General features: G+C 36.0%; 1 protein-coding gene across 2 annotated transcripts; it reads right to left on the bottom strand.

Annotated features, from left to right (window-relative positions):
- Positions 1-49,003: 49,003 nt before the first annotated feature.
- On the bottom strand, positions 49,004-66,417 carry LOC131034014 (PTI1-like tyrosine-protein kinase 1). Of its 2 annotated transcripts, none has more exons than XM_057965351.2 (8): positions 66,266-66,417; positions 64,725-64,901; positions 59,389-59,642; positions 59,067-59,193; positions 58,655-58,928; positions 50,187-50,319; positions 49,691-49,777; positions 49,004-49,535 (listed from the first exon to the last, which is right to left on the bottom strand). In XM_057965351.2, the coding sequence occupies exons 2-8, from the start codon at positions 64,816-64,818 to the stop codon at positions 49,407-49,409; spliced, it is 1,098 nt and encodes a 365-aa protein (XP_057821334.1). In that variant the 5' UTR covers positions 64,819-64,901; positions 66,266-66,417; the 3' UTR covers positions 49,004-49,406. The 2 variants fall into 2 exon arrangements, with proteins under 2 accessions (XP_057821334.1, XP_057821335.1); XM_057965352.2 differs by lacking the exon at positions 66,266-66,417 and adding an exon at positions 65,613-65,766.
- Positions 66,418-72,089: the final 5,672 nt, after the last annotated feature.

Below are 72,089 nucleotides of genomic sequence, written 5' to 3'. Positions count from 1 at the left end.
CAATGGTGTATTCATGAGATAGTCTTTAAGCATCTAGAATGCTTGCTGGCATCTGGTATCCCACTGAAAGCGGATGTTTTTGTGTAGCATGTGTGTAAATGGGTGACACTCATCTACCAGTTGTGCAATGAATCTTCGAATGGATTGTAGCCATCCTTGTAATGTCCTTAATTGACTGATGTTCTTTGGAGGTGGCATGTCCATGATTACTTTGACCTTTGTTGGATCGACCTCAATACCTTTACTTGAGACAATGTATCCTAGAAGCTTCCCGAAGGTTACTCCAAAGACACATTTCTTTGGGTTGAGTCGAACATGATATTGTTCCAGTCTATCAAAGATTTTATCTAAGATGTCGAGATGACCTTCTCTGGTGAGTGATTTTGCTAGTAAGTCATCAACATAATCTTCCATTATAGTATGCATCATGTCATGGAAGATGGTGGTCATTGCTCATTGATAGGTTGCTCTGCATTCTTGAGACCGAAAGGCATTACATTCCAACAGTATGTGCCCCATGGACATGTGAAGGTTGTCTTGTGTTGGTCCTCTGGTATGATCTTAATCTGATTGTATCCTGAAAAGCCATCCATGAGTGAAAGCATGGCATGTCATGCTATTGGGTCCACTATTATGTCGATGTTTGGTAGGGGGAAGTCATCTTTAGGACATGCTTTATTTAGATCTCTGAAGTCCGTACAAATACGGATGCCCCCATTCGGCTTACCGACAGGCACAATATTGGATATCCAATATGCATAATCACTTGGTCTAATGAAACCAACATCCAAGAGTTTCTTAAGTTCTTCTTTGACTAGTACTACAATCTGAGGATGCATCTTATGAAGCTTCTGCTTGACAGGTTTGGCTCCTTCTGCTACTCTGAGGTGATGCATGACTAAATCAGGATCAAGCCCAAGCATGTCTGCATATGACCATGCAAAGTTGATTCGACACTTTTGGAAGAACTCTACAAATTTAGGTTGTTCCTCTAGAGTTAGAAGAGATGCCAGATGTATGTGGTGAGGAGTTTCAGGAGTCCGCACGTTGTATTCTTTTGTTTCCTCGATGAGAATCATTGAATGTTCCTGTTGTGTACTAGTAGGGAGAATGTCAAACCTTTCATCCTTGGGCACCTTAAAGAGGTTTTCACCATTGGATACGCTCTTTCTTTTTACTTTTGTTGGATCAAACAGTGCCACAGTGTGGTTTTCACTGGAAGATCCATGTTTTATTGTTATATTTTTGTAGCTGAAAGGTTTGGCATCCGCCCCAAAGTATGTTGCGCTATTAAGTTCTATGGCAAATCTAGCTTTGTGATCCCTGCTTGGTATGTTATCCCGTAGTTCCAAAAAGTCAATGATTGCCTCATCATTTTAGAAATGGTCAAGACATGGGGGATTAGGATGGTTCCATTCGATGAGTTCAAGATGGATAATGGGCATTACCTCATCGATAAGGTTAAGTTCGTTAGATGTGTCAGTGAGGGTTAAGACGTTATGGTGAAGGTCGTTGATGGTACTCTCCCTATCAGAATCAGGCATAGGATGTGATGTAAGGTCTGTGGAAGAATTTTCTAGCTCAGGAACCCAAGAATTTTTTATCTGTGCTTCTTCGTAAACAGGGATGTCTTTGAAGGGTGGAGGTAGTGATGTGTTTTCCTCATCTGAAGTATTAAGTTGTATGGAATCAAACTCCCATTCATGTGAGTCGGTCTCTGAGTCACTTTCTAGTATCTGATACTATACCATACTGGGATGTCCTTTGAGTTAAACACTACAGGTGTGATCGGTTGAGGTACCTATGTAGATGAAATAATCGATGTTGTAGGAAGGATTATGGGGATCAATGAATCCGATATGGGGAGTATTGGTAATGTTGACTCTATTGCTTCTGTTGGAATTGTTGGTGTCGTAAATATTGTTGTGGGTTCTGATACAGTTGCTGCTGCTAATGGCACTATTGATGATATTTCTGTTGCTGATGGGATCGCTTGTCTGATTGGTGGGAGGATGGGTATTGTAGGTGGTTGTGCTGGGATTTGTAGCCTCATTGGGATAGTTACGATGGTGTTTGATGCTACTTTTATAATAAAAGGTGTCCTCTTTGCAATAGGCTGATATAGTGGTTTGCTGGGTTTTCCTTTAAATCTGAGCTTAGGAAGGATTTCCTTTTGAAAGCCTAGGCATGTATTATCCTTGGGCTTTAATTCTGGCTACAGTGGTTCATGTCGTCCTTGTTTGCAAGGTCCCAAAGCACTCTGACCATCGTAACCCATTCTTTGCATAATAAGGAGGCCTTTGCCATACTGATTTGTGGGAAGCTTAGCTTGCGGCATATTGGTGGTGATGGGATCTTTATAGATCCATTCTGCTAAGTCCTCATCTCTAGTTTCTTCTTCTTGACTCTTTCCCAAGATAAAGGCGTTAAAGTACATGCTATCTTGATCAGTGGTTGTTGAAGTAACCGCTGAGGTTTACCATGTGTTATAGGAGAAGTAGGCATTTGTCCCACACAAAAGAGTTGACTCAAATTGTATTCCCCAAGACCTTCCTCTGCTATTTTCATCTTAAGCTTTTCTTGCTTGGGTATAGTGGTGTTTGAACTAGCAAGAGAGGTTGGACTTACGTATGAGGTGGAGGAGATGGCTTCTCTATTGTTGGGAACGGTAATCTCTGGTTGATGACTTATATTATGACAATATGCAAAGGGATTTGCATCCCCAGGATTGTGATCTCTACACCGTTATGCGGGAACTTGATACACTGATGGTAGGTGGATGGAACGGCTTGCATGGCGTGTATCCAAGGTCTTCCTAACAATAAATTATATGGCAGAGGAAGGTCCAGGACTTGACAGATAATGTGTTTCACCACAGGGCCCACTCGGATTGGTAGTACCACAGCTCCTTTGGATGAACGCTCGGCATCATCATAGGCTTTGATTGTGATCTTCTTGTGGGGATCCACTAATTCAATTGCATATCCCAAAGTTGTGACTAATTGTAGAGTACATGTATTTAGGCCTGCTCCATTGTCGATCAAGACTCGCTTGATCCTATGCTGGTTGATAAACCCTTCAATATGGAGTGAGGCGTTATGAGGTTGCTGGAAGGATGTGTTGTCACTTTAAAAGAAAGTGAGATAAGGTGATGAACTTAGATTTATGACCATGGCTTGGAACTGATCTGTATTTAGGTTTGCAAGGACTGATGCCTCTTGGAGAGCTTGATCCAAGATTGTTTTATGGGATGGAGATAGGCGCAATAGCTCTAAGATAGATATCAATGTGGGCGTTTTGTCTAACTGTTCCACAAGGTTATATTGCTTTGGGATAGATGGGGTGCCTTGTGGAGATGCTTTTATGGTAATCTTGTTGCGACGTGTAACAACATTGCAAGTGGAACTGTGATTTTTGATGGTTATAGTTGCAATCTGTTCACTAGCATCGTATAGGTGATTCACAGTATAATTATACACGGCTTGCGTATAATTGGTGGCATCTGTGTTTATCCCTAAAGTGGAAGGACCCCTTTGATCATGTGATGGAAGTGGATTTTTAAACATGAGATGATCATTGTTTGTTGTTTTTGGGTCATCTCCTTCAATTTCGATTTCACCTCGGTCAATAAGATCTTTCAATCTGTGACAATTGCTTGTCTTATGTCCTTTCCCTTGATGGAAATCGCAATGTTCAGTGTCCCTCCACCATGAAGGTTTGACTTGAGTTTCATAATTTGATGTTTTGGGTAAGGTTACCATATTTTGAGAAACCAGTTGTCGTAATATTGTTTCGATGGGTTCCCCTAAGGGAGTGTATGTTCGCTTTGGTTTTTGTTGACGCGATCTAGGTTCATCGTGAGATGTGATGCGGCCTTGATTTGGAGGAGCAACTGTGTTAGTCTGAGGTGGGGGATTTTGTCCTGCAAATCAAACTACAGGTTGTGCACTTTTGATAATCCTTGCATCCACAACCCCGTCGTTGACAACATTTTTGTTTTTGTTCCAGAAGCTTGGTTTGTCACTATTGAAGCGGGGGCGAGGACCATCATTTGGCTCATTATAGCTTTTGATAAGTCCTTTCTTGATGAGAGCTCGCTCACATTTTAAGCCTTCGGTGATCATGTCATTGAAAGAGTCTATGTCTTTGACATCCAGGTGAAACTCCATTTCTTCGTTTAAGTTGGAAATAAATATTTCCACTAGTTCTTGTTCAGGCAACTGAAGAGAACGTCTGCTAGACATTTGACGCCATCATTGCAGGAAGACTGAGAATAGTTCACCTGGTTTTTGTTTAGTGTTACATAGATCAGCCATGGTGATATCACGTTCAATGTTGTGAGAGTAATGTGCCAAGAAATTCTGAACTAGCTCTTCAAAGGTCCTAATGCCACCTGGTAGTCAAGAAAACCATGATGTGGTTGTTCCTCCCAAGCTTTGGGGAAAAAGTCGCATTAGGTATGTATCCTCGTATGCCACTTCGAGGCAAGCTGAAGGGAATTCTCTAACATGATCAAGAGGATCTCCTTTTCCTCTAGACTTTTTGAACTTGGGTGTTTCAAACCCTCATGAAAAAGGTGGCATGTGAAGATTCCTATAAAAGGGATAGGGACAAATGTCATTGAGTGAATAGTGATTGGTTTTTACACCACTATGAAGTTGTTGGGCGAGATTTTTGACTTGTTGTCACAACATTTCTATTTCATTTGGAGGTGGAGGAGGTGGAGGGTTACCTTGATGACAGTTGTATCTAATATGCTCTCGACCTCTTTCATCCTCATTACGACTTTGATGTTCTGATGCTTGTCTTAGTTGTGCAAAATCAAAGTCAGAAGGTAGTTTGGCTCCTTCTTGAGAAAGTTTTTAAAAGTGGGCATCAACATTACTCTTGAGTATCTCATCAAAAAGCTTATTGAAGAGAGGGTTGTGTTGTGCCCTTTCTATTGTCGTAGGAGTAGGAGTGCCTGGATTATCATCATTTATGTTTCCTCCAAGGGCTTCTTGGAACTCATTGATATTTTCCTCCTCTTCCTCTTCAATTTCTTGTTGTCTAGATCGTGACCTGGTATGATCCATTTTGTTTATAAGTTTTTGTTGAAGCTGGGTGAAAATGATGATGAGTTGTTGATGAAATGAAAGATTTATGGTTGGTGTGGTGTGTTGCATATGGATCTCTAGCACTTAAAGGTGGATGTTACCAAAGTTTTTTCTTGAATTGCTTGTTATGTTTGATAAGGTTTGATGTGATAAGGTGTAGGGAAATCTGAGATGTGTTACAGACTTAACTACCTAGTAATAAGAGGATTCACTCATAAACTAGTTTTAACCTGCGTAGATATGTCTGTTAGGATGAGCTTATCCTAGATGTAGAAACAATCTAAAAGTGATTTGGTGTGTTTGTTTCAAGCAATATCTAAAAGAGAACTTAGGACAATAACCTCTTAATGTTTTGAGAGTTGAAATGAAGTGATGACGTGAAGGTGAGTGTTGGTGTAAATAAATATTCATTTTGGATATTATTACACTTACTTAAGTTAACTTAGGATAATGCATCTCATCGTAATTTGGAATTGATACACTTAGGGAAGTGTGCACTTAGGGATAGAGCTTGTAGGAGAAATTCCACCTTTTGTGGTCTTATTTTGTTGTTACACTCCACATTCGGTGGGTCATCCACCTCTTGTGGAATATTATATTATTTCTCCTACCTACCCTTAGTATTTCTTACCTACCCTTGTTTCCCATTGAGCCACATGTCATACTTGTGTGCTCATACATCCATATGGCCTTGTCTATATAAGCAGGCCTCTATTCATTGTATTGGTTAATCCAGTTGATCATTTTGTATATTGATGAGAATACAGTTTGTTCTTGTCATTCTATTGTCTCTTTTATGCTTTTCATTGTGCCCTTGATATTGGCAAAATCCAACATGGTATCAGAGCTATTGGGGCTTCGTTGATCAGTTTTTGGAGACATTGTGGAAGGCTTCCACTTTCGGATTTGGGGATCTTCATTTTTTGGGGGCATCATACAGTAATTTGGACATCACCATTGAATCCAGGAGGCCATTTCCATAAATTTCGACTATAAAGTCGACCTATTTTGGTGAGAAAATTTTTTTTCCCATTTTGGCTAAGCCGTACGGATTTCGAAATTTTTATTTTTATTTTTTTAAAATTTCAAAAAAAAGGATTTCGAAAAATTTCAAAAAAAAAAATTAAAAAAAAAAAAGGTTTTTTGAGGGGTCCGCAGACCCCCCGTACCTGGTCGTACCCGTTGTGCGCAGGTTGCAGGTACCCGCCGCAAAGCACCCCGATCGTCGCGTCGCCGCCGTGCTGGTCCCCCGCCGCCGCCCACGCCGAGATCTCCAACCGTCGGCGCCTCCCCCGCCCACCGGCTCCGGCATCGCGCAGACTCCCGGCCACCGCTAGTCCACGGCTCCGACCATCTCCACCGCCGACGACCACCTGACCCAGGCGACAACCGCACCCGCCACGTGGCAGGCGGCCAATGGCCCGCGGATAAACAGCCCCCCGTATGCCACATCAGTATGCCACGTTGATAGTACGGCTTTCACAGTCACCGTGACACGTAGTCGTCTGTACAGTGCCATGTCATCCGTACGGACTGCATAGTCACATAGCCAAGCAATCGTCCGTACAGTGCCACATCATCCGTACGGTCTGCACAGTCATCTGTACAGTCAGCAGTCCATACAGTACAGACACCCAGTCAGCAAGGAGGGGTAAAGTTTTTGCAACGGTCATAAGGTCCTCAAATTTAACATAGTGACTTGCTGAGATCAGCACCACATCAGCACTTTTTTGAAAAATTTTGACCCCTCTCCATTGGGCTTTTCAGTTTTGCAGTCCAACTTTGAAAGGCTATATCTTGCTCATTTTTGCTCCTTTTTTGGTGCAATTTTTTTTGAAATGGGCTAAAATTTTGTGATCTTTGCAATGGTGTAGTTATTTTCTAATTTTGGTGCACAGGTTTTTTGAAATTTTTGGATTCTCTCAGCTGTACTTGTCCAATCCTCAATTTTGCAACTTCAAAGGCCTCGTTTGAGCTCATACAACCTCCTTTTCAGGTGTCATTTTTTTTTAAAGTGCTTAATTTTTTGTCTACTTTCAGAATCTATGATCAGATTTCAAATATTTTGAGTGAAAATTATACTTTTAGATATTGGTCTTATTTGGCCTATTAGGTACTTGTAAATTGCTTGGATCTTAATTAGATCTCTTGCACTATCAGTTTGAGACTCTTTTGGCCTTATTGAGGCAGTTGTAAAATTGTAAATCAGAAGTCCACTTTGCCATTTTTTGCAAGTGGCCCATTGTATACGCACTACTTATAAAGTGCCAAATCATCACATTGGGGGGGGGGGGTTCTTTGATTGAGTGAATTTGGGGGGGTGTCTTGTGTGATTGTGCCTCTCTTTGTGCTCTTTCCATTCTTGTTGCAATGAGTCCTAATAAGTTTCCACCATTAACTCCACATAATTATGCATCATGGAAAATTAAAGTATGGAGTAAACTAATGGAAAAGGGTCTCACACACTACATAGATGGAACAATAATAGCACCACCTGATCCTAAGGCTAATCCAAATGCTCAATTAGAATGGCTCACAAACAATTGCATGGATCTTGGAACCTTACGCAAGTATGTATCAGATGACCTTACTTTCCACATTGAGAAGTGTAAAACAATTAAAGAGGCTTGGGATATGTTTCAAAAATTGTATGGACAAGTTGATAAAATCAGAGGCTATCAAATTGACAATGAGCTCACCAACTTAGATCCCAAGAGTTTTGATACAATCCAAGATTATGTAACCAAAGCAAATGAGCTAAGAGCAAAGCTAAAGGATTGTGGAATTGACAAGAAGGATGCTCAATTGATATTCAACTTGTTGGACAAGCTTGCACCAAAATATGCAGCATTTGTATCTAGCTTCCAAACTCATCGTTTGACAGTGGGGAGTTCTTATGTTATGTCTTCATTCGAGGCTTTCACCGAAATGTTAATATTGGAACAATCTAAGTTGTTGAACATGGGGTTTCTCAAGTCTTCAAAGTCCAAGGCTTTGGTAGCAAATCAAGTAAATCAAGGAAGTCAAGGCAGAGATTCCAACAAGAAGAAGAAGCAATCCAAGTCTAAGCCACACCAGGAAAAAGGACAATCATCCTCTCCATCACAAGGTGATTTTTCATCCTCTTCCAAGAGTGGGACACCACCTAAGAAGGATAAACCAACTTGTGCATATTGCAAGAATTATGGTCATGATGAGCATCGATGCCACGCAAAGCAAGTTGATGAGTTAACCAATCTTCTCAAGAAAAACAACATCAACTTGCCATCCGCCTACACAAAGAAGGATTCAACTCCTTCCCCTTCCTCACAGTCTAAGGGAAAAGGGAAAGCATTTGTGGCTACAACAGGTTCTTCACAGTAATGGATACTTGACTCGGGTGCCTCATATCACATGGGATCTACAAAGGAGCAGTTTTCTTCATTGGAGCCGTCCAACGTACCTCACATTTACATAGGTGATGACACACAAGTAGAGGTTGAAGGGAAAGGTTTAGTTGACATGGACGATGGAACATTTGAGAATGTTCTCTATGTTCCTAACTTGTCTACCAACCTTCTCTCCATCTACCAAATCACTCACTATGGAAATGCGAAAAAGGTTGAGTTTACACCAGATTTAGTTGTGGTAAAGGAACTTGATGATGATGCCTTGGTAGCAGTGGGACAAGTCAATGACAACTCAAGGATTTATCCATTCTCCCACTTTGTGCCAAGTTCACCTTCTAGAGCCTTGCTTACTCATTCAAATTCAGAAAGTAAGCTATGGCATGAGCGGTTTGGTCACCTCAACTACCGCTATCTTCAGCAGCTAAGCACTAAAGACATGGTCACAGGTCTACCTCGAATCAGTTTTTCAGAGGGTGTATGTTCAGGTTGTTCCATGGGCAAGCATCCGGAAGAGAAGTTTCATAAAGAGAAAACTTGGAGAGCTTTGGAAGTTCTTCAACTTGTTCACAGTGATGTAGCAGGTCCATTTCCAGCACCTTCATTCAGTAAGGCCCGTTATGTTCTTACCTTCATTGATGACTACTCCCGCTTCACTTGGGTCTACTTTCTCATTCATAAGAGTGAAGTATTTGATAGATTTCAGGACTTCAAGACTCATGTGGAGAAGCAATCAGGGAAAGTGGTCAAGATTCTTCACACAGATAATGGAAGGGAATATGTGAACAAAAGACTTGAGGATTTTTGTACATTTGAGGGGATTGATCTTCAGCATTCTGTTGCATACACTCCACAGTAGAACGGGGTTGCAGAACGCAAGAATAGAACTCTCAAAGAAATGGCTAGCTGTATGATACATGCACGTTCTCTTGATCCCGCCTTTTGGGCAGAGGCTATCAGTTGTGCCACACACATCCAGAATCGGGTTCCTCACAAAGCTTTGCAAGGTATTACTCCTTTTGAAGCTTGGGTTGGTAGGAAACCGATTCTGAGACATTTCAGAGTCTTTGGATGTCCAGCATGGGCTCACATACCTCCATAGAAATGCAAGGCATTGGAACCTCAGAGTCGACCTTGCATATTTGTTGGATATCCTGAGGGTGTTAAGGCATACAGATTGATGGATCCAGAGACACATGAGGTATTCATTGAGAGGAGTGTTCACTTTGAGGAAAGCTCTCCAAGCTTAGCCTCTCTACCTCCTCGACCTTCCTCCATTGTGGATAGTGATGTTAGTGATTCAGATGAAGAGACTCCCTCAACTTTGACTCGCAAGGTTACACCTCTGCAGGGTCCACTTGCAGTTGAGGAGCCTCGTTGTCCACTTCCACCTAGACCTCGTTGGGCTCAACAGACACTTGAGTCCGCAGGTTCTCTTATTGGGGATCCTTCAGATACATGGAGAACTCGATCACAACATCAAGATCTTCCACATGCATTCATTGCTACCGCTTTCGATCCATAGACATTTAGGGAAGCATCAGGGGTTCCTGAGTGGGACCAAGCTATGGAGGAACAGTATAGTTCCTTGATGAGGAACAACACATGGGATTTAGTCCGTTTCCCTAAGGGGAGAAAGATGGTTCGATGTAAGTGGATCTATCGGACCAAGTTTGCAGCGGATGGTAGTGTGGATAAGTATAAGGCTCGGCTTGTTGCAAAAGGTTTCTTGCAGGTTGCAGGTGTTGACTATACTGAGCCCTTTGCACCCGTAGCCAAGATGAACTCCATTCGTTTGACACTTGCTATTGTTGCAACTCATGGTTGGGTTGTACATCAGATGGATGTGAAGAGTGCTTTTCTTCATGGTGATCTTGATGAGGAGATTTATATGGAGCAGCCACAGGGTTTCATCCAGGATACTTCCTTGGTTTGCAGACTAAGAAAATCTCTCTATGGCCTTAAGCAAGCCCCCAGGGCTTGGTACGCCAAGATGGATTCCTTTCTTCTCTCCGCTAGGTTCACCAGGTGTCATTTCGATCCGAATGTTTACATTTTGCGACAGGATGACTCTCACTTGATACTTGTGCTCTATGTTGATGACTTGATCATTACATGGAGTACTTCATCCATCATTAGCAAGGTCAAATCTGCTTTGCATGACAAATTTGCTATGATTGACTTGGGTCTTTTGCACTACTTTCTCGGGATAGAGATTTCATAGTCACCTTCTGAGATCACACTATCGTAGCCCAAGTATGCTCTTGATCTACTTGCACGCTTTCATATGGCTGATTGTAAGGCTGCCCCAACTCCCTTTCTTTCAGGAGTCAAGCTTGAGGCTCAGTGTTCTTCTCCACCAGTTGATGCCAATTTGTATTGTCAACTTGTGGGTAGTCTCATCTACTTGACTCATACAAGCCCTGATATTTCATTGGCAGTTGGCATGGTTTCCCACTTCATGCAGGATCCACATGAGCTTCATTGGAAAGCCACCAAACGCATCCTTCATTACATCCAGGGTACACATCACTATGGGATTCACTATGCAGCAAGCACAGGACTTCGCTTGGTTGGTTACATAGACTCCGATTGGGCTAGCGATCTAGTTGATCATAAGTCTACTTCTGGTTACAGTTTTCACCTTGGTTCGGGCCCCATTTGTTGGCAGAGCAAGAAGCAACATGCTATTGCTCTCTCTTCGACTGAGGCTGAGTATCGAGGCGCTGTTAACGCAGCGACTAAGACCATTTGGCTCTAGCAGATTCTCACAGAGTTTGGTTTCAGCACTCCACGGCCGACAGTTCTACATTGTGACAATCAGAGTGCCCTTGCGATCTCAAAGAACCCGGTCCAGCACCAGCGGACCAAACACATCGAGATTCATATGCACTATATCCAAGAGCTCATCCAAGAGCAGGTCATTGATTTGCAGTATTGTCCTATAGCAGAGCAGGTTGCTGACATATTCACCAAACCTTTCACCGAGAGTAAGTTCCAGCAGTTGCGAGCTCTCTTGGGGGTGCGGGATGTGTCCTTAGAGGGGGTTAGCTGACTTCTCCTTCCTCTCTTATGGGGGGGACTTTTTCCTCTTTGAGGTTTTGTCTTTCTTCTTTGAGAGTCTTTTGTATATTCATCTCTCTTTTGGGGGGAGTTTTTTCCCACTGGGTTTTCTCCCTTTCTCCATTTGTGAAAGATTGCATTGTATTGTTTTGCTTGCATTTGCATGTTGTACATGGGTACCTATCATGGCCTAGTAGCCGGGACCCATCTTGCATTGTTGACTTGAGTCTTCATTCCCCTAAGTTGCACTTAAGGGGGGGTGTTGGTGTAAATAAATATTCATTTTGGATATTATTACACTTACTTAAGTTAACTTAGGATAATGCATCTCATCGTAATTTGGAATTGAGACACTTAGGGAAGTGTGCACTTAGGGATAGAGCTTGTAGGAGAAATTCCACCTTTTGTGGTCTTATTTTGTTGTTACACTCCACATTCAGTGGGTCATCCACCTCTTGTGGAATATTATATTATTTCTCCTACCTACCCTTGTTTCTCATTGAGCCACATGTCATACTTGTGTGCTCATACATCCATATGGCCTTGCCTATATAAGCAGGCCTCTATTCATTGCATTGGTTAATCCAGTTGATCATTTTGTATATTGATGAGAATACAGTTTGTTCTTGTCATTTTATTGTCTCTTTTATGCTTTTCATTGTGCCCTTGATCTTGGCAAAATCCAACAGTGAGAAATGGATGAAATGTTTAACTTCAATAAAAGTTTTGTATCACAAATGGAACAAATTCTACCTCTTCTCCTTCGAGCATTGGTGGCATTTCTCGAGCTATGTTGTATGTAATACAAATGTCTGGGAAGAAGTTGGGATTGATCTTGCCTCCCTTGTTTTTGTGATAACTCAAAGCTCTATATTACATAAAAGCTCTACAGTTCAATGACTCTAGATCAAATTCGTTTGATTTCCCTTGAAGGTATAGACACATGTGACATAGAAAATCTCTATGAGAGACAAAGATTTGTCTATTTAGATAGAAGAATTTCCTCCTTTTGATCAAAGCCTTTGAGCTGAATGGTCTTCTTTTCAAGTTGATGTGTTGATGAAGATTCTTCTTTCTCAAGATGTGAAGAATGGTCATATAATTTGATACTTTTGTTGTTTGATTTTGATCCTTTGTTGGTTTCTGAAAAATGTTTGTGTTGGATGAATACTTGTTTTGGAATGTATTTTTTATTTTTCTTTGACAAGAAAACAAAGCAAGCACACAAACACAAGAATGTTGCCTCAAAAGGCACAAATAAGTATGGGTCTAGATCAACTTAATCCTTGGACTTTTTATGACCCTTTCCTTTAAGTGTATTTTAGGTGTTTTCTTTCCAAAGCCTGAAGTTGGCTCAATTTGCACTTGGTCTTGACTAAAACGAAAACACTTCAGACACTCTTTATCCCTAAGGTCAAATGTCCAGTTGCAATAAATTCAGCCCACATCTTGATATTTCTTCGACTTTGGTACTACATACCTTATGAATCTCGTCGTGGCAGGTAAGGATGTGATATACTAAGTCTTGCACAAGCATAACAAATAGATGATCCCTATGATGGGGGAGCCACCACTTTCATCAAGCCACAAGTGACTTTTCAAAAAGCTATGTTTCTACTCAAGGAAATATGTATGGTGAGTGTCTTGGGAGCAAAACCATCTATGCTCTTGCACTGAATTATATCACAAATATCCTCAATCAATAGAATGGGTGGGCTACTACTTAAAGGTGTTTAGTAATTTTTGATGTCTTTGGACATAAGTTCATTCTGCAATGACTCACTTAAAAGCCTTGTAACTTGTGGGTGGGGCCCATTTGTCCTTTCAGCAAGTTACATTGTTGGAACAGCTATACCCAAGGCTACAGCTTTCGCTCTCACTTGATTTTTATAGCGGCTCGAAGGATTTACTGCGCGAGGTCGTTCTCAAGAGTGATGTGTCTCTTGCCAGGCCTCTCTTAAAAAGATAAAAATTTGAGTGTTACTAACACTTTTCTCTTGCACCTAGGACCACGAAAGCCAAGGGAGAGGATAGTGTGTGTTAGAAGTAGGACCACTCAACCAACTTTTTGCACAAGTCCGCCAATCACGAAAAGCACTTTGTTCTTTTTAACTGATTTCATTGCAATGTGATCTAACTATTTGGAGATGTTGCTCCAACAATCATGGTGTTCTTTTAAACTTTCAAAGGCAAAATGTGTTGTAAACTAGGAACTTGAAATCCTGGTCAACTGAATTGAAAAACACATTTTTGCTTGAAGTAAAATCGCTTGCAAAATGAGACAAATGGATTGTGAAATTTTATTTGCACCAAAATGGAAGTGTTGATTGTGAATTTTTAATTTGATGCAAGAAATAAATTTGCCTTGTTGATTTTAAGCACCAAAAGAAAATTTGAGCCTAACTTGCAAGAAAACAAAGTTTGTTTTTGTTCAATTTTTAAAGCACCAAAAAAAAAAATTGCTTTTTAAAGGAGTTAGTTTAGACCTGCACAAGAAACAAATAGTTAGTAAAATCCAAACCTAGGGGGGGGCTTCCACAAGCCTAAGAAAATCACTTTTTCGGTTACAAGGTCTTTTTTTTTTTACAACGTTCTGTTACAATAGCGCCACTTTGTGTGCAAACAAAAGCACTATTTAACACAAACGTGCTAATAAGAAGACAACAGTGCTAAAAGAAAAACTCTGACAGCAAATGCAGAAGTGCCAAAACAAGCACAAATGTGCCAAAACAAGTACAAAAGTGCTAAATAAAGGTCAATAGTGCCAAACTTGAGACAAAAGCGCTATTGTAAAAGCAATAGCACTTGAATGTCAAGTTGCAATAGTGCTACAACGCGACCAAAAGCACTAAAGCGCGACCTGTGTGTCAAGTTCAACACGCAAACAAGTTAGTTGTGTTTTTTAAACTGTTTTTGGGTGTTTGGATTCACGTCAAGTTCACCAAATGATGCTCTCCAAAATACCCAAAGGTTAGATTGGAACCTATGGTCGTATAACACACAAAAACACACAAGAAATCGTTAGTGTTATTCAACCAAGAACTAATCTAAGCAGGCATATTAAAAGAGATATTAGAAACATGCTAAAGTAATTAACTATGGAAACAAGTATAACGAGGCATTTCCAAATGCCTTCTAGGATGCTCTTAGCTCCTTCTCCTTCTCCTTTGTTGCTCTCCTCTCCAAGTTCCAAACTAGTGTAGCTCTCAACAGCTTTTTGCACTATGGATGCTTATGGAGGTTTGAGATTGAAGTATTTGCTCTAAATGTGAATAAAAAGCTAATACTAGATGCTATGATGCTAAAATGATTTATTTTAAACCAAAATGACAAGATATTAGTGATTTATGCTAAATGCTCTTTAAAATTCTCTATAACTTAGATGCATACAAGTTTTCAGGATCTGGATTATGAAGAAATAGGCTCTATTTATAGAAAAATAGAGCAATGGATGGTTGAGATTGAGTAATCTTAACAAAGGTCGAGACTGAATGATATTCAATCCATGTGAGGGCTTTCAACCCAATCCCAGGATGACAAGTGTCAATATGAGATAGGTTGAGAGGAGAGGGAATAAGCATTTAATGTTTGACATGACTTGGGAGTCAACTTGGGGGTTAAGGTCAAGGTTGGGTTGAGTGAATAAATTCTTTATTCAAAGAATAAAGCTTTTATCCAATGGATAAACTTTTGTGCAAAGGCAAAAGGGATAACCATGGTCAAAGCAATAAATGTTTGAGGAGACACATGAGTGCAAGTTGAAATAACCATAAATGGTTATGTAAGAGCCATAAATGGTCATGTAAGAGCCATTAGTGGTTTTGGGAGACTTTGGAGGTTAAATTTTTGAACACACAAAGCATTTAATGCTTTTCAAAGACTTTGAAGTCTTTGAGAAGTGACTCCAAGTTTCTTAGGAATGTGACAATAATTAGGGGATGGATTAGGCTAATTAGGAAGGGGTTAGAAGAATCTAGAAGGGGGTTTAGGAGTGCAAGTGGATTTGGTGGGTGAGGGAAAATAGGATTTTTATTTAAAATAAATTAATTTATTTCAATAAATGTGTGCAAGTTGTATTTGTAGGAAAATGCAAGTGGTGGAATTTAGGATTTAAATAAATGTTTTAATTTAATTTATTTAAAAGAGGAAAGGGGATTAAATTGAATAAATATGATTTATTCATTTAATTGATTGTGAATTTGGTTTAATGAATTAATTAAAATAAATTGAATAATTTATTTAATTAATAGGAGAATGTTTGAAGATGAATTAATTAAATATTAATTTAATTAATTATTGGCTAGTGGATTTTTAATCAAATAAATACGAAATTTTCATTTAATTAAAATGGACAGATTTATGTGACTACACAAGTTATTTAGGAAGTACAAAAGAGATGATATTTGAAGAAACATGGATATCTATGTAATATATAAAATAAATGTGTTGGTATTATAAATTTTAAAGAAAAGGAATAAAATTAATGTTAATAATGTGAGAAATACTTGGAATATCTACAATGAGATGAAAGGTGACATGTGTGACCTGGTGTGAATGGCCAAAAAGAGTGAAATTTTTGAAAAATATGTGATGATTATGGTGAATGGATTTGATTGCATTGAATGCCTTGTATTTTGAAACTAGGTGAGTTATGACACATGTCTAAAATGGGATAGAGATAGAAGAAAATTTACAGCATACATTGTGGTCAACTGATGCAGGAGCATCCCCAGTTCACAACAATCTTGCATCAACCAAAAATATTTTCCTTTTTGTTTTGTTTCATGTTTGCAGTTTCAGTTTTCCTTTTTGTGTGTCCTGGTTTTGGCTCACCGGATCCTGTGGAGTTGGATTCTACTTGAAGACTTGATCATCTTTCTTGCTTTCAAACCGCATCTCATTTGGATCACTTTCCGGCAAGATATCGCCAACGGTTTCCATGACAGTTTCTTGTTACCGGTTGTTCCTTTGTTACTGGTTGCTTGAGACCTATTCTAGTGATCTACCAAAACCCATTTTGAATCTTGCGTAGCATTGATCTCGATGTGTCTTAGTGTGTGGCTAACCTTCTACATTTCATACTTTGGATTTTCTGAAGAAATCTCTTGGCGGAGGCCAACCTTGTTCATTTTGCACATTAAGTCTTGTTCTTCACGTTTTGATCCCTTTTGGGCCAACTGGATCCTTTGGATTGATATTTATATATTTGTAATAATGCTTTAGAATGGAATAAATTAGAATCAATTAGAGTATTAGATAGACTGTACCTAGAAGATAGATCTTTCGATTCAAGGTCTTGGTTGTGACCTATTCTACCCGACCTATGTGTTAGTATGTTGTAACTCGATTGTCACCGGTTGGATGTAATCAAATTTCATGCAATAAAAACTATTTTTTATGCATTGCCTCCATCATATATTTATGTTTCTGTTGTGTTTACTCTTGTTGATTGGTCTAGACTGATCTCCTTGAGGTCCCTCCTCACTGGTGACTGCTTCAAGTGGTATCAGAGCGAAGTTTCATCCCAGAGGTTATATGTCTTGATTTTTTGTTGTAGGGTGGCGGATTGCGGATCCAACCTACAATTGCAGAGGACTAGCGTGAATCAATGGCGCAAAGAGGAACTAGGAATGGTGGAGCACGTGGGAATGCAAACTCTGCTATGATGGAGATGTTGCAAAGAATAGTAGCCTAGTTAGAAGCCATGGAGATCGCCCAGAGAAGAGGCGGACATATTGAAGATGTAAGAGAAGATGATGGAGAAGAAGCCCCAGCAGAACAAGTAAACCTACCAGCAGTTGATCCGGATGAAGAAAGGTTTTTAAGGGTTTTGAGTAAGGCAAACACTAAACCTCATTTTACCCCACCAGAATATGATGGGAAGTTGGATTTGAATGAATTGATGGGTTGGATCTCGGAGATGGAGAAGTATTTTGATTTTGAAAACACTGTAGAAGAGAGGAAGGTGAAATATGCATGTACCTGGTTGAAAGGTCATGCATCTCTTTGGTGGGAGCATTTGCAAGTTGATAGACAAAGAAGAGGTAAAGAAAAGATTAACACATGGGATTGGATGATTGCTAAATTAAAATCAAATTTTATCATAGTGAGTTATCAAGTGGATTTGTTCTAGAAATTGCAGAACCTGAGATAGAAGGAATCTAGTGTGAAGGAATACACCAAAGCATTTTACAAGTTGAACATCAGATCCGAACATGTTTATGATGAAGTTGAACAAATTGCAAGATATTTGAATGAATTGTGGATGTCTATACAAGATGAACTTAGTATGATCAAATTGGAGAGTGTTCAAGAGGCTTACCAATATGTACTAAAGCCTAAAGAGAAATTGAATAAAAGATATAAGCAGAGACATAGAGGTAGAGGTGGAAGATTTACTGGAGGAAGAGGAACCAATAAAGATCAAAACAAGGACAAGGAAGTGAGCAAAGAAGGTAATTCATACTAAAAGGATGATAGAAATTTCTACCAGATGGTTACCGGAATGAGAATTTTGGAAGACAAGACAAGAGGATATTTGGAGGAACTTGCTTTAAGTGTGGAGGAGAATGACACTGTTCATTTGAATGTAATAAGACAATGACTACCGGAAGAGCAACAGTGGTGGAAGAAAACCCCACCGGATCAGACAATAAATCTGAAGATGGGGAACTGTTAATGATGAGGGGAGCTTTGTGTCATGTCGGAGGAGATGAAGAACCCTTGCAGAGGAAGAACTTGTTCAAGACCAGATGTAAGGTATCCAGTAAGTGTTGTAAAGTTGTTATTGATAGTGGTAGTTCATATAATATTGTGTCAAAAGAGATGGTGAATAAGTTGAAATTGGACAGATTGAAACACCCTAAGCCTTATCAGATAGCATGGATTCAGGATGAACATAAGTTGTTAGTAAGTGAATAGTGTTTGGTAAGATTAAAAATTGGGAATTATCATGATGAAGTTTTATGTGATATTATGCCTATGGATATTTGTCATCATTTGTTGGGAAGACCTTGGCAGTTTGATAGACAGGCAATACATGATGGGAGGAATAATACATACACTATTGTGGCCAACGGGATGAAGAAAACCTTGTTACCTTTGGAGGAACCTTTGAAGGGTGAAGTATGTACAAATGCCAGAATTTGTTTAGTAGATAGAAGGAATTTCATGGATGGACTGAGACATGAGAATGTGTGTTTTGCCTTAATTCCTAAGAAAACTGAGAGACCGGAACCAGAAGGAGAACACCCAGCAGAGATAAGAGATTTGCTGACAAAATATGAGGACATCATTTCAGATAATGTACTTAATGGATTGCCACCTGTTAGAAGTATTAGTCATTGCATGGACTTGGCTCCCGGAGCTAGTTTTTTGCCTAACAAAGTTGCACACCGGTTGACACCGGCAAAGAATGTAGAACTTAAAAGACAAGTGCAAGAGCTATTGAAGAAACATTTGATTAGACAAAGTCTGAGCCCTTCTACAGTACCAACAGTTTTAGCACCTAAGAAGAATGGAGAATGGAGGATGTGTACCAATTCAAGAGCAATAATAAAGATCACAATGAAATACTAGTTTCCTTTGCCTAGGATGGATGACATAATGGATTGTTTCAGTGGTGAAAAATGCTTTACAAAGATAGATTTGAAGAGTGGACATCATTAGATCAGTATCAAAGAAGGTGATGAGTGGAAGGCAACATTAAGACAAATGAAGGACTATATGAATGGTTGGTGATGCCTTTTGGATTGACTAATGCACTGAGCACTTTCATGAGGCTGATGAATGAGGTATTAAAGAAATTCTTGGGTAAGTTTGTTATTGTGTATTTGGATGACATTTTGATTTTCAGTAGAACAAAAGAGGAGCATAAGAAAAGTTTTGCAGAGGTTGAGAAGAAAAGTTGTTGATCAATATCAAGAAGTGTACTTTCATGAAGGATGAGTTAGTCTATTTAGGATTTGTGATATCTGAGGATGGATTGAAGATGGACCTTGAGAAAGTGAAAGCCATTGTTGAGTGGCCTACACCGGAAAGTATTGGAGAGGTAAGATCATTTCATGGATTGGCTAGTTTTTACCGGAAGTTTATCATAAATTTCAGTTCAGTTTGTTACCCTATGACTGAGACCATGAGAGGATATAAACCTTTGACAGTACCGGTAAGACCTTGGGAGGATATAAGCATGGATTTTGTATTTGGATTTCCTAAGACACCGAGAGGGAATGATTTTATATTTCTAGTAGTGGATAGATTTTCAAAGATGGCTCATTTCATACCTCGTAAGAAGACATCAAATGCATTACATGTAGAAGACCTATTTTTCAAGGAAGTGGTGAGATTGCATGGATTCCCTAAGAGCATAGTTTCAGACAGAGATACGAAGTTGGTTGGCTATTTTTGGAGAACACTTTGGAAGAAGATGAAGATAGATTTGAAGTTCAGTTCTACTTTTCATCCACAGACTGATGGACAGACAGAAGTTGTTAACTGGAGCTTGGGAAACTTGTTGAGATGTTTAGTGGGAGATAAAATCGGATGTTGAGATTTGATCCTTACACAAGAAGAGTTTTCCTATAACAATTCAGTGAATAGAAGTACTGGAAAAACACCTTTTGAGATTGTTACCGGAGTGCATCCTAGAGGAATAGCAGAATTGAGAGACATTAGCAGTGAAGACCGGAAGAGTTCAAAAGCAGAAGATTTTGCACATCACATGGCAGCATTGCATATTCAGGTCAAACAACATTTGGAAGACATGAATAGAAAATATAAGGAGAAGGCCGATGACAAGAGGAGACATAAGGAATTTGAAGTTGGCGATGAAGTGATGGTATATTTGAGAAAAGAGAGATTCCCGGTTGGAACTTATAATAAGTTGCAGATGAAGAAGTTTGGACCCTATAAGATTTTGAGAAAGTTCATTTCTGGAAATGTATATGAAGTTGAGCTATTGGATAGTCTAAGTATTTCGCCTATATTCAATATTGTAGATCTTCATGAGTACCATTAACTAGAATTCAGTGAGGACGGTGTTACACACCTTGAGAAACAATTTCCCCAGAAGGAACCAGATCAGATTGAAGAGATTTTGGATAGTAGGATTGGGCGTAGTACCCAAAATAGTTAATACAAAGGATATCTTGTGAAGTGGAAGAGAAGACCAGTTGAAGATTCATATTGGATTTCTCAGGCAGAGGTAGACCACTTTGGTTTCCCTCTGACCCCAACAAAGTGAGAGGCTCACTTTTCATTAACCTTAGATGTCTAATGCAGGAGAATCCCTGGTTCACAGCAATATTGCATCAACCAAAAACATTTTCCTTTTTGTTTTGTTTCATGTTTGCAGTTTCAATTTTCCTTTTTGTCTATCCCAGTTTTGGCTCACCGGATCCTATGGAGTTGGATTCTACTTGAAGAGTTGATCGTCTTTCTTGCTTTCAAACTGCATCTCATTTGGATCACTTTCTAGCAAGATATCACCACCGGTTTCCATGATAGTTTCTTGTTACCGGTTGTTCCTTTGTTACCAGTTGCCTGAGACCTATTTTGGTGATCTACTGGAACCTATTCTAAAGCTTGTAGAGCCTTGAGTGTTGATCTCGATGTGTCTTGGTATGTGGCCAACCTTCTACATTTCATCATTTGGATTTTCCAGAGGAATCTCTTGGCGGAGGCCGACCTTGTTCATTTTGCAAGTTAGGTCTTGTTCTTCGGGTTTTCATCCCTTTTGGGCCAACATGTGTGTGTGTGTGTGTGTGTGTGTGTGTGTGTGTGTAATGATTCTTTATAATGGAATTAATTAGAATCAAACAGAGTATTAGATAGATTGTGCATAGAAGATAGATCTTTCGATTCAAGGTCTCGGTTGTGACCTATTCTACTAGGCATGTGTGTCGATATGTTGTAACCCGGTTGTCACCGATTGGATGTAATAAAATTTCATGCAATAAAACATGTGTTCTTGTTAGAGTAATTGGGTCTTTACTTGATTAATTAAACAATATTTGTTTAATTCTTTAAGTTCCCAATTATCTTTTTACACTTAAGCTAACATTAGGTGCATATAATTAATTATTTTAATTAATTATTATGTGCAAGCCTAGGGTTTTCCCTTTTTAGGGTTTATTGATCTTTTAAAGGTTAATTTTGCTTTTCATTGTATTATCTTTTCACAATACTTTTTTGGTAAATTGCAGCTCTCATCTTTTGAGAATAGTTTTATGTGTTTTGTATGTTCTTCAAATTTTGCTTCATTGCTTCTCCTTGTAATAGGTTATTCGGCTTGCAGAAGATCTTCAGGCTACTGTGGGGTTGTATTTCTCAACTCCTATATGGTATCAAAGCTCAAATCTGCAGCTACCTGCTCCTATTTTTTTAGAATTTTGCGTTTGAAGCAGATCTGGGGTTTCAAACATTTTTTGTGTGCTTAGGGTTAAAGTTTTTTTTATGAGCACTTTGGGCCTAAACGGACCTCACCATCATGCTCAGAAGGCCCAAAAACCCTATAGTCATAAAATTTGTCCATTTTTTACTCATGAGCATCTAGGTGTTTTTTTTCTCCCCACCAGGCCGTACAGCCCTGGCACGCAAATTGAGAAAAAAATTTGCCTTTTTACGGCATGCAGGCCGAATTTTTTATTTTTATAAAAAAAATCACAGAGCAAAAACAAGGGAACGCGAAAAGTTTGTTTTAATTTTTTTAGGCCACCAGACCTGGCTATCCGGCGTCGTACGGCACCTGCCAGCCCCACAGGCCCTGTCGGCCCTCCGGACACCCCGGCCCAGCCGGCTGCACCCTCCAGCCACCCTGGCCCTGCCGGCTGCAGACTCTGGCGACCACACCTCCTGCTCCGGCAGCCCCCGCCGACTCTGACATCCCCCGTCGGCCTCCGGCCCAGCACCGCCGCCTCTCTGGGCCCACGCCACCGCTGCTCCCAGCCGCACCACCTCCTCTCCGCTCAGGGGTGCACCACCTCCACCCAGCATGCTCCACTCAACAAGGGCCGCACCACCTCCGCCCGGACCTCCACCAGCTCCTCCTCTCCGGTCTTTTGAGAGGGGGTTGGTTTTTTAGGCCTAGATTGGGCATCCGGATTCGGATTTTGGCGAACGAATAGGCGTCGGAAAGGTGATTCCAAGCTGGACCTCATGGTGGTGGATTTTTTTCCTAAATCTATTATTTGACTATATTTTTTACCAGTCAAAGTCGGGCTTCCTTTTTTACACTTCTGGAGTCGTAGAAAGGGTAAACGGACTCTGTTTTTCCAAAACGAATAGGCGTTGGAAAGCTCTCAACATGCTCTATTCAGATTTGTGATATTTTTTCTCATAATTTTCATCAGGTACATGAGATATCAGTTTGAAGTTTTTTTTCTTATGCACTACTTCCTTCTCAGCAGTTTGTACTAGGGCTTGGGTTTATCTATTGTGGGGGGGTTATTGTTATAAGTCTCCTAAAGATAAACGTATAGAAAATTTGATGCATGTATCTTCAATTTTTTTTATTTATTTGTGATTTCATTGGAGTGGTAATGTGTGTGTGCTTGTGGTTTTTTTTATGGGAAGAAAATTATACCTATGAAATATTAATAGGTGAGATGGTGGGCTCATCTACTGATTTGGCAATAAATGATTTAGTGGTTTCTCTAGGTGAGGAAATCAATGTTGAATCTAGTTATACTAAGGATGGTGCAAATTATTGCTACAAGTGATATAGAAACTCATCTTTATGCAATGACTTTTTGTAGATCTTCAGATGATGTTTATTTACCATTTAATAAAATCTGAATGGGTCAATTGTTATTAGTTGTACTGGTCTATTTTGATAAATTTATTTTATTTCTTAATGACCCAACCACCTCATTTGTAATTTACCTTTGTATTTCTTATATCCTGAATCATATAAATATGTCGAGTCTCTTGAAAGGAAACTTGCAATCAGATTGTGACAATTTTTGCAAACCCAAAATAGAAATATATACAAACAAGTATTCAAAATCCACATGCAAGAGAACAAATAAAATACCATTAAACATTACATAAGAAATACCCTAGGAGAACCCTCAGAGGAAGAAACCTATTCTCCAAAAGAATTCATGCTCAATTTATTATTCGACAATAAACATTGCAATACATCTTAAGAGCCTCCATGAACACATCTATAACATCAAGCCTCTCCAATGCATCCTCCATGTGTCCAAGCATGAATCCACATATCTCATGTCATGCTTCACATATGAACTCTTCAAAAGAAGACTCAAGCCTCTAATTATCCAATCTTAGAAAACTAATCTTATGTTTTCATTTATGAAAACAAGCTCACACAAAACCATTTGAGTAAACCATGAGATTACAAAACCATTGACCCCACATTTAATATTGGTTGTTTTTTTACTTTATTAAATATTTCTTAATATTAAATTAAATAAATTTCTCATGTGAGACCCCACAATAAATATATTTTTCAATGTAAAATGCAACACATAAAGTGGCCCCAAGAATGTTAGCTCCTAGTGATGCATGTATCCCTAGGTTCCCTAGGTGTGCCACATGCATATTGTTGTATATATTTCATAAGGGGTAACAAGTAACCTCAAACATGAACAAGGTAAAAATTATTATAGCCACATATACCATCAAAGAATCAAAGTGATCCATGTGATTCATCAAGATAATTGTAACAAGAATCCAAGTGACTACCATATAAAACATGAATGTTCATGTCATCCATCATACCAATGTACAAAGATAAATCACATTATATGTAACAAAGAAGTGTAACTCCTATCTCAATTGATATCCCAAACACAAATACTCAATCCAAAGGTATCGATATGCATTAGTAGCTATCATGATATGATATTCAAAGTTGAATAGCACCCACACCAAGTGATAACACATCCAACTATCCATACCTCAAAGGTATAAAAAACACAACAAACTCATGTCATCAACACATACAACCCATAACAAGCAATAATAAGCTTCATGTGCAAACCTATAAAAGAGTAACATATACATACAAGAACTCCCATTGCATGGGTAATGCAAATCTAGAAATGATCAAGGAAGATCATCCATCAATAGTATTTGTAGACACATAAATCTATCCACTTAATTAAATGAACATTTAGTATTTATTTGATTATTTAAACCATCAATCATCAGTTAATTAAATTGATATTTAATTAATTCATCTTAAACCTCTTCTTCTATTAATTAAATAAATTATTCAATTTATTTAAATTAATTCATTAAACCATACTCTAACAATTAATTAAATGAATAAAGCATATTTGTTTAATTTAACCCCTTTCCTCATTTAAATAAATAAATAAATATGTATTTAAAACTCTTAACTCCCCCACCACTTACATTCTCCTACAAATGCAAGTTGCACAATTTTAGTTGAAATAAATAAATTTTATTTTAATTAAAATCCTATTTTCTCTCACCCACCAAATCCACTTGCATCCTAAACCCCTTCTAGATTCTTCTAATCCATTTCAAATTAGCGTAATCCCCCTCCCTAATTATTGTCACATTCCTAAGCAAAGAGAAGTCACTTCTCAAAGCCCTTAAAGTCTTTGAAATGCATTAAAGGTTTTTTATCCTTCAACAAGTTAACCCCCAAAGTCTTCTAAGTATGGCTTTTACATAACCATTAATGGTTAAACTCAACTCACCCACATGGTTAGAGGCTTTCCCTCTAACTCAACCCTCATTTAACCCATGTGTCTCTTCAAGCATTCATTTCTTTGACCATGGTTATCCCCACTAACTATTGACAAGAGTTTACCCATTGGATAAAGACATTATTCATTGGGTAAAAGCTTTATTCACTAACTCAAGCCTAATCAAAACCCTCCCAAGGTAACCTTCATGTCATCTCAAGTATTTAATGCTTCTTCCCTCTCCTCTCAAGCCATCTCATGTTGACATTTGTCATCGCGGGATAGGGTTGAAAGTCATCACATGGATTGATTAGCTTTCAATCCTAGCCCTTGTTAAGATTACTCAATCTTAACCATCCATTGCCCTATTTCCCCTATAAATAGAGCTCTTATTCTTCATTTTCAAAAATCAGAAATCTTTGTGCATCAAACTTATAGTAATTTTTAAGAGAGCATTTAGAAGAATTTGCATTGTTATTTTGCTAAAATTTACATAGACTAACTAGGTGCTTTCTCATAGTAACTTATTTAGACTTGCATAGGCATTTGTTGTCATTTTCATAACCATCTTGAATCTTCATAAGACATCCATAGATAGTGCTAAAAGTTGAGAGCTACACTCATGTGGGACTTGGACAAGAGAGGAACGAGGGAGGAGTATCTATGAGCATTTTGAGGAGCATGGTAGGGGTTCTTCTTTCCCTTTTTCGTTTACGTATGATTTTTGTTGTTTGCTTTATATCTCTCTTGATGTGCATGTTAAGGATTTTTAGGTTCATTCGTCTTTCATTTTGGTTGTCACTAACATATTAACGTTTGAATTGTGCCTTGTGTCCTTTCTAGCATGCATCATTTGGTGAACCTGACGTGAATCAAACACGCAACCTTCTAGTTATTCAAATCTAACTTTTGTTTTTTATTTTCTTATAATTTCCACACATAGGTTGCGCTTTAGCGCTTTTGTCTCGCGTATTGGCACCATTGTCAGAAGAGGTTTAGCACTTTGGTTTGAGTTTTAGCGCTTTCACTATAGTTTTAGCGCGTTAGGGAGAGTTGTAGCACTTTTGTTTATTAATTAGCGGTGTTGTAATAATCTAGTGCTTTTGCGCTCTCTATCTGTCATTTCTTTAATTCTGTCAAACATTTTAAATTAATGCTTTTGTTAATATTTTAGCATTGTTGTTATTTGTTTTGTGCTTTTGAGAGTACTTTAGCATTATTGTCCAAAGTAGCATTTTTGTGTTCTAACAGAATAGCACTTTTGTAACAGAGAGCTCAAAAAAAAAATTAAACTTAGGCTTGTGGAAGCCCACCAAAAGATTGGACATTTCATTAACTTTTCTTCTTGCAGGTTTCTAACAATTTCTTGCAAGATTGGAGGAGTTAGAATTAGGAGTTTGATTTCTTTCTAGTTTTTCAAGTTGGTAAAAAGACTTCATTTTCCTTTGGTTTAAAAAGAATCTCATCTTTCATTTTGGGATAAAAATCAACTACATCTTCATTTCGGCTTAATGAGAATTTCATTGTAAAAAGAACAACAAATCAAGCACTTTGTTTTCCTGCAAGTTAGGGAAAAACATTTCAATTTGGCCTTAAAAGGAACAACAATCTTTCATTTCTTGCAATAGTAAAATTCACAATCAACCTTTTATTTGCAAGTTAAAAAGAACAATCAAACTTGTCCATTTATTTGCAAAAAACGATTTTCTTTTAAGCAAACATTCTTTCATTTTGTTGACCAGGATTTCACTTTCCTAGTTAGAAAACAAATTGATTTGTGGAATAAAAATAACATCATCTCTGTTGGAGCAGCATCTCCAAGTAGCAAATAGATCATATTGCAATAAAAAGGTTAAAAAGAACAAGTGTTTTTTGTGTTTGGCATGCTTGTGCAAATATGTAGAGTGGCCCCATTTCTAACACACATTATCCTCTCCTTAGCTCTCGTGGTTCTAGGTGCAAGAGAAAAGTGTTAGTAATGCTCTAAATTTTCTATTTTTAAGAGAGGCCTGCCAAGAGACACATCACTCTTGGGAATGATCTTGCACGACAAATCCTTTGAGCCGCTATAGAAATCAGGTGAGAGAGAAAGTTGTAGCCTTGGGTGTCGTTGTTCCTATAGTGTAACTTGTTGAAAGGACATATGGGCCCCACCACAAGTTACAAGGCTCTTAAGTGAGTCACTGCAGAATGAACTTATATCCAAAGACATCGAACATTACTAGACACCTCTTATTTTAGAAGCCTACCCATTCTATTGATTGAGGATATTTGTGAAAATTTAAGTGCAAGAGAATAGATGGTTTTCCTCCAAAGAAACTCACCATACATATTTCCTTGAGTAGAAACAGGGATTTTTGAAAGGCTACTTGTAGCTTGATGAAAGTGGTGACTCCCCCATCATAGGGATAATCTATCTAGTATACTCACGCAAGACTTAGTATATCACATCCTTACCTACCACGGTGGGATACATGAGGTATGTAGTACCAAAGTCGAAGAAATATCAAGATGTGGGCTGAAAATATCGCAACTGACCATGAGCTTAGGGATGAAAAGTGTTTGAGTTATCTTCATCATGTTTCAGACCAGTAAAAATTTGGGCCGATTTTAGGCTTTTGGGAACATAAAATACATTTATAAGAGTCAAAAATTTCATAATTGGGTTGATTTAGACCCACACTTGTTGTGCCTTTTATTGAAAAAGGGCAACATTAATGTGCTTGTGTGCTTGCTGTGTTTTCTTGTCAAAGGATTCAAAATAAATTGAAACAAAGTATCCATACAACAAATCTATATCAACATTACAAAATAAATCTACATCCAACATTGATAAACAAATCTACATCAACACTTGAGACAAAGTATCATTTTGTATGACCATCACTCATATCTTGAGAAAAAGGAGTCTTTATCAAAAGACCAAATTAAAGACGAGACAACTTGGTTCAAAGGATTTTATCAAGAAAAGAAAATTTATCTATATCAATAGACAACTCTTTCTCTCACATAGAGTATTCTTGCATCATATGCGCTTGTACCTTCAGGGAAAATCCAATGAATTTGACAAAGAGCCTTTGAACAATAGAGATGTCACTCAGTATAGAGCTTTTGATTATCACAAGAACAAAGGGGGCAAGACCAATCCTACTTTCTTTCCTCAAATCTGTATCACATACAATGAAGCTCGAGAGGAAACACCAACCCCTGTAAGAGAGGAAGAAACCCCCTTCATAACGGAAGAATTTTATTGAGACATATATCCTACCCATTTTCACATCCAAACATTACAAATTCACTCAATACTCAAAACAAAGAGGTTTTGTCCTTAGTCCTTTTAGATATTTCTTAAACCAAACCAACAAATAATTTTAGGGTGTCTCTACATCTAGGATCAATCATCCTAAGAGGCATTTTTATACATCTAGATAGGTTAAAACTAGTTTATGAGTGCATCATCTCATTGCTAGGTAGTTTGGATTGTAACACATCTCAAACCTTGCTATACCTCATTGCATCAAATTGTTGAAAAACACAAAAGCAATTCACAAAGAACTTTGTTGATGTCCAACCTTCAGTATTAGAAATCTATCTCCCACCAAACATTTCACAAAACTTGTCTTCCATCAAACATTTCATCACAACCTCATAGTCACTTTCACAAACATCAACTTTCAAAAACATGGCTCAAACAAGATCAATGAGAAATCAACAACCAGAAATTGAAGAGGAGGAAGAAAACCTCAATGATTTTCATGAGGCCTTTGGAGGAGGCACTAATGATGAAGAACCAGCACTCCAACTCCAGAAGATATAGAAAGAGCACAACATACTCCAAAATTCAACACTCTTTGATGAAATTCTTAGAAACAATGCCAATGCTCATTTCTTGAAACTCGCTCAAGAGGGTGTCAAACTTCCCTCCAACTTTGATACAACATACGAAAAACATCCGAGCAACATATCCATCACGATGGTGGAGGAGGTAGAGACTACTTCTGCTATGACCCTAACCATCAAGGGAATCCTCCACCTCCTCCTCCTCCTCCTCCTCCTTCGGAAATAGACATGTTGAGGCAACAAGTAGAAAATCTTGCCCAACAACTGAATAGTGGTGTGAAGACCAATTTTCACTTAACGACATTTGTCCCTATCCATTCGATAGGAACATTCTTATGCCACCTTTTCAATGAGGGTTCGAAACACCCAAATTTGAAAAATATTGAGGCAAAGGAGATCCTAGGGGCTATGTATGAGAATTTCACTTAGCTTGTTTAGAGGTGGCCTATGAGGACACATATCTAATGCACCTCTTTCCTCAAAGTTTGGGAGTCACAACCACACAATGGTTTTCATGACTGCCAGGTGGCATTAGAACATTTGAAGAATTGGTCCAAAAATTCATCGCTCATTATGCACACAACATAGAACGTGACGTCACCATGGCAGATTTGTGCAACACAAAACAAAAACCAGGGGAGTTGTTTTCAACTTTCCTGCAACGATGGAGACAACTGTCTAGCAGACGCTTCCTTCATCTACCTGAGCAAGAATTAGTGGAAATTTTTATTTCCAACTTAAATGATGAAATGGAATTTTATTAGACATGAAGGGTAAATAATCCTTTGAAGAAATGATCACTCAAGGGCTCAAATGTGAAAGAGCCCTCATCAAAAAGGGACTTATCAAAATTTATAATGAACCCAAAGATGGCACTTGTCCACATTATAATAGTGACAAACCAAAATTTTGGAACAAAAACAAGAACGTTGTCAATGACAGGATAGTGGATGCAATAACAATAAATATTGCACAACCTGTGGTTAGGTTTGCAGGAGAAAATCCCCCTCCTAACAACTAGACCATCAATAATCCACAAAATCAAGGTTGCAATACACATCAAGAGGAACCAAAACAAAAGCAACAAAACTAAAAGCCAAAACGCACATATACACCCTTAGGGGAACCTATTGAAATGATCTTATGCCAATTGATATCCTCCAATCTTGTGACCTTACCAAAAATATCCAATTATGAGCCTCAGGTCAAGCCTCCATGGTGACGAGATCATGAACATTATGAATTTCACCAAGGAAGAGGGCATAAAACAAGCAATTGCCGTCGAAGAAAAGATCTTGTTTAGGATCTTATTGATAGAGGAGAAATCAAAATTCAGGGACATGACCCTAAAACATCTAATGACAATCACTTAATGTTCAAGAATCCACTTCCATCACATGATAAAAGGGGTCCTTCAAGCTCAGGGAGAAACATAGATACTACAACCAATTACACACAAGTTGCATACAATTATACTGTGAATCACCTTTATGATGCGGATGAACAAGTTACGACTCTTACCATAAAAGATCCAAATCTTACATGCAACGTTGTTACGCATCGTAGCAAGATTACTATTCGAGTGGCATCACAAGGAATGACACCCCTCCCCAAACAATATAATATTGTAGAGCAATTGGATAAGATGCCAGCCCTCATCTCCATATTAGAGCTTTTACGCTTATCCCCCTCACATAAAACAATCTTGGACCAAGCTCTCCAAGAAGTGTCCATCCCCACCAACCTCAAAATAGATCAGTTTCAAGCCATGGTTGGTAGTCTAAAGTCATCGCCATATCTCACTTTTACTGAAAGTGACAATACATCCTTCCAACAACCCCATAATGCCTCCCTCCATATTGAAGGATTTGTAAACCAACATAGAATCAAGCGAGTCTTGATTGACAATGGAGTCATCTTAAACATATGCACCTTGCAGTTAGTCACAGCATTGGGTTATGCAATAGAATTAGTGGATGTCAACAAAAAGATAACCATCAAAGCATATGATGATGCAAAACATTCTTCCAGAGGAGCTGTTATATTACCCATCAAAGTTGGGCCAGTGATGAAGCACATAGTTTGCCAAGTTCTAGACCTCCTTTGCCATACAATCTATTATTAGAAAGACCTTGGATACATTCCATGCAAGTCGTTTCATCTACCTATCACCAATGTATCAAATTTCCACATAATGGGGTAGAAATTACAATCCTCGGTGATGCTAATCCATTTACATATTGTAATAATATTCACCGTCAGCTACAAATGACCATACCTAACAATAGAGAAGCTATCCCTTCCTCATCATATTTTAATCCGGTCTCTCTTTCCAGCTTAACAACCCCTACACCAAAATAGGAGAAATTAAAAATGAAAATGGTTGAGGAAGGTCCCAGGGAATATAATCTTAGCCAACTCTTTTGTGTCGGTCAGTTACTCACATCCCCTAGAACACATGGAAAACCCCAAGGTTTACTTCAAACGCCACTAGCCAAAAGAACTTGCACTTTGGCACAATTTACCCTTGGTAAAAGTCAAGAGGAGGAAACCATGGATGAAGACCTGGCAGAATGGATCTACATAGACTCTCCCAATAAAGAAAGCCCGAAGGCTAAGCTCCCCACTGACAAATATGGAAAAAGCTTCATTATAATGCAAAGAATTGGCTATGATGGCCATAGTGCTTTAGGACCTTGCAAACAAGGACAACAAGAGCCCTTACAACTAGAGTTGAAACCAAGAGATAAAACTGGAGTAGGTTTTCAAAGAGAATCTCTTCCCAAGCTTCGATTCAAAGGAAAACCCAGCAAACCCATGTATAAGACGATTACTCCAAGAATGCAATCCTTGGCTATATCTATAGCACCAACAACCCCATTAGTAGCACCAACAACACCAATAGCACCAATAACCCCACCAACAACATCAGCAGCACCAACAATCCCACCTCCAAAATTACATAAGTCAGTAACTAATGCACTATTCAATTCAAAAGACATCCCAGCTTGGTACAGTAATCAGATGCTAGAGAGTGATTCTAAGACAAACTCACATGAGTGGGAATGGAATTCAGTGCATTTAAATAATTTAGATGAGGAAGAAATAACACCCCCTCCTCCTCGTAAGGATATACCAGTTTATGGAGAAGCATGGATTAAAACTTTTTGGGTTCCTGAGCTAGAAGCAACTTCAACAAGCCCTACGTCAAATCCTACATTGGAATCTAAAAAGGAGAGTACCACCTATGAAATTCATACCTTTGTATTAACCCTCACTGATGCCTCCCACAAACTCAACTTAATCAACAAAGTAATGCCTATCATTCATCCTGAACTCATTAAATGGAACTGATAGGGAGATTGAGTGAAAAGTTGCTCAATAAGACTAAAATAGTTTTTAATCAATCAAGAGGACCCAAAGGAATTTCTTTTGTGTTCATGAGTGCTTGCAATAACAATCTTTAGTTTCTTGATGTTCAACACTTACACCTCTTCTCAAACAACCGTCCTATTATGTTGTTACACTCCCTTACTCAAGCTTATTTCCTCAATGTTACTCAAACCCTCAATACTAGGTCCAAACCCCAAAGTGAAGTTTATGATGTCACAAAGGTTTTCTTAAAGGTTTCTTTTAGTGTTATCAATAGGTTTCCAATGCATTTTTAACACCCCACATCCTTGCTTCAATTGAGTTCTTCATTTTTTGGTAAAATAGGGCTATTAGGCTTGTAGCGTGATTAGGCCTAATTTGAAGGTTTTTGTTCACACAGGAAAACGATGATCAATTTCTCCATGAAACTTGTTAGGGATGCTATCAAATATGTCTAACCTCAAGGACTTTTGAGGTTTTAGCTCCTGAGAAGGTTGTATAGTGTCTGTCCACAATTTAAGGCAAGAAAGTAGGGTTTTATGAGGGTTTTGGTCACTTAGCATTGGAAATCACTTCCTAACAAGTATTCAAGTCTTTCCACTGCCTCAAAACTTTTTCCTTAACATTTGAAACTGTTTTCCAACTCTACCCTACATACATTATATCAAACATTTGCCATACAAACTGAAAAGGCAATTAAAATGACTGCTACAAGCACTATCACAGCTAGTTCACTATCTTATATGCATTTTGAATGGTTAAAACTTCATAGAAAACTTCACCAATGTATGTAAAAACCTCCAAACAAAAATTTTAACACTTTTCACAAGATTCCAAAGCATGGACATATTCATAAAGCATTTTTTATTCAAAAACACATTAAATTCCCAAAACAGGGTGCACGCTGCCAGCTACAACTTAACACATTTTCAAGGTAAAGTGAACATTGTTTGGAGCTCCAAATGTCTCTAAATATCCAAAGAGACTAGTGTAGACCTTTGTCTTAGGTTTTCTCACTCAATTGACCTTTGAGTACAAATTTGTTTGATCTTTGTTCAAATTGCTAGCCAAGTCCATCTCCAACTTGCCTAGCATAAACTCAAAAGCACTTCCTTTGCATAACCCTAGCCAAAATATAAAATATTTACACTATACATATGCAATAAAACTTGTCTAAGTTCACTCATGGGAGCCCAAACCTAGATTTACACAAGTTGATGCATTGTGGAGCCCAAAACCCTTGACAGGGCAGTCAAGGAGCAAAATGAAAACTATTTTGTACAACCAACTTCCAAATGCAAAACCTGCAAACTAATTACATAAATTGCATTGAATATACAACAAATTCACTTTCCAAAAGGTATAGTACAGAAATGAGAAGCCCCAGTACGGACTGCTATCCAAATGGAGTTCAAAACATGAGAAAAACCAGAAAAATGCTTGCTCTTTCAATTGATTATGATTAGAAAGTACAAAATCCAACCCTATACCAAGAAGAGGGAGGCATATAAATAGTATTTTAAGGTATTTATCAAGTCATGTATGGACATAAGGCATTTATATCTTCTTTTACAAAAAGTGTCCAAAAATGACAACTTTCACAAGCAAGAATGACAACTTTTGTTGCTCCAAGTGGCAATTTGAGAAACCTAACTCAACCAACCTTCCAAAACCACCTAGGAATTATTAAAAACACTTTCTAAATATTTTTCAATTCTTTCCAAAGCATGGCTAAGCCTATAAGGCAATTTTCCACTTTTTAGCCTTATTTGGCCTAGGAGCACAAAACTGACAACTCAAACCTTAGGAAACAAAACTTGATCTCTCAAGAAAAAAATGAGATAAAACATCTATGAAATGACTCAAAACAACTTGTGACAACATTTCAAAACTAACAAGACACTTAAGCTTGAAAAATACCAAAAATGGAGAGTATAAGCAAAACTAGGTGCTTCTGCACCATACACTTGGAGCAACAAAAGTTGTCATTCTTGCTTGTAAAAGTTGTCATTTTTGGACACTTTTGTAAAAGAAGACATAAATGCCTTATTCCCATATAGGACTTGATAACTACCTTCAAATACTATTTATATGCCTCCCTCTTCTTGGTATAGGGTTGGCTTTTGTACTTTCTAATCATAATCAATTCAAAGAGCAAGCATTTTTATGGTTTTTCTCATGTTTTGAACTCCATTTGGATAGCAGTCTGTAATGGGGATTCTCCTTTCTGTACTGTACCTTTCATAAAGTGAATTTTTTGTATATTCAATGCACTTTATGCAATTAGTTTTTTAGGTTTTACATTTGGAAGTTGGTTGTACAAAATAGTTTTCATTTTACTCCTTGACTGCCCTGTCAAGGGTTTTGGGCTCCACAATGCATCAACTTGTCTAAATCCAGGTTTGGGCTCCCATGGGTGGACTTAGGCAAGTTGTATTGCATATGTACAGTATAAATATTTCATATTTTGGCCAGGGTTATGCAAAGGAAGTGCTTTTGAATTTATGCTAGGCAAGTTGGAGATGGACTTGGCTAGCAATTTGAACAAAGATCAAACAAGTTTGTACTCAAAGGTCAATTGAGTGAGAAAACCTAAATCAACCAACCTTCCAAAACCACCTAGGAATGATTAAAAAAACTTTCTAAACATGTTTCAATGCTTTCCAAAGCATGGCTAAGCCTATAAGGGGATTTTCCACTTTTTAGCCTTATTTGGCCTAGGAGCACAAAACTAACAACTCAAACCTTAGGAAACAAAACTTGATCTCTCAAGAACAAAATAAGATCAAATATCTATGAAATGACTCAAAACAACCTATGACAACATTGCAAAACTAACAAGACACTTAAGCATGAAAAATACCAAAAATGGAGAGTATAAGCAAAACTAGGTGCTCCTACACCAAGAACCAGCCAAATCACCCTTGCCTCAACCAAATAGAGGCTTTTAAACTTTCTTTGTCTTGGAAACCAATGGCCATAACTTCAATTTAAATTTCATGACCTTTCAACTTCCAAAAGTTGTAAAGTTGCTTGAGCAACTTTTACAACATTTTCATAATTTTTATTGCATAATCACTCAAAAATGACCCTACATGAAAAAATTACATAGGAATGGTCATATCATGACCTTATTACATTAAATAAACAAAAACATACTATTAGACCACCTAGTTGTAATATTGACCCAATTTTGCTTTAGGTGCTCCTGCACCATGGGCAAAGATCTTTAATTCAAAGTATTTGAGAGTAATGGAGAGTAATGATGTTCCTCATTGTAGCCTTGTGGGAAAAGGCTCTATTATTTGCAAATCTCTCAAAAGAGGAACTAAATTAATCAAGAAAGGCCTATTTTAGATTTGCAATAGAGATTCAAATGCTTTATTTTGGTTTGATTCCTAGGATGGAACCCTTCATATCATATCAATGTATCCACATCTATAATCTTGAAGTAGGTTGAAATAAGGTGGAATATTACAAAACTTCTCAGATTTTGGGTCAAATAGATGTGTTTAGATGGAAAGAACCTCATGAGTGACCTCTAGGGGGCTTCGAGGATGATCATCAAGAGCTTACAAATCATTTGGCAGGTAGAGCCTGTAACTCCTTGGAGTGGAGAGATATTCTTGCTTAGGGATTTGATTTGAAAAGGAAATTATCAGTTACTTCAGGATATCAGGAGTTGGACAAACAAATTCATGGGAGAACTAGGGTTCCTTGGTGAAAATAGGTGTGGAGCAAGTTTTCTTTGCCCAAGTGCAACTTTTTTATGTGCTTAGTTGTTCAAAATAGGTGTCTTGCCTAAGATAATTTGAGAAAGAGATGATCTCATGGTCCTTTGATGTGTGTTTTGTGCAATAACAGTGAGGTATTCTCTTGGCATATTTTTTTCCTATGTCCCTTCTCTAGGAAATTTTGGCACCGTTGGTGCAGTGCTTGGAATAAGGCTTGTGTCGATGCTTCCTCCTTGGTTGAGTTTTCAGGTTTTCTAGGGAATTCCCCAAATAAGATTTATTTTCTACACATTTCTTGGAACATAAGATCCTCTTTTATTCTTTGGTAAATCTGGTTGGAAATAAACAAGAGGATTTTTCAGTGTAAGTGTTGGTTGAAAATTTTGCAAACTAGATGAGTTTACAAAATTGTGGTTTCAATCACATTACATGAGATTAAATTTCTCCTAATTTCTAAGGGAAGGCTCCCCCTTTCACTTACTACTCTAAATAAAATACAACTAGTTTCTAATCTAAACAAGGATCTCTTTTTTAGAATAGATGTTCTTCTTTCCTCTTTCTTGAGGAAAGAATTTACAATATAGAGCAGCGATAATTCTTACAATTTCAATGTTACAAATCAACTCAAAATGTGGGAATGATAAAAATACAAATAAGTAAAGAAGCAAAGTTTCCATAAAGGTGCAAAGTCCTTTGTTGCTTCTCCGGGATGTGAAAAAAATGTTCAAGCTCAAAGTCTTGTAATCACTATAATCCTATCAACTTGACTTTTGTAACCCACAGTTGTGTACTTCAAATAACAAAAAAAAAGCACAAAGTCTCTATCTTGATAACCTGTTACAACTTTGATAATATTTTCTTAGAATAACAATATGAAGCTCAAAGTCTTCAAGTTATTATCTCTTTGTATTAATCCTAATAAACAAAAGCTGAATTATGAAACAAAGTCCACAAACCAACAATTGTTTCTACTCTTTAACAATATTTCCTCAACAATACCTTTACTTGACCAAAATAAAAGTTTACAATAGGAATGACATAAGAACACTCTCGCCATAAACCACAAATGAATCCAACACAAATTTTGGATGCCAAAGCTTTCTTCTTATTCGATCAAGTTTGAAAAATAGCAATAGGAACACAAAGTTTCACTTTTCCCTTCACTTCGATAGAGTTCTGACATATAGAATAAAGATTCCTAATAGAAATTACAATGAGCAACCTCATATATATAGAGGAGAGGTGTAACATGCAACTAGGAAAGTTACAACCAATTTGTGACCAAGTTAAAGGTAGAGTTTGATTTGACTTAGGACATGTGCAATTTCTAGATACAAAAACTTGAATACAAAATGACACTAGAGGTGTCAATTGAGATTACAAAATGACACTAGGCTAGAAATGCATAAAAATGACTAAGCGTTTGGAGCCTCATCTTATTCATCATTGTCTCCATTTTTCTTCAAGAAATATTCATATTGTTGTAAGGTAGCCTGTATTTTACAATCATCTAGTCCCAACGTGTTGAATCTAGCATCTGGAGTGGAGTTGCAAAAATGGATTTGAAGAATTCCCAAAGTTAGACAAAAAAGACCAAAGATGTGGTTCATGAAGTGCATTTTGGACTTATAAGTCTGATTTGCATTTGGGGAGGGTCATCAATCATATTGGTGCATATTGGACTTATAAGTTTGAAATGCACTTATGCAAAAACAAAGGGAGGAAAAATTGTCTCTGGTGCAAATCGGGGTTATAACTCCGATTTTCATCTAAGAAGGAAATATGGTGCAAGTCAGGGTTATAACCCCAATTCGCACCAACTCTAAGCACTTGGAAAAACGAAAAAGGAAAATGGTGTAAGTTTGGGTTATAAACCTGAATTACATCGTTATGGGGAGACTCAGTGTAGATCAGGGTTACGACCTTGATATACACCATTGGGTAAGACCTTGGTGTAGGTTAGGGTTATGGCCCCAACATGCACCGTTGGGGAGAACTCGATGTAGGTCGGGGTTATGGCCCTGATCCACCATAGAATGGGCATGACTCGGTGCAGTTCGAGGTTATACCTCGCTTTTTGCACCAAAATGAGAAGATTCACTGTAAGTTGGGGTTACAACCCCGCCTTGCACCAAAAATAATATTTCTAAGGCTTTAGGTTTAGGTCGGAGTTATAACTCCAACTTGCACCTGACATGAAAGACTTAGCTATGAAGTGGTATAATTCGGGTTACAAGCCCAATTTGCACAGGACCTTAAAAAGTTTGAAGGGGAAGTATAATTCAAGTTTGTAACCCCGATTTACACCAAAACACAAAAACTATCTTAAAAGACCTACAAAGGACTAGAACCTCTTAATCAAGAATCAAGGATCCTAAATCACGCATGAGGGGGAATGAAGACTACCTCAAAAATCATGCTTAGAGCACATGATCTACAAATTGGATAAAATTTGTAGGTGTTATCCTATTTTTGTGACAGCCAAAAAACAAGGACAACAATAAGAAAATGTTGAGCCATCAATTATTGATGTGAATTATTAGTGTTCTTCAGGAAAACTTATCTGTAAAATGTGATTTCCCTACCCCTATGGATCTAAGTGATCTGGTTGTCATTAAGAGGTCGAGTTTGGATGGATGCAGTATAGGACTCTCTTTCTTCCAAGGTGAGTCAGCAAGCCAAGAGCAAGGTCTGTCTAGATGGCTACCAATTTCCCCCTCCTCGTGATATGTTGAAGATAAATGTTGATGGTTCTTACAGAGGTAATCATGGGCATTCTAGGATTTGTGGAGTTGGTAGAGATAATTTCAAGTTTGTCCAATTCTTTTCTTCGTATAAAGGTTAGCATACTAACAAATTTATGAAAGCCCTTGCTATTTTTTAGGCTTCAGAGATAAGTTGCACCCATATGTGATTTTGATTCACATATTGTGATTGATATGTTTGAATAAAGGACAAGTGGAGGGACTGAAGTGGCAATTGGCCTTGGTGGTCAATCAGATTGTAAGAATTTATAGTTCCTTGGATTCTATTACCTTCTGCAACATTCCTCAAGAATGGAACAAGTTAGCAAATTATTTGGTGAAATGGGCTTATGAGAAGATGGGGATGTGGAATGCCAGGGACTAGGGACACTTGTCCACATAGTGTTCTTGAGTATTAGAAGAGCTAGTAATCGAGGACATGAGAGATTATTTAGGGGTTTTGAGAGAGCCTTGATTTGTTGATTGCTTTCTTTCTTGATCTTTGGCTTGTTTCTAGGCTTATTGGCTCTTGTTGCTTTGTATTGATATTTACTAATTATTAAATTTTTACCCCTTTTGAAAAAAAGGGAAAAATGATGGAAAAAATTATACTTCCAAGAGTTGTTAATTGGCAAATTTGTCTAACCAAAAATCTTACAACTTTTCAAAATATAGTCTCAAACCTTCAACTCCTATGCCCTTCTTATGGTACTTATTAAGTCGTTATTTAAGATAAACTGAGTTATATTTTGTGCGGTTATTCACTAAGGAAGAAAAAAAGTCAGTTCAAGTTATGTGGATCTCTTTATTAGATCCGGAAAATGTGCAAAAAGGAAAAACTTTGGAACCGTATAATGGTTCTTTTCATATTTTGTTTTTATGGTGTCTAAGAAAAACCTAGATGCTGCAAGCACTAGTGGAATCATTATTGATGATAAAGGAAAGTTGTAGTGAGCATAGTAATAAGGGTATTGAGAAGAATTTTGAAAATGTTAAAAATGGGTTTTCAACTCTTAAAAAGATCCAAAAAAATTAATCTTTAGAGTGGCAAATTTGAGAGTTTATGGTGATTCAATTTTGGCCATCAATCATGTGAAAGGAATGTGGAAGGCAACCATCTTTTATAGTAGAAGATTCAAGATATAGAAGGAAAAAGAAATTAACTAGTCGGGGTGCATCTAGACCCTTCTTTGTGGGCTATATATGGGTCCCATAGGTTGTTTAGCCTCGTGGACACTATTAAAAGCATTAAATCACTCATTCATTCATTCATTCATTTCATAAGGTTGAACACATGAAAAAAATCATAATCAATTGATTCAAACACATCAATAGAAATTATAATCAATTGACTAGTTTACTTACCAACAAAAGTGTAAAGATGAGTCAAGGTATGCTCAATATTAGATGGAGAGGGAATTAAATCAAGGTCTTTTGTCCAGCTCTAGATTGATTTTATATTTCATTTGTATTTTTATTGTAATCTTCTCCATTTACCACGTGGGTTGCTACCCTTAGCTTTAGACTACTTTTTTCATTAATATGATTCATCTTTTATTTCAAAAATAAAAATGAAAAACTAATTTCAAGACCAGCAACATCTTTCTATATATTTTCACATTATTTGCTATCTATGGATATGACTTGCCCCTACACCCGCTTCGAAAATGAAAAGATGAAAGAAAAGAAAAGATCTTCTAACTCTTAAAGAAATCAGAGAATTAAATAAGACATTGGATTTGACGGGTGCGGCTTGACAACTAATTTGTTTAGTCATATTGCTACTACAATGTATGGTGATTTTAAGAACTAGCAATTGCACCTTGGTGTGCAATGGGTACATCGAAGAGTTGTGGAAGGTGAAGTAGGGAAAATTTTGGTCTATTTTTTGTATACATTTGTGTTGTACATGAGGTAGATGGAGGGATAAAGATAGAGACATGAAGAGAACATGAGAGAGAGAGAGAGAGAGAGAGAGAGAGAGAGAGAGAGAGAGAGAGAGAGAGAGAGAGAGAGAGAGAGAGAGAGACGGGAAGATAAATGGAGAGAGTGGTAGAGATAGAAAGATAGATAAAAGAATAAGAAGGAAGCGACAAAGGGAGAAATGGGGGAAATTGTTAGAAGAAGACATGCCTCTTACAAGTTGTATGCCAAAAGAAATGTCTTTAGAGTGTCTGCCAATGGAAATGTCTTTAGAGTCCATTGAAGATTGAGATCAACTTGGATGTATTACAACAGTGAACAAACAAGTGTAGTCACATACGAACACATCAATATTGTATGCAAGCTATAATAGTGCATACAACACGGTCCTCTTGAACCCATGTCAATATAGTATGTGTATTTAGATACATAATTTTGAAGATGTTTTAGGGGAGAGGAGCCAATAGGTGATCGGGCACCAATACATGCTATGGTACATGGACAAAATGAGACCAATAGTGGTGCCCTAAAAATGTCATGTCAATGCTTATTTGCAAAAAAGTACCTCTTAAATTCAAAAATTAACCAATCATGTGAAGCCACATCAGCACACAAGTAAACATGACTTAGTGCACACCTATTGGTCTTATCACAATTTGGGACCATTTTGGAGACCTTGACAAAAATGCATGCGAATGTGGCATCATATTTGACCATGTGGAGTTGAAACAAAATTTCTAAGTAGGGTACTTGACAAGTAAACTATGGTATAAAATTGAGAAAATTTTGAAATGTCCACATAAGATTTTGAGAAGCGTGAAGTTAGGGTGCACATGTATAGGGCCCTCTCCCCTACCAAATTTTGTTTCTAATTATGTTTTACTTTCATTAAAGTAGGTTTTAACTTATTAAATAATTTTAAAGGGCCAATTTTTTGTATAGCCAATCATTTAACTAAACAATGATTTCTAAGTTTAAAATCCTATACAATGTAGTTTCTAATAGTGTTATATTAAAATATTCACATTGATAACATATTCATGGTCAAAGAGTTTGTAACAATTGTTAAAGATGTATTATTTAAGTGCATTAGTGGAAAAATTAAATAAAGTCTTCATAATGATGTCTCTTCATGACTATTATATATATTTATGAAAGATATGTATGGTCATTAATATCAAACAATTAAACATTAATATTTTAACATTTTAACGTGAACACTCATGTTTTTCTACTTATTAATATCAAAAACATTTTATATATATATATATATATATATATATATATATATATATATATATATATATATATATATATATATATATATATATATATATATATATATATATTAAATTTAAATAATTTTTAAGAGCTAATTTTTCTATGATGAATCATTTAACTAAAAAAGATTTCTAGTTTTAAAATACTATACAATGTAAAAAAAAGTAAACTATTAAATTTAAAAATTCACATTGATCAAAATAATGAAATCATGGTCAAAGGGTTCTTACAATGTAATGCAAAATAAATTAAACTATAAATACAATTACTATAAAGTAAAATATCATATTAAAATATTCATATTGATCAAAATTATATAAACATAATTAATAGCAAATAATTAAACATTTAATGAAAGGTAAATTCATTATCACTATGATAAATAAAATGCAAACACATTAAAATATAACATAATTAATAGAGATTAAAAAAATTAAAAATATAATATTTTTAAAATATATTTAATAATTTATATTATGTTAAATTAAATATAATATATATAATAAATAGATATATTTAATTTAAATAATAAATTTTAGACTATTTCATAAATAGTAAACAATTTAAATAATAATCATAAAATTTGATCTATATTATTATTTTAAAAAATTTACATTTTAATATATATATAAATATAATTTACTAATAATATACTAATTTATTTAGATTAAAAGAAATGATATAAATAAAATTCAATTTAATTTAAAATTTACTAAATTTTATTATAACACAAATATATATATAAAAAAATTAAATAAATTATAATTTAATTAAAAACTCATAAATTTTTATTATGATGTATGGAAGTGCATTTGGAAAAACAAAATAAATTTCAAAGAAAGAAAAATTAATAAGCATGAATACTTTACCCTTCTAAAAAACATGAAAATAGTAGATGTAGTGTAAGGATTCCAAAATGGTAGGCTCTATTGTAGTGAGAGCGTAAACTGTAATTTTTTTTTGGGTAAATTTCACTTGTAAAACCTTGACCAATTTGAAAATATTTTCATAGTTATTTTTTAGGGTTTTTTTTTTTTTTTTTGGTGGTACAGGACAATTAGTAAAAAATTAATTAATTGCTAAAATTACAACTTTGATGGTTTGGATGAGATCAAGTGATACAATAATCTTATGATTTTGGACCAAAAAAAAGTGTTTGTCTAAACCTTTTGAACAATTTATTACAAATATTTACTCTCAACATCCTCTTCCTTCTTAAAAAGAATAAACTTGAAATGTCTTCTATAATTTATTACAATCAAAAACAAAATTGCAAAAAAAAAATTGTTATTCTTTTTCCACAAACCATTCTAAAACAAACTGCTTATCACAATCTTCTAACCAAGGTTTCAAAGAAAGGGTGATTTGATCTTTACTGGAATAAATTTCATATTAGTTATAACTGTAAAAAGGTTTAAATAATGGTAATAACCCTGCAATTTATGAGTTATGCTTCTAAAGATAAATCTAATATATAGCTGCTTTTGCTTGTGATTTAAATATTCCTTTTCTTTTTCAACAAATTAGGCCTAATTCTTTCGAACAGAATTACAATATGGTAATCTATTTTTGCTTTGTCGAACCCTAACAACAAATAACAAATGGCATATTTAACATAATATGCTTCTTCTAACAATGAATATGATGTTTCAATTTGTGAGATGGTCAATTGCATGATGGTGTGCTTGTTCCAGAGATATAAAAATTAATTTATTGTGTTTCTAAGTTATGATAGTTCATGATCTTACTGTTACTTTGTTGTCTCATTTGTTGCATTCTAAGTTGAGAAACATGAACTATCATAATTTAGAAACAATAAATTAATTTTCATGAATGCAAATTGGCCATCCCTTTCCTATTATAGCTGGCAATGAGTGATCCAAAAAAATAGAATGTTACTCTAGCTCGTTGTGAAGTGGAAATATTTGAACATGATATTGTCATCAAACCGGAACACAACAGTGTGGAAAGGATTGGTGCAGGTCAAAAGGGTCAGTCTTAAATCACACACACTAAACAAAATATTTAGAAAATCAATCAATTTTGAATGTTTAACATTTTTAAACTTAAAAATCAAAACTTAGTGTGTGTGAATTGAGCCATCCCATCAAGAAAGATGTGAGATTCCTCTGAAATACATCCATTCAAAGTTACAGACCCTAAAAGTACCCAAAAGAGCAAGAAAGTCAAGTTTGCCAGTTTTACAAACAGTGAAGGCTGAATTCACCCTGGAAAATGCTCATGAATACCCTAATCGCCATAATGAACATAGCTAGCAAAAGCAGCGAACTTATTACTAGCAGGAGTGGCGTAGATTTCTTTTGTCACACACTCAGCAGAATTTGAAGCATCGTGGCATTTGAACTTCCATGGAGACACTTGGCTTGTCAACTTCTTGTGGTTGGTAGGCTGTTAGTTGTCTACATTGTCTTTCCATGTTTTATGAGGCAAGACTGTAATGTTCCACTTTGAAATAGGATTTAATAATAAATAATAATTATAAAATTAAAATATAAATGAATAATATTATATATAATTAAAATTTAATTAAGTTAATGAATGGTCAAAGGGAGAAGAGAATCTCATTCGAGAGGGGGAGAATAGGAAGAAAGAAATGGGGGAGCATGGGAATCAACGAAGGATTAATGGAGAAAGAATAAATAGGAAGAAAATAAGGAAAGGTTGCAACCCTTTCAAAGGGTATTATTTGTTAAAGGTTGTGACTCTTTCATAGGGTAGAAAGCTTCATGCTCATGCTTTAGGCCTTAAGTGTACTCATGTATGCCTCAAACAAGATACAAAAGGGAGAAGAGAATCTCATTCAAGAGGGGGGAGAATAGGAAGAAAGAAAGGGGAAGCATGGGAATCAACGAAGGAATAATGGAGGAAGAATAAATAGGAAGAAAATAAGGAAAGGTTGCAACTCTTCCATAAGGGTTGTAACCCTTTCAAGGGGTATTATTTGTTAAAGGTTGTGACTCTTTCATAGGGTAGAGCTTCATGCTTCATGCTTCATGCTTTAGGCCTTAAGTGTACTCATGTATGCCTTATGCCTTAAAAGTGTTCATGTGTATACTTCATAATTTGTGTTGTATATTCACATATATGTTTCCTGACTTAAGTGAATTCTTGTGTATGCTTCATGCTTTATTCGCTACATGTATTCACATGTATGCTTTATGACTTAAATGAATGCATATGTATACTTCCTACTCTATGTGCTATGTGTATTCACATGTATGCTTCATAACAAGTGAATTCATGCATATGCATTGTGTATTCACGCCTTCATGTGTATGATTCATACCTTACATCTATTCATGTGTATGATTCATGCCTTAGGTGTATTCAAGTACTTTAAGCCCTTCACATATTTGGATGCATACCTCATGACCTATGAGTAATCGTATGTATGATTCATGTGTATATTTCATGTTTTACATGTTTGATTCATGCCTAATAATTACTCCATGAGTGTTTTATGTGTACCTTTCTCATGTATGCTTTGTGTATGGTTCATATCTTATGTGTGTTTATGCATTTGCCCCATGCCTGCCATGTTTACAGCATGATTAATTCATGTGTGATATGTTTTTTAACAAGTTTATTCCATGCATATCTCTTAAGCCATTTCATATTGGGAATTGTCTTGAACACTCCATTATCATTGCTTGAGGACAAGCAATCTTGGTTGGGGTGGACTGTAATGTCCCCACTTTGAAATAGGATTTAATAATAAATCATCATTATAAAATTAAAATACAAAAAAATTAAAAATTAAAATTAAAATTAAAATATAAAAGAATAACATTATATATAATTAAAATTTAATTAAATTAATGAACAGTCAAAGGGCATGAAATGGAAAGTTGTGACTCCCTCAAACATGAGATATAAAAGGGAGAAAAGAACCTCATTTGAGAGGGAGGAATATGAGATATAAAAGGGAGAAAAGAACCTCCTTTGAGAGGGAGGAATAGGAAGAAAGAAAGGGGGGAGCATGGGAATCAAGGAAGGATTAATGAAAGGAAGGATTAATGAAGGAAGAAGTAAATAGGAAGAAAATAAGGAAAGGTTGCAACTCTTCCATAAGATTATGAAGAGTTGTAACCCTTTCAAAGGGTATTATTTGTTAAAGGTTGTGACTCTTTCATAGGGTAGAAATTATTAAGGGTTGTGACTCTTTCAAAGGTAATAATTATGAAAGGGTGACTTTCTCAAAGGGCAGAAATGATGAAGGGTTGTGACCCTTTTCGAAGGGTGGTAATTGTGGAAGGTTGTGACCATTACAAAGCACAAGCATGATGAAGAGGTGTGCCTCTCCCTTGCATTGGAAGATACAAGGGGAGAAGGTTTCATTTGGTAAGGACATCCAAGGGAATCGACTTGGGAAATAATTTATTATTCTCAAAGGTAGTAATGAAGGGTGGTGACTCAATTCTAATGAAGGTGGGTAACTCAAGTCTTATGAAAGGTCACCTTTCACCCATGAAATATAAAAGAGATCATTCTAATCATCACTCCAATCATTCAAATCAAGAAAATAATCAATCAGTAAATCATTCAGTCATCATCCTCTAATATATCAAACCAGCGCTTCATTACATTATCGCTCACCAATACCTCAAATCATACAATCAAAGATATTCATTCAATCAATCATTCATTCATTCAAATATCAATCATTCAACATCAATCAAAGAATTAAAGATAAGATCATCTGTCCTGATCGAAATTCAGAAATCATTGTTACTCATCGAATGAGATCGCAAATTCATACATATACCTGTTGTGCTCTACAAGGAATCAGACTCTATTGCTGAGAGGTATTGTGTGAGCATCCACTGAGTATGCAGTAACTGTTAATGAGTCCATTTACAGAATGTATTTATTTCACTACAATGCTGTAGCATTTATATTTGCTGATAACAATAGATCAGTCATACACGTATGTCTTATTGTATTCTATTTATACATATTCATACATTCATAATACCTGAGATATTACGGCATGCATAGCCCAATGACTTAATCCTTTCTATTTTCCCCCCATAAGGAGAGGTGTGGTGTTGTAAGGGAGAGGCGGAGTAAATCCATCCCAAATTAGGTGAGCCCCAAGGGTTGTATGGACGGGTGTTCCTGAGGCCTGGACCCAATTGTGGAGGTGGTTTCATCACACCCTAGACAAGTAAATCCCCATCCAGGGTTGAGGATTAGAAAAGAAGTAAGGATTGGGGTTTGAATATAGTAACTATCAATTGTATTATGAATAATAATGGTTCTCCAGTTTTATGAATTGATGGTAATATAGAGTAACGTGTGTTGATTATTAGGAAATTGGAAGCTTACTAGTAGGGGACATCAGAAAGACTCATGCAATTGATGGTAGTAGTCCATTTTGAGACTGTTGAAACTTGAAAGTGATGTAACAGTTGTCCTTCATATGAGTTCCTCATTGGTAATGGAGGTGGTAGTCCTTTCAGTTTTGTAGATAGTATGGGCAGTGTTGGGAAAACATCTTGTTGATGGGTAGAATGCTGGACATAGGCCATTTCCCCAAAGTTTTTGGTAATTGTTGTCCATTGTATTACTGAAGCACAGTTTGTTGTATCTATCAGTGTCATTGATAGTTTGTCGGTAGCATGGTAGTTGTAAATTGTAATAACTTGTAATGGCTGTTGTAAAGAGGCATACAGAATTTTACTCAATCTTCTTGGAGTTCTTCCCAGTAAAGGGTTTCTCCAGTAATATTAGCCCATGAAGCGTGCAATGACTTGTAATGGTGGTCATATAGTGGCATGCAGAGTTTTACTCACTCTTCTTGGGGTTCTCCCCAATTAAGAATTTTCTTCAGCAATATGTCTCGAGTTGCAAAGATGTCTGTTGCAATACTGTGTTATTTCCATATTTAAATGTCTCTATTTGCTAAATTGCATTTTACCTTTGCATGTTATGTAGGTATACAGAAGTGTAAAGAAGTTTGGGCTTTGAAGATCTGTATGGCAATGACTTGTGCATGCAGCATAGTTGTCCCAATTTATGGATCATCGATTTATATGAATCTGCAAAATTTTGTCACTTATTAACCTGCTCTATCAAATATAAATTGTACATACACAGAATTAATGCTTTAACACAATGTTCAAGAATAAATGAACCCTATTAAAAGGAAGTATATGATAGAAGAATGTTACATAAAATAATTGCTTCACACGCTGGCCATAACTAAGTAATTGCTAAAGAAGCAAGGATCAACTGTCAAATTTATACCCCAGGTGGTACTTTTGGTATTTCTTCCTTTTGCTATCTTACTCTTTTATAATATGTCGCTTGGACCAATTTTGGTCACTTTGTAGACACCAATCTCTTCTCATCTCAATTAATTTTGTAACCATAATTCTGATTTTGTACTTGTTTGCAGTCAAACCTCCTAAGCATCTACCTCTACCTGCCATCATAGTTCCAAAGGGTGAGAATGCGCAGGACCTCATAACTGGCCAATTTGCCAACATTCCGAAATTTAGAGGGGGAAGAACTGTTCACACGACCACGAGATCAGATGAAATAAGACCATCCAAGTCTCACTTTGGTTTCAAAAACAAAAGAAACAGACATAATGCAGATTGAGAACATCAGAGCATCCAGCATGAAGGCTATCTCGGTGTAAGATATCAGTCTTGACACAAAATATACATACATACATGTGTGTGTGTGTGTAAACATGTACGTATGTATGTATATGTATTTATGTATATGTATGTATGTAAATGTATTTATGCATATGTACACACACACACATATATATGTATGTATGTATCCATGACAGAATGACAATAAGCATCATACAAGAATGACAAACATACAAGAAAAAGAAGAGGGTATCCATGATAGAATGACAATAAGCATCATTTCAAATGAAGCTCCACTACACATGAAACTGGTACATAAAACGTTGTACACAAAAATCCATTGAATGAGCAGAGCTACAAATACAATTTAAGAGTCCAACATGGTAAGCCTTAGAAATTCCGATTTCAAATTAACAAACATTGCTTGAGACTCTCGATAACGAACAAAAAAATCTAAAGTTGTTGAAAGAAATCTGTAGGCAAAATACCAACATCTTAGGCGACACGCACAACTTAAGCATGCAACTCCAATCACTGATAAAAATTATTTGAAGATAATAACTTTAGAAGCAAACACCGTCATCTAATAATCCACAGACCGATTACAAAACAACTGATAAGAAAATCTGAAAATTGTGGAAAAGACTGTCACTGGAGCATCAGGCATGAGGATCGGCAGCCGGAGTTGGTTTTGGATTGAGCAATGGTTGAAGTGCTTTGACAACAATACTCATGTTGGGACGAAAATCTGCTTCATACTGCACACATAATGCTGCAACAGCAGCCATCTGTCACAGAAAAATAGAACATTAGAATTTGAACTCAATGGACCTGATTCATTAAACCCTAACGTGCATTTTTTGAAAGAAAACTACCATACCTTCTCATAGAAAAATCTATAAAACAGATTTATTGAACAGGAATGAGATTAAAAGCTCCACACCTTAGCAACAGCCTTGGGAGGATATTCGCCCTTTAACTTTGGGTCAACACACTGCTTTACTTTGTCTTCACTCAATCTCGGAGTTGCCTGTATGCATGGCAAAAGCATAAAAATATATCATTATCCCTAACCTCTAAAAATAGCAGTGAAATGTTTAATGTAACGATGATCAAAGAAAAACTACAAATAATGGCCCGAGAAAAATCCTACTATCTATATTCAGCAAGCCATCAGGGTGACAAATTAAGTAAGCTGACGAATAACTACAGCAGGGCAGAGAAACTTAAAACTACGTTATCTGCAGAATCATTAAAATGTATCACCGTTGATTGTGTTTTGTTTATTTTGACAAGGAAAGAAAAAAAGATGAAATATTTCTTCTGAAGCCAAAACTTCAATCACTATATCTCAACAATATGAATTCTTTCTTTAGTATAGTTCTGATTATCATTGATCCCATCCAAGTGGAGACTCAAATCCAAAATACAACACTAACCCAAGTAACAAGGCTTTGCTGTCCCCTGGGCATTGTATGGTCCACTGGTTTTCTTCCTGTCAAAAGCTCAAGCAGCACCACCCCAAAACTATAAACATCACTCTTTTGAGTTAACTGACCAGTCATAGCATACCTGAAAGGAGAATGGAAATTAAATTATCACAACCACAACCTTGAATACTCAAATGTTGGCATGTGGTTTTTTTTAAGTAAACACCCAATAATTCATACAATTCTGATCCGAATGAAAAATAGCTGCAATGCTTATTTCCATCTAAAGTAATCCATAAAGACAAGTAGCATTGGTAACTGGAATCATTTTAAGTACATTAAATGGCATGCTTACTATTGAAACCGTTCAGTAATGATAAAATTTGAACCAGCATTGGAACAGCATGGAAGTCAGTATGGCAGTTGCATTCTACAGTCAGATTCATATAAACATGATTGCTTCAAAAAATAATTCCCTGAAGCAAAATCTCAAAGGAGGCTCTAAACATTGGAAGCAAAACAATTTACACAATTATATCCAGATACATGATATTATGTTGAGCTATGAAAATCTCTTAAGTTTTAATTTTTATTTCAAACCCAATTATTAGCACTAGGGATAATATAAAAACTTTAATGAAGTTCAGAAATCCTAGTGAATCTTTTTCAATATCAAAGTTTCGAATTCCTACATTTGGTCATAATGCAGAATTATGTTTCCAGTTCCAGGAAGGTTTTATATGCTGGAATACAAAAAACTGGCAAATAAAGGAGTAAAGTATTTCGTTATTCACACATAAAATTATTATAAAAGAAGACTAGAGATGGTCAGCCAAAAATCAAAGTCGATCCAACTAGATCATCCTCCTTTCCTTGATGATACATAATCTATTTAAAGGACCAGACAGTTGCCAAGAGGAACAGAACCATCAAACAACTGATGGTAATAACTACCCAAAGTCGACAAAAAATTAATACATAGTCGGATGACCCATATTATTGGAAGAAAATAATAGCCGTTGTACGCTAACTATAGAAGCATACTTTAGGATGCAACTCTTAAGCACTAACATCATTTAGCAATAATATAAAGGTAGCATTTAGAGGGTCCAAACTAGCCTCTATAAGGAGCATGACAAGGAAAACTTCTATTGCTTGCATTTCTTGGATGTTTCATTCAATGTTGATACCTACAATAGCAACCACTTAAAAGGAAACAAGGCCTCGACACTTAATTACTCATCTAACGAGCTCCAACATTTAAAAGAGACAAGGATACAAGCTAAAAGCTAAAAACACAAGAACTAAGCTTCTCACTTCTCACTAACTAGAGGGGCTTTAAGTGGCTAAAACTTAAATGTGTCAGAACAGGTTTCACATATTATAAGCATTATAAACAACCATGTGAAAGGAAGATCTGCCACAAAAGAAAAAAAGAATTGAAAATGTTAAACAAACATGGCTAAAGGTGAAAGTTGGCCCTAATTTAATCAGAATGCCAAAAAGATGGACGGATGTACCCCAAATAGGAGCCAAAATTAGACTTGATAATATCCACTGGAAAACTTCTAGCAAAGGTGAAAGCTCTTGTTGCTTAGGCAATGTAGAATTTTCACAACTAACAAAGACGAATCCTAAGGCCATGAGCTCAATCACGTTAAATAGAACGGGGAGGGATAATAATGCAATGAATAGTTGGAAATTTTCAGCATAGAATATTATCTTGGTTGAGAGGCTGTGTAAGATATATTCAAGTATTCTGAATTTATTGTTCATATATGATATTAGAGAGTATTTAAAGAGAGAGTTAGTCAAGATAAGTGAGATAGGGAAATTTGACTAGTCTTTGAGTACCAACATTGTTGTAGGAGTTATCAAAGAAACAATCCACTAAAAAGAATAGCGGGTTAAATACAACCATCTTGAGGCAAGATAAAAGTGGAGCTTCCGTCAAAGGAACCTAAAGATGTTCTCAATATGAAAGGGCTAGAAACAAACTCAATTTGAACAATGTACTATCATTTGCAATGGACCATTCATTGAAGAATATAGTTTGCACTCTCGAAGTACTTGCCTAATCAATAAAGTATAATGTGATTAAGCTCAGTCCCATGTTTTAAAATCCAAATCATAAAGAATAATGTGCTTAATGACGTCAAAAAGTCACATCTCTATGGGGATATCTTGGAAATGCATTTGTAAGTATTGATAAAAAGGGAAACATATTCCTTGCATAGTTGTGAGTGGGAGAAGACTTCAAATAGAGAGATTACTTGTAGATTGAACCCCAACATATGTATAACTTCTTGTGATTTCTACAGGCTTTCCTTCATAGGAAATTGGAACTTGGAGAAAGCACCTTGAGAGATTTTGGAGACCATAACCTTGTCTTCTTAAACTTCTATGGGAACTAGCAAGGAGGGCAACATTATCAGAAAAAGAAAGATTGCAATTAGGACATGTAAGATACAACCATCCTTTACATGGGTGTGTTAATGATCAAAGTCTTCAAGCTCAACAATGTAGATTTTAAAGAGAGTTAGTAGGAGAGAACGCCACTAATTGACTCCAATAGTATGCTTGACATTGTTGTAGAGCCCATTGAAAATTTGAAATGGTTGAAGACTTGTCCCCTAGAACTTGATAATATCTATAATAAATAGCTATGAAACACTGACCTTTGGACCAATAAGTATTTAGGTACAATGTAAAAGGTCGGTCCTTCCAGAGCCTTTAAAGGAACATAGTACTACCGGAAGCATAGTTACAAGACCCACCTAGACTCGCATAGACTTGCCCGAACTCAATGAGTCTAGAGGGGAGCCAAGTCAAAAGAGGCCCAAGGACCTAGGACTCAAGTCTGGGCGAGTCTTGCAATACTAGTTGAGACTGCAAGACTTGCCAAACTCGGCTAGGATTGTTGGAAAAAAAGTTTTAAATAAAAAGAAAAAAAGACTTAAAAAAAACAAAATTGTAAAGCGTTTATTTGACATTTTAGTTACCTTTTTTATAAAAACTTACAACCTTTCAATGCTTGTTAGGTTTATGACATGCCCACTTAGGATTCTCCCCATGTTTGTCTTCAAATCAATCTCATTCTCTTCATCAAAATATACACATGAAATATAATATTGAAGTATTTTTCCTTCTTATACTTTATGTTATATATTTCATGTATATACTGGCAGGATGTTTGAGAGTGGTTTCAGATCTCTAGAAGTTATAATGCAGATTTTAGGTTTCAGAATAGCTTATAAGTTTTTAGACCTAGTCAAATTTAAATAATCAATAGACTCCTATTAGCATTCTCTCGCTCTCTCAATCTCACTCTCTTTATCTCCCCTGAACTCTAGACCTATATCTCTCCCTATTACTCTTCCTCTATCCCCTCTCTCTACCTCTCTCTCTCTGACCCCTGAGAGGGATGCTACACTCCACCTTGTTTTGGTGTTGCCCCCAAACCCCCATCAAAATATAAGTCTAAGCAAGTAATAGGCCAATGAAGAATCGTGATCATAAAATCTACAAAGTACATATGCCTTGTTGCAAATCTCTGCATCTTCATAGTCAAAGCCACAATCAAGAATGGTTTTGTTTCATACATTGGACAGCTTCTTGTAATGTCCCCTTCTCCTCAATGATCATTCAGGTGTTGATTAGCCTATTTTTTTGTCATTCCGGTAGGCTAATTCGAACATATAAGGGATGAGAGGCTGACATTGTCAATTATTTATTGATGGAGAAATAAATAATATTATTTTGAGCCCATAAAGTAATATTATAAGGGAAAAGTCACTTTTGGTTATAAAATTAAATTATAAAAAGTAAAGTGACTTAAGTTATGAAATAAAGTCATAAAGTGACTTTATTAAGAAGATAAAATAAAATATAAAGTGACTTTCTCATGAAGGCAAAGTTATAAAATGAATTTATAACATTTATTGAAAGCCTTCTAGAAGTGGGATGATCTTATTTGAGGGAAAAGTTTACTAAAAATCACAAATTGTGATTTTGAGGTCCAAAAACGGTTTAGACAATCTATTTAAGGGGTTTCCTTCACCAAGAATTATGATATGTTGATTTGATACTTGATTATTTCTTCATTGTTGCTGGTTTGACAGTAGCAGCCATATCTAAGGATGAAACCCTTTGGAGATTCATAGGTTGGACAGAAACCCAACTCTACTTGTGAGGTGGATTCATTCAGAGTTCACCATTGAGCTCATTTGCAGCATTTTGAGCAGATTTGTGGAAGTTCTAGCTAGGGTTTGGACACAATAATGGAGCCATCTTGAAGGTTGAAGGTTACATGAATTTATATGTTATTTCTAGCTTCGGCGACCTCTTGTTGGGCATGTTTGGAAATGATTGCAGAATTGGGTATGTGTTGCATGTATTGTTTGTAAATTTCTGAGTAATTGCAGCATCAAATGCTATTGCAATAAGTGCCAAAATTCACCATTCCAATAGTAATATACAAGGGTTTACAGTTCCATTGTGAAAATTCTGTTATTTATGTTTATTGCACGTTCTTATCATTGCATGCACAAGAATATTAAAGATATGAAATAAACACCAAACATATATCTAAACAAATTCATAAATTCCATCAAAATTCAGACAATAGGATATTTCACTTCTTTAGTATACAAGGACTACCATAGGCAAAGTCGGCATGCTACATTTTATTCTTGGCAAGAAATGGCATTTTTATAATGCAAAAATGTATCATCATGCCCTGCACAGACAACTCATAGAGCAATTCCATGTATTAGTATCCTAGCTAAGGTCAAACTAGAACATAAATATTTATCTTTATACATAGTCGTTCCTCTTTGTTAATGAGCTTGACAACAAAAAATTGAATCTTGAAGACTTCAAAAAAACTTTAATAATTCCTCGCTTGAATATACACACCAGTCATTGAGACACAAGAAAATATCATGGCTACATCATCATCCAAAATCTACCTTGGACACCAGCACATAAGTAGTTGTAATGTTGGGATGAGTAATGTAGGCTCCTCTAAGCCATAGGCTTATATTTTTAGTTTTGATATTTGTTTTGATGCCATGGATTTCATATTCCATGAGTCTTGTATATATTTGACAATATTTATATATCTAAATGTGTTATTTCCTTCAGCTAAAATTTGCATTTATACTTTCGTGATTGATATATACTTGTGTATGTGATCAAAGTAGCTTATATTTGATGAGGTTATTGTGTCTTTAAATATTATTTATAAAAGGGTGCATGAAACAAGTTTTAAATCCTTAAAAGTATCTAAATCTCTTGGGTTTTCAATTTGCTGAGTCTGCACTGTGTCTAGGCACCAAGTTCGAGTCTGGGTCCAAGTCCGAGTCAAAAATCAGCTTGCCGAATCTAGGTCAAGTCCAAGTCTTGTAACACTAACTAGGAGTCCACCATTGATGATAAACTCAAACTAAAAAGGTTATCAATAGTCTAGAAATCTCTCTTGAAGCTTGCCTTCCCTTTGTTTCAAAAGTGCCCTAGAATAACTACTATGAATGATGAAAGTTTCATGGCCAATGATATGGCATAAAGCCTAGACAATGTATGCCCAATCACCATTGTCTTATATTTATTTTGGTCCAAGGTGCATCTTGATTTGTGAATGGGGTGAATGATGTGGTGCGGCCCATAGAAAGGGGACCCTAACCAAACAATCTCATTTAATAAATCTATAATGTGAAAAATATGTATTTCAAGTGACATTGCATTGCTTTAAATAGCTTTCTTGATGTCCCTTTGGCAAAATGAGTGAATGAGTGAAAAGAGCAGAGGAGAGGGAGACCTAGACAACTAGTTAATATGAACTATGATCAATAGTGTTGCACAGTTCACCCATATTTCAGGGGTCAATGTTACCAGAGTGGACTTACCTTGAAAGGAGGTGTCAAAGCAATTGCACCATCTAGAAGCAAGAAATCATGCCTCTTATGAAGGAGACAATGATACTTTGAGTGGAGGGGATGGCCATAGAATCATGGCCCAAGACAAAATTGAGTCTCCTGTGCACAGCTTTGCATTCCTTGTCACACCAATGATTCATGGGGCAATAACAATTTGGGCGTTGTCAATTTTGAATGGGCTGTGTGGAAAGGAGTCAAGCGAAGCCTCCCATTGTCATGGGACAAGCAGTCGTATTTGATTGTGGCTGTTGCTGTGGAGTGTATATAATACCCTGGAAAGTTGGATTATTGTCCATTCACTTTCTAATTTGCACGTTAACCTAAATATCTATAAGGGTGTAGACACAGCCAATGATATAGAGCATTAAAATTTACTGAAACTGAAGGGTGAGATTTTTCTTTCAATTCCATCCTATGCTTCTACACACATTTTTTGCTTTAGTTGAGTATACTATAGAAAACTGACACTCACCATCAAGATCCAAGAGTGAACATACCCGGTGTGCTCCCACATAAACAACAATTTGCAGGAAAATTCTCACTGCAATAAGAGATATTACTAGCATAGTTGCCAAGTTCTACTTTTTCTCCTCAGACCTAGTTGAGTTTTTGTAGTCTGAAAAGAAAAGAGTGAAGTCAAGTAAGTGCGAGACTCCTTAGTTTTTACATCAGACTTGTCACCACTGCCCCTTTGTTCTGCAGCCTATAGAGGGCCAATAAGGGAAAAGCCCTTGATTTTGATTCTAAAATTGCAGGGTGAGGATTTGCTTGTTATAAAATCCGTTTTCTTGCAACACAATATCATTTTTCAACCTCCCAAAGCTTTGCATGTCAGATTTTTCTTCATTGGAGAACACATTTACTGTAACAGTTTATTTTCTTCATAATTCCAGTAATGGAAGCAGTTTTCAAGCCTTTATTGAAAATGCATTTTGTTTTCAATTTGCTCAGTCTTTCCCAAGTCTGAGTTTGAGTCCCAAATATTTGCCTTACCAAAACTTGAAATAACTACAAGCATTAGAGATCCTATACATGACAAAAACCCAGGTGAGTGTAATTGGAGAGGGTGAATATGGCTATAAAGCTTATGCATTTTTTTTGTTTTTTGCATAATTCAAATATTTCTGTACATATGTGGTGTAAATGAGCAATGAATGGTTTAGTGCAGTACTGTCAAGGAGGTTTTAGAAGTATATTGAATAACTGTAGCTTTACTTTGAGTCCTTCCACCATCCCAGCGATTAAACTATTTCCTTTATAGCTTTGGGTAACACTGCTTTGAAGTCCATGACCATGAACAGGTATTTGGATGAGTAGTAGCCCATGTAAATGGGTTTCAACTTTTGTGCAACCAGCAAAATTTCAGTTGGGTAGCAATTTTAATTGCTGGGCACCACTCATTTTGAAGACCACTGTAATTGATTCCATGGCTTTATTTTTGCATCTTGCTACGTGTGAACTAGAGATTTAAGTTTCTGTTGAGATTTGCCCCCCTGAACAATGTCCACCGGATGTTGTGTTCTCGTGTTTACCAACAAGATATAAACTTGAGAATCTGAAACTCAGTGAGAGTACAGCCGGCCAAGAGACCTTGGTATTTTAAGTTTTTTGTAGACAAAACCACACTACACTGTCATATAACAATCTACCATATAGGAAACTCTAGGATTCAGTGCAGGCCAGGTAAATTAAACTATGATAAAATAATGGAAAAGACATGAAATAAGTGATATTTATTACTCTGTTTCCTCAGACACATAATATCAAGTATTGAATTCTCTTTTGTCATTCCTCACAATTAAGAAAAATCTCTGAAATCAAAAAAATTCACTGCAAGTAATGAGAAAAACTAAATTGCTGTATAGAGGGGAAAATCATGCTACATGTACAGAAACCACAATAAAACCGCAACAATTTTTTTGGTAGATTTTGTCACAATAAAATTGTGTTTTCTGGAGGTTAATCTCAAAAAGGATGTTTTGCAGAACAATTTCCAATTTCTCACAATTTTTTGACAATTTATGCTACTATGGTTTCACATATCTTTTACTGTCTTACACATACAGGCAGCACACTGCACTTTTCCCAGACCAGCAAGCTTATGGCTAGCAGAAAGTTTTTGTGACTATTTAGGATAAAGTTAGGAACAGCTAAAGCATAATTCACAATGAAAACATTGAAAAGCATACAAAGAAAAATTATGAACATTCCACATGCATCCGATGAGACAATATCCTTTAAGAACTAATTCATAGTCCAAGTCATTGTCATCAAGCAAAGCAAAATGAAATATTCCAGGTGCTAATAAAATATATATTTTAACACTGGTAGACATAAGAACTACACCAATAGAAAAGACCGTCTTTTAACTTCCGAAATTGAGACGAAGTGAGCAAACGCCACCAAATCTCAAAGAAATACAAGAAAGAATGTCCACACAAATCCATAAAAGTCAATCCAAGGAAACAGCAATTGATCTGGAAGCTTATTTTTTAAAAACAAAAGCCCTCTACAATAATGAGTTACAAGAAGGAACCTTACTCGGGAGCATGATAGCCAAAAGTTCCCAACACCCGAGTGGAATGAAGGCGGGCAGCCATGTCAGGGGCTTGATTTGAAAGGTTAAAATCAGCAATTTTGGCAGCAAAATCATCAAAGAGAAGAACATTGCTTGATCTAATATCACGGTGAATAATATGAGGTTGAGCCTTCTCATGGAGGTACTCAAGACCCTTTGCTGCACCAACTGCAATTTTAACCCGTTGCATCCAATCGAGAACAGGGCCTGGTTGAGCACCTTGAACTCCTTTCCTTCCTGCATTAAGTGCATACTGGGATCTCAATCATCTGAACTCAAACATTTTAAGCAAGCGAGAGACCAGTAATCACCAGCCAAAAAGATCCTTTCATATCTAGTTCATTGAACCCAAACTAAACATATTGCCAATTATACCATGTAATATGTCATGTAAGGAACCCATTGTTGCAAACTCATAGGCCAAAACCCGTAGATTCCCTTCGACACAATAACCCACCAATTCAACAACATGTTCATGCTTCAGCCTGGAAACCATTGATACCTACATACATTATAGGGAGAAAACAAGTATAGAAAGAACAAATGATGAGCATCTATATAAATATAAAAGATTAGAAAAAGACAACAATCAAAGAAAAAGATAAACGATATTAAATTGATTCAGTCAGATGTGAAAAAATTAATTAGGACAAGTTTATTGACACAACATAGTCCCAAATGTTTTGTATGGTACTACCTGTGCCAGAAAATCAGAATCAGATTCTTGCTGGCTGCTGACATCTAATTTCTTTATTGCTGCAGCACGGCCATTGCTTAAAGTTGCATAATAAACTCTTCCATATGATCCTTCCCCAATCAGAGACTTTGGCCCAAAGTTATCTGTTGCTTCCTTCAATTCTTCAAAGGACAGAGCAGGTGCCTCAATGGGCAAAATTTTTTGTGGAGCACCATTCTTGGCTGATTCAGATGCCTTAGACTCTCCTTGATTTCCTGCAAAATAAGAAAGTTGCTAGCTATTTCATACTAATAGATTACAATAGGTAAAATTACTTTACCCAATGTGCAGAAATATTAGGTGTCATAGGAACAGAAATAACACCTACACCCAAATAATATTGGCAACATATATCACAAGTTGGATATAAATAAATACCTTAACCCAAAAAAAAAAGTCATTATTTGATTCATCTAAACAACAAAATACTAACATATTATCAGCGAAAGGCCTGTACTATGACAAAAATATTTCGTTCATAATCTCTAAAGAAGACAAATAAAACTATACTGTATGTATTTTAATTCATACTCTGGATATAAGATTGTATAGCACAATCAGAATTTGCCAGCCAATTAGAAATGCAATTGCTACACCTGCAAGAACCTTCCTGAAAAGCTTTTTCTTACAACAGAAGCTGAGAGCACCTATGATATTCTGCTTAACAAGTACATAAGGACACGATTTCATAACTTTTAGCTGCTTTAGCATCAGAGAAACAAATATGAGCAGTACCAGCCCATTTTAGAGTAGAGAGTAGACTCAGTCTAGAAATCGCTATATATAAGAGCAACATTTCCACAGGTGATAGAGGAGCTGATGATCAATCTTAAAACTTGCTTCCATTTAGCAATGAAAATTTATAGCAAAATGGTCTCTCTTACATTTTTTAACCTAACGGCATACTTTATCTAATGGTATGTGTTTCAAAGTTGGTATCAAACAATACTGACAAGACCACTGAATCTTTTCAGGGTAGCTAAGATAGTGGCGTGGACATGGTATGTACAATTTTTAGCTGCTTTAGCATCAGCAAAAAGAATGAGTAATATCAGTAAGTAGAATGACATTATAGAATTCACTATATAGAAGAGCAACATATCCACGCATGATAGAGTAGCTGGCAATCAATCTTAAAACCTGCTTCCATTTACCAACCAGAACTCATAGCAAGATGGCATCTCTTGCATTTTTAACCTAGCTGCATACTTTAGCCTACATCATGTGTTTTAAACTTGATAACAGATTCTATGAACAAGTCCACTAAATATTTTGGGGGCAGCTAAGATAGTAGCAAGAGCACTGATTCAAAAGGTGAATGAAAATAGAAATACTTGCAATTGCATAATACAAAAAGTGTAGAAGGAAGGAAAAATAAATTATACTAATGTTCAGAAGTAGCCAGAGTATGTTCAATAGGCCACAAAAGTACACAAAGTTAAAGTACAATAACTAAGGAAGACGACTGTAGGAGCTTAAAAGGCACACATACAGTAAAAGAATGAATCTTTTGAATTAATCAACTTAACGAAATCAGTTAGCAAATAGTGACCTTCCAGAAAGCAAGATTGAAAAAACAAAAAGAAAAGAAAGTACTCAAATGAATTGTTTTTTGCACAGTAGTGATAAAGTAAAATCCAGAAAAAAAACTGAAGTATACAGAAGGTATTCCAAAAGATAAATAAGAAGGAAATTTTGAATGGAAGTGAATGAATGAAAAAATATCTAGTAAGATTTGAGAGGATGCCTTACGGAATAGATTGTTCCTTGTCTCAAATAAGGGAGCAATTATGAGAAAAAAAGTTGTCAAAAAGAAACTAAGAAGTTGAATACTGCAGTAAGGTTTGATTCAAAATTGTGGAGAAGGCAAGCTCTTATAGTAAGTAGGACATCAAATAGAAAATAACTTACACTTGTGGAAAATATCATTAAGGACATTCTCCTATCGGATTAAAAAATTAGGCAATGTATACAGTTAGTCAAAAAATCTGCTGAGATCATAGAAGCAGATATCTTTAAATATCATGGTTTTTCCTGATACACCTTTTCTTGGCAGGGTTCCCAAAATTTTCTTGAAAATATTGCAGTATTACAAAATATCATTGACTGCAATTTTGCTAACATTTTCACCAATATATCATGATCTTATTGGCAATATATCACAATATTATCAGCAATATATCATAAGCAGCAATATTGAACTTATCGCAATATATTGCTGGTAATTTCATGATAAATTCTTTCTTTTTCTATACAAACCTCAGACCTAGAAATTTTTTATCATTCTACTCTATTCCTTTTAAAAACAGGTTATACATCTTGAACATCGTAAGTAGCTGTTAATATTTCCATCTACCATTATTAAATAGCAGTTAGGTAAGTTGCCAAGGGACAAATATTGCTGTTGTTATTTCAAAAATGCACACAGTTACCTACAGTTGTGAAGACGCTTGGCATAATCAGGTTTGAAAACCTTGTGAATAAGGGACACAACTGTTGTTATTGTGATCGGTGATTATGACCGTTGCCTTTGTTAACAGTGAACACCACTACCATTATTTATGATTTGTGAGAATTATTATTACTATACAAAACTGTCAAATGATCATGCTGTTATTTGGTTTGTCATTACTATTGAAACACAGATGTTAGTGCTCTCATTTCTACTTATCAATAGATATTATTGTTATTACTTTATTTGTAAACATTGTTGATTGTAATTAGGGAATGGCGGATTCCAATTGCCTTGGACAACATTGGAATCCGCCCAAGGGGCCAGCCCCTTCTTCAACATATAGGGCTGGGCCCTCTCTCACGGCACCTCTAAAACCTCATGCTACATTCAAGGTAACGTGCTCCCATGAATAGGGCTGACCCTATGAAGCATTTCGGTAAAAGAGACATAAATAAATTAAAGGTTATTAATTTATCATAAGCCGACATTCCTAGATCTTGCACCATATAAATAAAGTCATCTTCACCTCATTCAAACACACAATCAATACATCCCTCATGCGAAATCTACATCTGCTAATGATGCGAATTATACATCTGCTAATGGTGGGAATTATAAATCTGCTAATGGTGTGAATTATACATCTGCCTAAATGCGAAGTTTGAAAAAGGAATAATCAGAATTATCTCTGCCATCGAAGGTGCTAACATTAAGGGCAAATACCATCATAAAGGAAGGCGAACTATTCCAGAATCAAGGCGCTAAAGTTGCAGCCCAGTCTCAAGTAAAAGTGCAGATCTAGGGTATGAGCCTAAGTACTTGTTGGTGTGTTTAAGGGGCAGACCTGATGCTCATAAAAGTGCAGACTTGTTGTTGATTTCATCAGCCCTAAGAGCAGACATTCAGACATCTTCAAGTACTTGAGATAAGTGTTGTAATCATTATATGAATATAATCCATAATCAGATCTGAGGATCTTTTCTGGCTGGGTTTTTCCTCCTAGGAGGTTTTCCCAAGGTAATTGTGTTTTGTTCTTATTTGTTCATTTCTATGCTATGCCTAGATCTAGAAATGTCTAAAATTTACAATAAACAAATTAATTAGAAACTAAATTCTGATTTCTAAGTTTTACATTAATCTGAAAGTATAAAATCAACTATTGAAACACAGATGTAGTGCTCTCATTTCTACTTATCAATAGATATTATTGTTATTACTTTATTTGTAAACATAGCTGTATTATTGAGGTTATTGTTTGGGAATTTTCGTTGTTACACATCAGCTATTATTAATGTCACATCAGTTGAGATTGTTTTCATTATTATTGTTATTTTGCCAGAACTATCCTTCTGTGATTAGTAATCTTCTTAACTTGTCATCATTGGATCTGTATCGTTCTTGATCAATATGATGTTCAGTAGCATCATTATTAAATCAATTGTTTGGCAAGTTTTTCACTAAAGGTCAGTCTGAATCAATTTTTGGCAAGCTATTGTTTGACTTACTTTTGATCTGAGTCAATTCTAACTCCCAAGCAATCACAGGGCAAAAACAAGTCATTAGACTATCTTTAGCCTTTAGATCACCCAAATACGCATTAGGTGTTACAGAGATATAACATGATTAAAAAAACCTCTGATATCAACTCCCAATTTCACAGTAACGCAGTAGATAAGTGCCTTGAGAAGCCTCATGATTATTATGCCTTACAAGAAATGTGGATTGTTGAAGCAAGCAAACAGAGCACACATAACAGGAAAAATTCAACAAAAGGGAATCAAGAATTCTAAAATTGTAAATTAATTCTGTTACAGAAATACACAAGAAGAGATGTACACTCTTAAAATTGTCTACTTTCTAAGTTCTATACAGGAAACAAAGAAATAAGAATGCAGGCAAGGCCCAATAATGCAGGTGACTATTTGGTTGCAAGAAGGTTAGTAACAGAAAATTTGAGACAGTTCAAATCCTTTTCCAGCATGGATACTAAGATGTGCTGACATATGTCAGTCTGGATGTTGGCCAAGTCATATCACAACTGAGGATCTGTAAAGTGATGTGTACTAAAAGAAGCTATGACCATGCATTCAGAAAAAAAGTGCATTATCAGAATGGATCGAGAAGGTATACAATGTCCAAGTAACCAAGGCATGGCACAAGGTCTAAGTACATGAACAGACACAAAGATAGAACAATGCAGCTTGTAGGAATGCTAGGGAATAGTAGAGTGGCCAAAGCACAGTTGGTAAGTGCACTTTGCAAATTCACAAGTGGCAAAATGGTCAGCAAAAGAGAAATAAAAAAGCTTGCTCAAGATAATCAATGTGTTGAAGATCCCAATCAAGAAACCTATAAAATCAAATCACATTGATAAAAATAGAAAACTATCTATAACATCAAGCAGCATTCTGGGCTCAAAAGGATGAATGAGGCTTCTCATTCATGTCGATTCAAATTTCAGACCAGATGACATAATGACAAAGGGGATGCCAAGCTCTTCATATGGCTTCAAACCACAAATTTCTTCCTTACATTGAATGGGGCAGTGTTTCTGAGATTTTAGAAACTAAAATAAAAGTCATATAGCAAAACACAACCATCAACAAAGTATATATTTTTGGACTACTAAAATGAATCAATCTTTCAGAGACATTTCTCTCTGCAAATTTCAACAAGGTTTATGCAAAAGTGTGATAGTGTACAATGATTACAGTGTTAATATTTACTAGAGCTGTAATTTTGCATAACTTGCAGTATTCAGAAAAGCACATTGAATATCACATTTGTAAATGAAAATGTTTCTCCAAAGTTGAACCATATTTCTAACAAAGTATCATCTTACCAGTAGCAGTGCCGACTGCTGGACTTGTGTAATGGCTATCAGCTGGGACAAAACTTTCCTCTTCTGTACCAGAACAGCACAACAACTGACACATTGTGTATTGAGCTGATTATTCACATGCTCAGCTTATGAAAAAGCTTTCGCAGCACATTACCAAAAGAAGCCCAAAACATATATCTGTCGCAAATGATAAGCACATAATTAAGAACAAGACTTGATCTTCGTTACCATGAAAAATAAGTAACTCTCAGAACTGAACTACAAGCAGTTTTAAGCTTTTAATATAAGAATTGAATAATCAAGAAACACTTCAATTATAACGTCCTTCTGATTATTGATAGTCAGCAACTTCACTTGATCAGTTTGATATAAACATAATATCTCATCAATCATCCATGAAATATAATTGATGACTTTAAAGCCTTCATAGACCAATTGGTCTATGAAATCTAAAATGCAAGAGTCTTCACACAATTATAGAAAAAAAAGCTCATATGAAGTATCCCCCACTATTCAAAAGCTAAAGCCAACTTAGTTTATACTGGATTGTGGTCTGAACCTTAATTTAACCAAAAAATCGATGGCAGATTCATATGCGTTGGGTAATAAAACATTGCCCCCAAGAAGAAATAGTAAATAGGCATTTAGGGAATGCTAAATGTCTTAAATTCATAAATCAGGTGAAATTTATGAATCGGATAAAATTCAAGAATCGGAAACGGCTAAAATTTTCTTTCTAATCTTATTAAGAAACATTTCTTAGACAATCGTCGAAACAGAATGTCGAAACCAAGACCATAGTAATCAGCTGATCACGAATGCATTTATTCATTACATCCGGAATATGTCAGTGGATTACATAGAAAAGCTATCGAGAAATCAACTGACCTGAAGCCTGCTACATGATATCAATATGGATATCTCGACCAGAAAAATAAAATGGGATGATGCCAAACAACATTCTGCAGTTAATACGAGATCGGCAACATGAACTATACAATAGCCTTCAACAGGTCACAGACTGAGCTGAGAGCCAAACCCAGATCATACCCTCTGTTGAGAGCGAAACCAAACGAACAATTGGCCACAAAAAGTAACACAAAACTACAGATGAAAGGTTAAGGATCATCACAATTGATAAAAATAAGAGTATGGTATCTCTACAAATAAGAACGGATCCTCAACTTCCCTCCTCGGAGCGATTTCTTCCTTCTAACCACTACGGCTGTACTACTGTGATGGATGTGCTCAGCTCACCATCAGTTCGACAAAAATGTAGCATGCCTACCATTACACCAAATCTAACTCATACTTCCACAGCAAATTACAAAATTAAAACTTTTGGGATTTCTTTTCTAATTGAAATTAAAACTCCATTGGATCAACACATCAACAGAAGCCTTTCTTATTGATTCAATTGCAAATTCTAAGGCACCAAACATCTAATTTCATTCCAGATATTGAAAAATCCACAACTCATTATACGAAATAACAAAACAATGCATAGGTTTCAGAAGAACCTCAATGCACAGGTGACTTACCGAAGAACTCGATCCTCAGAGGTTCCCAAATGCAGATCGGCAAATCTAAAGTCTTTTTCGTACAAGAAGATTAAAAAAGTAACGTTTAAGTGCCTTTTTGCCGTTCCAGACAACTGATTTTGAGGACCATGCTTTTAGACAATTAATAAATTCCATTTGGAATCCGTATCATCGGAGAATTTTATTAAATTTTTTGTCTGTGCTTTTTTATATTATTTTTTGAAATAGCAATATAGGAAGATGGATCTAGTTATTAGATTGACTTTTTTTCAAAATTTAATTTTTTATTTTTATTTTTTTAGCATACAAATGTATTTAATGATATTTAGTAATAAATTAAGGTTATTATTATAATTATTTATTTTAAATTTTAAATTATGTATAATCCTTTTTTATGTTTATTTTTAGTTTTATTAGTTCTAGACAATGCCAAGCATTTACTAAAGTCTAATTAATTGATCTTTTGTACCAATTAAAACTGATTTTTTTTTTTTTTCAAATAAATTTGTTTTATGTTGTATTGTAAATATATTCAAATATTACTAGTACTTGTGTCGTGTGGAGGTAATGGATTTGTTTGAGTGTCTTTTTATATTATTATAACTTTTTTAAGGAAATTTGATAATAAATATTTGATATGTGTAGGTTAATTATATATTTATAAGATTTGAGTTATTTAATTTTGTAGGTTAATTTTGTCATATTGAATGAAAGTATTTGTGAAGATAATGAACTTGACAAAGATAGATTTTCTTTTATTTTTTTATATTTATTGTGGCGTGTAGTAAGGGAAGGATCCAACAATTAAATGTGTTTCAATGGTTATGAAGATATTTATCATATTTTGATCTATTAATAGAACATATCATCATCACTCTTTAAATATAAGAATATCAATAAATGTACAATAAAGTTTCATTCGCTACCATCTAATTAGTTGTTTTAGTTAAACTTGACATAGGTCTTTAACATATAAAAAATGTGTACTATTTTATTCATTGTCTCATTAAAAATACAACTAAGAATAGTCTAGCTCCACATGGAACACAAGTCAATCCAACACATTATACATGAAGATTAAATACTAAAAAATTATATCATTAAAAAAAATAGTCTTTGTCATTACATTGAATAGTTTGAGTTTAATAAGTACATTCTATATAGCTCTCTTGTCCAAACACATAATGCATGGTTGTCAACATCATATTAACTCTTCCATATTAAATAAATACTTAAGGATTTAAAAAACAAATTCTAATACAACTTCTAATATTAACCCAAATATGAATTTGTTTTTTAATGAGCAATATATGCTCTCAACTTGTCATATTTAAAATCATACTTTCTAAAACTTGATTCACATTCTTTCAAATTATGTATAATTAAGGCCTTTTTTCTGGAGACCTCAATCACTAGATATTGAAGTACTTACAAGACATAAAGATGTAAGACTCGTCATTTGGTGTATTAATCTGTTTAATATAGATTTCAAATATAAAATGTAAATATTAACATCAAATTTCAAAAAAAGATTCTCTCTTAATCCATATCAACCTTCACAACCAATAGAATTCATATCTAGAATCAAACAAGTTACAAATTTAGGAAGAGAAGTATATATAAATTGAAAAAAGATACAATAAACTATTTTCTTTAAATGTGATTAGTATGCTAAAAAATGATTATATAGAATATTAGATCTACATTGTTTATTATATTTTATCTCATTTATAATCAAATTACATGTTTATATTTTCTTTGTAGTGTATCTTGTTAGTATTTTGTTGTTTATAATATTTTATTTGAATTATATTTTATCTACATTGGATTCATCGTATTACATCTCATATTATATTCATAGCAAGGCATTAGATAAGTAGAAAGAGAATATTTGAGGGAAGCGGCTAATCTTCATACAAAAATCAGATTATACAAAACACGACAATTTTTTATTCAACTTTAACCACTCCAATTCTCATAATCCGCCTCTGCAATGTTGTTAAAACCCAAAAAATCCAACAAAAAACCATTGTGTTATGCGGATTTAAATTTTTGCAGGTGTATTATTTTGTGTGGACATTAACCAATTACATATTTGAGTGCATGCATGTTGAGTTGTTATTGTTGATCAAAAAGATCTATATCTGATATGTTGATAGAAGAAAGTATAAGAGAGAGAGAGAGAAGTAAAGGAAAGATGATGACAAGACGGATGATGTTGATTAAGGGATAGAAGAATGTTATTTTAAAGTTTTGGTTTTCTAATCTAAAAGAAAAGAAAAACTTATTGTAACCAATTTTTTATTGGTGTATTATAATGAAATGATAAATAATTTAATCAATTAAACAATTATTCAAACACCATAGAAGACATAAATAATGCATATAAATCAAATTTATGCTTTTTAAATTCAAAAAATATGTAAAAGATATCAAGTTCACCAAAATGTTTAGATGAGTAAAGAGGAATTAACTACTCTATCTAGTAATCTAACTAGAACCAACCTCTCTTCCCATAAACATTGGAACACAAACTGACCAAAGGTGTTCATATTGGCTAACTCTTCTCAAAGAGAGCCAAACCACCTAGGTTCTTTTCTTGCAAAGAAGGTTGATTGGTTGAGATGTCGTCTAATTAAGGCCTCATAGATGATTGATTTTCTTGACAAATTGATATAACATAATTGCAAACACACAAAAAACCATAGGCAACTACATAAATGAAACAAAGATATAGAAGTGCACTTGTGATTGAAAGTAGGGGGTTTTTGTGTCGAACTAATTCATTGGGTGCCCTTGTCCTGAAGCTGGACACTTTGATTTTTATGTCCAAATCTGGGATAAGCATGCATAGAACTCCCATCTCCTATAAATTTAGCTAGGGACCCCTATCTAGGATTTTACTTTCAAATTCATGGTGATGATCTCTATCACATTGTAAATCTCGCCTTCATGTACCCTCACACTATCATAGAATTCCATATTTAAACCCACACAAACACAAAGAGAGGGAAAAATGGTTGTGGCTATATAGGATTTTGCCTCAATAAAGCCCTCATTTTGGTATTGTTACCTCCATGAATAGTCAAATTGATACTCAAATATATTGGGTTATGAACCTCAAGTGTGTCTAATATTGTGGTGAGCAATGACATGCATAAATATAAAAGGAAATCCTACTCAAGTGTGTTAGAGTGGAGCCCTAGGTGATTCAAATAAAGGTTGTGTAACTCTAAATCAAGATAGCATAAAGGACAACAAATAAGAATAAATCAGATATGGAGATTAAAACTCAAAAATGTGAGAACAACATAGAACCATATCAAACTCTTGAAGAGAAATACAAGTTGATCATCAATTAGAAGTCCCTATCATCCTCCAACATTCCTTGGAGCTTCAATCATCTTGTAATAATAGTGAATGATGAATGGACAGATATGTTTCAAATTTATACTTCATATTTGGAAAGTTGAGTGAACAATTTAGCAGAGCTTCATTATCATTCCCATCATATCAAAATAAAAAAATTTATTGGCTTATATATGGATTGCAAGGTTAATTATTCATGAAAGCCCAACACAAAATGATCAAATACAAAAACAAGACCATATTTAATAATTTCAAGGTTGACACTTGAAATTCAAACTTTTTACAAGAAATTTTGGAAGAACTAAGGAGTTGGGCACTCTAGTCCTCTCAAAATTTTCTCTCTAAAAGGGAAATGCAAGAGTCAAGGCTTGTGACATCATATCCAATCCTAATTTTGGCATTTGATAACGAATTAAATATAGATAAATAATAAAGGGTAGCATAAGGCACACCATTTAGAGTTAGGAGTAAAGACAAGGCTAGAAATGGTCCTAAAATGATTTTAAGGGAGTGGAAAATAAATCAAGTAATAACTCAATGATGAGCAAATAGTGCCAAACCGATACTGAGAGGGGGGGGGGTGAATTAGTACAGACAAAATACAGTCCTAAACCAGTTCAACAGCAATTACTCCAAATGACTGGCAAACAGTGACACCGGTTTGAAACAGAGTGCAACCGGTAAAACCCAGAACAACTAAAACAATCATAAACCGGTTACTCACTTAGCTTTCCACTCAACTCAGAACTACACTACCATTTCACCCTTATGTATGAACAGGTAATCTATCATCATATCTTCACAACAGCTAGTTCAACATGTTTTTATTGACAGCCATAAAACACAGAACCATCATATGCTTAATAGGTAATAACAAAGCATCACAAGATAAAAGCATCACACATGACACACATATTTTTCACGTGGAAACCCAACTGGGAAAAACCACGGTGGGAATGAATACCCACAAGCTTGTTGTTAAACTTTTTGGAAGTCCGCTCTGTTAGGAGCCTTGTCTTGTTAAAGACATAGACAATAGGTTCTATTAGGAACCGATCCTGTTGGGGATCACTTGGTTAAGGGATGGCTACAATACCCGGTTAAGGGTTAAACCTTGTTACAGGTTACCTTGTTAGAGGATTTCAAGAACTCAATAGCTAAAGGATTTCCAGAGCTCTCTAGCTTTCCAGATCTCAATAACTTTGAGTCACCCTGTTAAGGGATATACAACAAGCTGGTTAAGGCTACCCTGTTAGGGGATTTTCCAACTGTTGAGGTGGTTAGACATCAACAGGTATTTCAATGATCTGGTAACAGCACTCAATGCCAATGCAGATCCGCTTAAGCTCCTCTTCACCTTCTGTATTTACACTCTACAGGTATCACTTCTCTCCTCTGGTCTGGCAAGAATCGTGTATACCTTCTCTTGGATACTCCCACACAACTTTTGCCAACAACCTCTGAAAGAGTCACAACATCGACCTTATAGGACAACAGACAGGTCGGTAGCATAAACCCTAAACCCTAGACCTATTAGGTTAAGGAATTCAAACGGTTCAATCCTGACCATTGATCATACTATATTGAATGCAACAGTCTTGATCTAATCTCAAGACATTCTCCATCGTTTGTTTTCCACCGATTTCATGGCAGTTGATAACCCATCACACGTTATCACCGTTTACAGACTTCGCACATTCCTGAGGTAGATAGGAACAATCTCCTTTATGCAAGATCCTTCACGCGCACAAGGCTGACGTGGCAACATGATTTGTTCTTCATTACAATGCTAACTCATCACACAATGTCACCGGTTGAGCCATACAGGATTGAAGCACTTCAACCGGAAACCCTGAAGTTGAGACTACCAACCGGTAGTCATACAACGCTTCCATGTGCCGGCTCCCATAACCATATGTCGGTTCATCTTAAACAGGCACACCGCTTCACTTTGGCACAAATGCCAGTTCATAGTGTTATACCGGTTCTCACATATGCCAGTTCATACCTCTTCAACATATTGCCATCAATAACAACATACAATGTCATTATGTCCACATACTGGTTCACATAATGCCAACAATCTCCCCCTTTGGCATTGATGGCAATATACAAAGATATCTCTCTGCTTCACATTTTCTCCCCCAATTTCTGCAGATATCTTCTCCGCTTGACATCTTCTCCCCCTTTGACAACAATGCCAAAGTGGAGGCACAAGCTTCCCTGTTTCATTATGTTGCTCCCCCTGAGGAGTAGCATCCTTCAACACATCAATCCTGAAGAAAGATTTGACTATGCAATACATGACTGATGTGGAGCATATACCTTTAGTTCACCTCCTGAAGGGGCAGTACCCCTAATTCACCTCTTAAGTGTGTAAATGTAGTCTTTGGGAGAGGCTTGGTGAATATGTTTGCTAACTGCTCCTTACTGGACACATGCTCCAGTGCAATAT

This window comes from Cryptomeria japonica, chromosome 2 (genome assembly GCF_030272615.1).
Source record: "Cryptomeria japonica chromosome 2, Sugi_1.0, whole genome shotgun sequence".
NCBI lineage: Eukaryota > Viridiplantae > Streptophyta > Pinopsida > Cupressales > Cupressaceae > Cryptomeria > Cryptomeria japonica.
This window is presented reverse-complemented; position numbering and strand designations above follow the sequence as displayed.

Excerpts from the sequence above, each read along its gene's own strand:
- LOC131034014 (XM_057965351.2), bottom strand. The coding sequence starts at position 64,818 with ATGTGTCAGTTGTTGTGCTGTTCTGGTACAGAAGAGGAAAGTTTTGTC. Across the intron at positions 58,929-59,066 it reads CTTACATGACATATTACATG|GAAGGAAAGGAGTTCAAGGT; the intron begins GTATAATTGGCA and ends CACTTAATGCAG. Across the intron at positions 50,320-58,654 it reads TTTGGCTATCATGCTCCCGA|GTATGCTATGACTGGTCAGT; the intron begins GTAAGGTTCCTT and ends TTCTCCTTTCAG.